This window comes from Macadamia integrifolia, chromosome 3 (assembly GCF_013358625.1).
Source record: "Macadamia integrifolia cultivar HAES 741 chromosome 3, SCU_Mint_v3, whole genome shotgun sequence".
Lineage (NCBI taxonomy): Eukaryota > Viridiplantae > Streptophyta > Magnoliopsida > Proteales > Proteaceae > Macadamia > Macadamia integrifolia.
In genome coordinates this window covers 2,013,189-2,085,277 of record NC_056559.1, presented here as the reverse complement: position 1 = coordinate 2,085,277, position 72,089 = coordinate 2,013,189, and the positions used below count along the sequence as shown (strand labels likewise).

The 72,089-nt window shown below is 39.8% G+C and overlaps 3 protein-coding genes across 3 annotated transcripts; all 3 read left to right on the top strand.

Moving 5' to 3' along the window:
* The first annotated feature begins 29,339 nt into the window (after positions 1-29,339).
* On the top strand, positions 29,340-29,678 carry LOC122073685 (zinc finger protein CONSTANS-LIKE 4-like). The gene has a single exon (XM_042638312.1). It carries the CDS (start codon positions 29,340-29,342, stop codon positions 29,676-29,678), a length of 339 nt encoding a protein of 112 aa, XP_042494246.1.
* Positions 29,679-56,434: 26,756 nt separating this feature from the next.
* Positions 56,435-59,277, top strand: LOC122073519 (serine carboxypeptidase-like 45). Its single transcript, XM_042638111.1, has 4 exons — positions 56,435-58,511; positions 58,640-58,741; positions 58,868-58,963; positions 59,065-59,277. Exons 1-4 carry the CDS (start codon positions 58,253-58,255, stop codon positions 59,169-59,171), a joined length of 564 nt encoding a protein of 187 aa, XP_042494045.1. The 5' UTR covers positions 56,435-58,252; the 3' UTR covers positions 59,172-59,277.
* Positions 59,068-60,746, top strand: LOC122073520 (18.1 kDa class I heat shock protein-like). The gene is made up of 2 exons (XM_042638112.1): positions 59,068-59,157; positions 60,075-60,746. Exon 2 carries the CDS (start codon positions 60,163-60,165, stop codon positions 60,640-60,642), a length of 480 nt encoding a protein of 159 aa, XP_042494046.1. The 5' UTR covers positions 59,068-59,157; positions 60,075-60,162; the 3' UTR covers positions 60,643-60,746.
* Positions 60,747-72,089: the final 11,343 nt, after the last annotated feature.

Here is a 72,089-nt window from a genome sequence, read left to right as displayed (position 1 = left end):
TGAATCTCATTGACTCCATTGAAATTGCATAATACAGTCCCAAAAGTAGAAACAGTCAAATCTCCTCGGAGCAGACAAATTAGTGATCTCATCAGATAAGGGCCAAATGAAGGTAACATAATGACATAAATTGCTTCATTCAGAAATTTTCTCATGCCTGATAGAATCTTATGAAACACAAACCACTCAAATTCCTCTAGACTGATTATGTGTGTGTTTTCTGAGTTGGTTATACAATGTGGCACTCAATATATTAAAGCATGAATGGTAGTTGATTATCATCCTGCCCCCTTCCTATCGACTACATTGCTAACCATCCAATGGCTTGTTAGCTCTAGGCTATTGCGTCCACACTGTACTGATTGGGTCGGCCATTTTTATTGATGGATTGAGTGAGTGGTTGTAAAAATATGACCTCTGCCAGTGGATCAAAATAATTCTGATCTCTTTGATATTGTAATTTTGGTGAACCAAGATAATGAAAGCATTCATGAACTATGTTTCTCTTGAATTTGTCATGCTTCCAAGCCTAAAACACTTAGTAGTTCTTGTCTCCAATCAACTTCGTGGCTTTGCTTGCCTTGAGATCTAAAGTGCGATGTGCTTTTTACATTTACTTGTTATATTCTGTCTTAACATGAACTTGTCCTTGTCTTGGGCTGTTTGTATTGAATGCAATTATGGAACTCAATATACTTAGCTTACAAACTGTGGCATTGTGCATTTCTGATGGTTGTCATGCACTAATGCTTGGAAATATCAGCAGGAAGGTAAGTAAATGGGTTATCTCCAGGAGATATTGGTACAATATTTACTGTAGATGTCTCCACAGCTATTCTAGAATTATACTGTACGGAGACTGCCTAGCCACCTACATATCGGTGCATGGTTGATGCAGATCAGATTTGCTCCAAGTGAAGAATAGATATTGAGGGAGAATTTGAAATGAAAAAAAGGCTAATGCATAACAAGCCTACCTGTAATCAAATATAGCCTTTTGTTATATAGCAGATCATCCACTTACTCTTCAATTTCATGGTAATTGAATAGTCCTGAACCTGCTCTGCATCCACTTACTCTTCAACCTACCTCACTGGTTGTCAGTCTCTCAAAGGCTATATTTCAGTGTGGGGGCTGGAAGGATGAGACTGAGAATTAATCTCCTCCTGTTACATAATGATTACATGGGCTAAAACATGTTGCCTGTTTCATGTAATTTTTCCTTTGGAAAGAAATTAGATATTTTTTCCTCATTTCCCATTTCATATTCAGTCCAAACCTAAGTTTTTTAAGGTTTATTTGCTGCAATACATCTTGCTAAAAGGATAATTGATCAAAACTGTCACAAAAAGTGAATATGTGATGCTTCTTGAACAGATTGCTGTTCTGTATGAATCAATATTGCTACTTTTTTATCTATTGATCCATATTGCTGTTCTGTATGAATCACATTCAAACTGAAAGTAGGGAATTTGATCAATGCCTAGTTCAAAACCAGAACTTCAAAACTTCTCATGATGTAACCAACAGAAGAAAAGGATGAAAGAGAGTTTTATACCATCAAAGAACAAATGTGCAACAAAACAAAATAAATGCAATATAGAGTTGTAATAGTCAAGATTCTGGAGCAGAAAAATATTCAGATACAATAAATTGGGAATGAGGTTATCATCTTTAGAGACAAGCAGCAAAATAAATGCAATATGCACAGTAAGGATGCTTTTTTTTTTTTTTTTTTTCCATTTCATATATTTCATTTTTATGATACAGTGTTAGTGAACAATGAAACGCTGAGCATAGCAACCACCCTTACATTTTTCATATCAATGCCTCTTTTCACCAATCAAAACTCATCAAAAATTGGAGAAAATAACCCAAAATGAACAGTAAAAGCTATTCTACTACTTGAGAACAAATAAGTTTCAGAAGTCCCATTTTTTAACATAACCAGACAGTCCATCTGGTTTTACAAAACTAATTCAAATCTGAACTCAATTACAACCCAAAAAAATAACACCAAACCTACATTCATCAAAAACTCAAGATAAACATTAACAGTGTTTCAAAAGTGTTTTGTTTCGAAAGTGTTTTGTCCAAAGTCTTGGTGGATTCGAACCACCATAACCTGGGCATTAGCCCAGACGCTCTACCATATTGAGCTAAAGACTCCTTACCTCCAAAAAAAATTTGTTAGTACATTAGAGGCTAATCCAATTGCCACTGGCTATTTTTAAGTGGCAGGGATAGGTAACCCAATTTGTTTCCTGTTCCAAGGTTACAGGGGAGGCCACTTCTGTTGACATAAGTTTAGAGATATAGTTTGTTTATCTGAATTTGAAAGGATCCTGATAAGAGAGAGAAAAAATGTACAAAAATGTTTTTGATAGCTATGGCCATTTTTTATCTTGCCACTGCTGGTTAAAGTTTCTCATACTCTGCAACTAGTCTTGTCGGGTTTTAGGAGTCGGAATTGGATTGGTGGAATCACCCAACCCTGATCCCTGTTCACCCTAACCTGGAATATGGTTGATTCTAAAGTTAATTGTGGCTGATTTTATGATTTTTGTAACTGATTCAACCCATTCTAGCTGATCTGGAATGGAATCGGCCCCAAACCCCTACTCTTGAACCCTGACTCTTGCTCCTTGTTGCTTGAAGTTAAGGAGAAGAACAATGTCTTAAAGTGTAGTAAGCATAGATTACCTTCTTCCAGGAACAAGCATTCAAGATTAAGCAGGACAAAAATTCTGGAACAATAGTCGATTATTTTGCTAAACCAGGGAAAAATGACAAGAAGGAGAAGTAGAAGAGGGGAAGAATGGATATAAACCAAGTAAGAGTTGGATTACATTTAAAACAAAAGAACACAATCGTACATAAGAAATCCATGATCAAATAAAAACTAAAATCACCCATAAATCTAATAGAAAGAAGAACTTAGGCACATGTTATCTATAAAGTCATGAAAAAAAGGATTTCCATCTTAAACATACTTGAGCAAACCACGACCTTCATTCGCAAAGAAACCCACTCCTTCGCTCGCAGAGAGAGGGTTGTGAGAGAGCTACAGTGAGAAGGGAGAGAGAGACCCTTATCGTAGAGATTGTGGTGTGAGGGAGATGCAGTGAGAGGGGTGAGAGAGAGGATGCAAAGAATCGTGAGCCTGCAACAGAGATGCAACGAGAGGGTTGAGAGAGAGAGAGAGAGAGAGAGAGAGAGAGAGAGAGAGAGAGAGAGAATCGTGCGAGGGAAAATGGTAGGACCAAAATTTCAAATAAGCTTTTAGGGATTTTGAAGTTCAAGACAAAGGAATTCCATCTTAAACATACTTGAGCAAACCGCGACCTTCGTTCGCAAAGAAACCCACTCCTTCGTTCGCAGAGAGAGGGTTGTGAGAGAGCTATAGTGAGAAGGGTGAGAGAGAGAGACCCTTATCGTGGAGATTGTGGTGTGAGGGAGATGCAGTGAGAGGGGTGAGAGATATCTGCAGAGAATCGGGAGCCTGCAAGAGAGATGCGGCGAGAGGGTTGAGAGAGAGAGAGAGAGAGAATTGTGCGAGGGAAAATGATAGGATTAAAATTTCAAACACAGCTTTTAGGGATTCTGAAATTCAAGATTCAAAACCTGTTTTGCCTTACGGTTTGGGTGAACCGGTTATGAAGTTTGGTTCGAATCATCCACACTTGTAAACCGGATGTAATAACCCTTACCCAACCGAATTAATCTTGACCGTTGGTGATGAACTGGACACGTGTCCTTTTCTGCAACTAGCAAAACACAGCAAAACAGGGATGAAGAAAAATAGACAATTTTTATCCGCTTACTTCTACTACTACTATTACTATTTACTTCCACTAAGAATTCTTAATCCGAAAAAAGAACCACTAAGAAGCAAGAATTTGACACTAATAACTGTTTATTAATTTTCTTAATTATACATAATATTATAAGTGGAGTGCACCCGTGTGCACACACGAGTCACTTTGTTAATTATGCTAATTTTTTTTTTTTTGGTAATGAATTATGCTAAATTGCAGTTTGTGACTTTGTGTAACCCTGTAGGGCCTCTACTTTTGTATCTTTTTTTTAACCGTTAAATATTCTTAAAAGTAGTTATTTGTCCGTCCATCTGTCTAGCTGTTCATATATCTAAGCATCATCTCAGTCTGTTTGATTTTGTTTTTAGAAACTTTTTTTTTTTTATTCAGAAACTGAAAAATGCCTCAAAAACCGTTTTATTTTTCTATTTCATTTCACTTATTTTTTGAAATAAAAATAGAAATTTATGTTTATTTCTGTATCTAGAAACAGGATTGGAGAAACAAGTCAAACGTAGGCATTGTTTGATAACGTTTCTACTGTTTCTGTGTCTGGAAAAAACATAAACAACTTTTCTTTCTAGAAACAAAAATCGATTTTTTGGTATTTGATAAACTTGTTTCTTGAAATTTTTTTTGCAGACATAATGTCACTAAAAAACGCAATAGTATCATCGGATGGTCAAAAATGAAAGAGGGTTTGACTGCCTCTTTTAGGTTTAAATAGTTGAGAGATTTATCGGGCACAACAACATTTTTTTCTCTCTCAAATTCGTTTCTAGCAACGACGAAACAAGTCGAATTTGTTTTGTCAAAGTCATTTCTAGAATTATAAATAGACATAAATTTTAATTTATGTTTCTAGAAACGGGTGAAATGAAACAACCTTATCAAACATTTTTTATGTTGATTTTCCATTTCTGGAACTAAGAAAACGAAAAAAAGACAGAAACGAAACATTGTCAAACAATGCCTTAGTTTTCCGTTTCTAGAAACAAGTGGAAAAGACAAAAATTGTAGAAAACCTCATACCTCACTCGACCTACCCCAACCCTAAGCCATTGTTGAAACTTATCTCTACCCAGAAGCTGCGACTTCAATCTGGTTCTGCGAATATCACAGTTTTGGACTGCCTCCATCCTTCTAAAACTCATCTCCACGAAGCATGCCTACAACTCCAACATTGTGCCTTTACTTGTGACTTGCATACCTATAACGTTGTGCCTTCACTCGTGTCTTGAATCCGAGAGCACCTCTTACTGCAATGTTAAAAACGTTTCTAGAAACAGAAAATTCAAACATCTTTTTACATTTCTAAAAATCCTTTTTTTGCACAAAAAAGAGTTTTTCTGTTCTTACTATTTCTAGACACAAAAACAGAATCACAAAGACCCTCAATCTAAGTTTAATTAAGAGAGAGAAATAAATTGTCACTGTCCATATAACAAAAACTAAGCATTGGTAGGTCATCAACACCCTATACAGCTTGAATCATAATTCTTATTTTTGGTAACAGCTTGAAATGCATTTTTTTTTTTTTTCTTCTTTTTTCTTCTGTAAAGAGACATCTACTGCTTGAATCGTGGTTCGTGTGAGTCATAGTTTCACATGCCCATGTTTTTGGTTGTTTGGTTGGACAATGGAAATAATAAGATTAGTATTTTCAGGTGCGATATGGTGGTGTCTCTCTGTTATGATATCTGTCCAAAGTTTCCACCGTGCCCTTATTTAAGGGTGAGTGGCTTAAGAGCATTCCAATCTCAGAAATTAACAGCATTCCAATTAATATGAACCGTTGATCTAATTTCCAGAAATCCTAACCCTCCATTAATATTATCTATTCTTAAACTACTACCGGCTGTTACACGTCTCTCACTTTCCCCCCGCTATCTGCGGCTCCTCTCTTTGTCTCCCCCATCGCCGGTGCTGGGACCAAGCCCCACACCTTGCTCTATCTGTCCATATCACCTACCCCATCTCAGCGTGTCTCGCCGGGCCATCTCCCTCTTCTTCCACTGCTACCACCGCTACGACCCCCGCCAAAAGGACCATTATCGCCATCACCATCGCCGAAAAATCCAGCCTCCCCGCCGTCGTCACTGTCTCCCGCGGAAGTTCTTCTCCTCGTACGCCTCCGTTGCCTAGTGAACGACCGCGGAGCGGTTCTTTAGGTTTTCGATCTGATTTCTGGCGGAGCAATAACGATCGAGATTCCGGCCGTGATTGAGAGAATTTCGGTGGTGTAAGACGGTTCAGACGACGAACCGCAGAGAATAGAGAAGTGAGGGAAAGAATTACAACAATGGGGCCGAAGAGTGAAATTTGAAAACCCAATACTATCTGTCGTCGTCACTGCAACAACATCGGCGATGGCTGAGACTCCATGATAACAGGTTCTGAATGGCGATTAGGGTTTCAGAAAATTTGGGGGAGAGAATTCACAGATATATTAGGAATTGAGAAGAACCCTATTCGATCCGAAGAAGAAAAAGGGAAATTCTCAATCTCTTCCTCTTCTCCAACCTTTGTTCTTCTCACTGTCCTTATCCCGATCTCAACTCTCAATGCAACGTAAATAAAAGGTCCTTAAGAGTCCAAGTCAACTGAGAATAGTATTGGGAGGAGTCCTCTTAGTTGCAAACATGGGCTGCCGGGTTTGCGAGGTGGAGGGGAGAGGGAAGGACGGGGCTAGTTATGAAGAGGTGCTGAAGATTGAGAGATCACAGCCCGCAGAGTAGATTTGAGGCATTTTGTCGGAGTTGTAGAGTAATAGATCACTGCAACTTTCCCTCTATGACCGTAACTTCTGGTAATAGGTTAAATCATCATAAGATAATGAACGATTACGATTACCTATATAAAAAATCAACGGCTGAAAAAGCTGCAGCTCTTATATATTCTCAGCTCTCGAGCGCTGGGACCTTTTAGCCCTTATTTAAACGTTGGCATGCTCACTGTCCATACCTTTTTTTTCTATTTTAAGAATTTTCAAATTATATTTTTTTTCTTAACTTCCAAACATAGTTTCATCCTTATGGTAACCAAGAGAAGAAAATAAAAGAATATATATATATATAATTTTTATACTTTTTTTCTTGGATGAGGAATTTCTCTTTGCAATTGGTATGTCATCACCTAAGAGGAGATTCATATTTTAAAATTCAAAATTGCTTTTAAGAATTGTGAAGTTTGCTTTTGCTCAAAAAAAAAATATATATCTTATAAAAAACACAAGAAAATATCAGAAAATCTGAAAACCTAATGAGACAAAAAAAGAATGATTACACAATGATTTCTTATATGTCTATCTCTTTCTTAAAATTCAAAATTTTTAAAATTTTTTTCTTTGATTTTCTTTCCTTCTCTTGGTAACCAAATATATATACTCTTTTTATTTTTTCATCATTTAATTTTTTTTCAATATTTTTTTTTTCTTTTATAAATTCTTTTTTCTTTTCATTTCTTCTCTTGGCCACCAAACATAGCGTAAAACACACCTACTATCGTTTGTGAAATTATATAATTTTTTTTTTTGGTTTTCCTGATGGCTTCCATCAAAAGTTCCGTCTGTCGCGTGATCGCATCCCTCTATGCTGTTTGCTTTAAACACCTCCTGCCCTTTGAGTAAGTTGGAAAAAAGAAGGAATAAGAAAGTCGATGTCACTGTCATCGTCGTCACTTTGACGAGAGAAGACAGTGCGTCAATCGTAATCTTTCTTCTTATCAACACATGTGCGCTGCTCTCTCTCTCTCTCACACCTCACAACAACTCACGAAGTGTGAGAAGTTGAGAAAATCTATTTGCACTGAGACGGAATCGAAGACCTGAAACGTGGCTCTCTCTTGTGTTGGTGTATAATGTCTTGTATTCCGTCGCAGTTTAATCCAGGAAGTACTGGTGCAGCACCTAGATAGGCAGGACGGCGGTCCCGCTAGCCGATTAGCGGGTTGTGGGGGTTGCAAGGGGCAGGAGGCCCCCTTGCATAGCAGGGGTGTAAGGGGGCGCAACCCCCTGCTCAAATTTTTTATTTGAGAGCAATTGTATACTTTCTGGATTATGGTTTTTTCTTTCGTTATATATTTGTAGCGAGGGTTTCTTTCTCTGCAATGCAAGCAATACTGAGAGGTGTGAGGACGAGCGCTGTAACCCTATTCTCCATTGATAGTGAAGCAGGATCTCATCTCACCGAGGACGTAGGAAATCTTGTCGAACCTCGTAAAATCCGTGTGCATTATTTGTTTTGTTTTTCCATTATCTTCTGCATCGTTTTAGGATTACGTTTCTACAAATTGGTATCAGAACTTTAGGTTTCCGTTTTCTAGGGTTTACTATCACGATGGTAGGGAAGGGATCGAATGTCAAGTATGACATCGAGAGGTTTAATGGGAAGAACAATTTCACCCTCTGGCATCAAAGGATGAAGGATCTTCTGATATAGCAAGCTTTGGCGAAAACGTTATTGGGGAAGTCGAAGAAACCTGTAAAAATTACTGACGAAGATTGGGAAGAGATGGAGGAAAAGGCGGTAAGTGCTATTCGATTAAATCTTTCTGATGATGCCCTACAATATGTTGTGGGTATCGAATCTGCACCGTAGTGATGGGCGAAACTTGAAAGCATCTACATGACGAAGTCCTTAACGAACAAGTTGTTCGTGAAGAAGCAATTGTATTCTCTACAGATGGAGGAAGGTACGAATCTATTAGAGCTCTTAACATGTTCAATCAGATCGTAAGTAAACTTGCAAACATGGAGGTTAAGATCGAGGAAGAAGAAAAGGCGTTACTATTGCTGTCGTCGCTCCCATAATCATATGATCACCTAGTAACGACTCTCTTGTACGGGAAGGAGACCCTTGAGATAGATGAAGTCGCAACTGCCCTCATGTCCAATGATACAAGGAAGAAGACCAGTAGTACGAAATCTCAAGGAGAAGGTTTTTTCGGAGGTGACAAGGAGCAGGAAAGAGGGAGATCAAATCAAAAGGGATCTAGGAAGAGTCGATCGAAATCAAAAGAGGTAAAGACAAAGGTCTCTTGTTACTATTGCAAGAAGGAAGGTCATTTGAAGAGAGAGTGCTTGAAGAGGAAGGCAGACTTAAAGAAGAAAGGTGTAGATAAGGCATCTGAGGAAGCTAGCGTGGCTGACAGTTCAGATGGAGATGATGGAGATGTACTCTCTATATCATTAGGTAAGAATCAACCTTCTGATTATTGGATTTTAGATTCTGGATATTCATATCACATGTGTCCACATAAGGATTGGTTTGATACATATCAACCATATAATGGTGGGTCTGTCCTAATGGGGAATGATGCCGTATGCAAGACCATTGAGATAGGCACTATCAAAATCAAGATGTTTGATGGGATAGTAAGAACTTTAGCAGATGTGAGACATGTACCAGAATTAAGGAAAAACTTAGTATCTTTAGGAGGCGCTTAACTCAAATGGCTACACGTACATAACAGAAGGTGGAGTTCTCAAAGTTATTAAGAGTGTTATAGTTGTCATGAAGGGACAACTAACAGAAAACCTATACAGACTCATAGGGAGCACAGTTATAGGTGGAGCATCTGTGACTACAAATGCAGTATTTGATACAGATGATACCTATATGTGGCATATGCGGTTAGGGCATATGGGAGAAAGAGGATTGATGGAGCTTCATAAAAGGAAAATATTGAAGGGAGTAAAAACTTGTAAACTGAACTTCTGCAAGTATTGTGTATTCGAAAAACAGTGCAAGGTTAGTTTCAAAACTGCAAAACATAAGAGTAAAGGTGTAATACCCTACTTCTTAAACCCGGTCTGATTACGCGGTTGACCCGATTTAACCATGCAGGAACCGAACCAGAGGGAGTTAGAGCGGGTTCTTTATGGGCTATGATGGCAAGGGTGACCTTAAACACCGGCTGGCCCGACAAGTCCGAGCCAGTGCCAGAAGAGACGGGAGTGCCCAAGCCGTGTACATGCACCTACGATAAGGCCATGTACGGATAAAGCAGGTATTGTAGCCGTATATTAAGGTATATACGTATACTACATCGTATGCCAGGGGTGGGGTTCGCGCCAGGCCCGAACTCTGTCAAAATCCCAAGTTTTGGCCCTCAGGTGGGCGGACAGGTGGGTGCACCCACCCACCTGAGTGACCCATCCATGTGCACTATTTAGTTATTTAGGAAGTATACATATAGCATTTATGATTTTATTTTCTTTTCATTTATGACACCCGTACGTTGGTCAGAAGAGTAAAGAGGAGAGAGAAAAGAAAGGGAAGAAGAAGAAGGGAAGAGAAGGAAGAGGAAGAAGGGAAGGATTTCAGCGGCGCCGAAGCTTGATCTTTCCATTCCGACGCCGAAAGAGTGATCTTCAACTCTAGATCTACATTTATAGGTAAGCAAAGTTGGGTTCTTTGAACATTCACCATACCCAAGCTTAAACCCTTGATTTGAGTAGGGTTTCTTGAGATCTTGTAAATCCCATTTGAAATGATGAATATAAGGTTTAATAGATGATTTATGTGTTGATCTTGAAGGATTTGAAGATGTATTGACAAGGTGGAAGAAGCATTGTGGGTTTGAAGTGATTTGGAGGGTTTGAAGTTGTCCTTGAGCAAAGAAGGTAAGATGGTTTCCCATCGCTTGAATCTAACCTAGATCTAGGTTAGAACCATCCTATAAGACCTTGAAGGTGTGAAGAATGGGTGGAGAAAAGCCCCATTTGAATCCCCAAAGAATGGAGGAAGTTGGGAAGAAACAGCAGGTTTCCCGCCAAGACCGGTGGGTGGAACCGGTGGGCCATCTGACCCGCTTGTGGGCACCCACCTGAGAGGGTAGGGGCCTTCGGGCACAATCGGCTGGCCCAATCGGTGGGCTAATCGGTGGGCCCCTACCCGTCGATCCAAACTGGTGGGTAGGATCGGTGGGCCAGACAACCCACCTGTTTGACCCACCCGTGTGGCCCCGAAGGTGATTCTTACGTCCGATTGGACCCAAATCGGACGTGTGACCTTCTTTTAACGTTCTAAACATGATTTTGTCATTGGATCATATTAATTTTGATTCTAAAATGGTGAAGTACTAACCTCGCTCAATCATGTTAGGTTCACCAAATCCTACGCGTTTCGCACCGGATCTCTCCCGTACCGAACGGAAATCCTTGTACGCTACAGGTAAGTAGGGAGAGGACGTTTGGCCTTGTTTCAAGGCATTTTTTGGCATTCATTTAAATGTATCTAGTTTAGTCATGCCATCATGAATATGCTATGTAGATTAGTCATCCTCACATTGATATGCATATGTGCTATGTTTACTTTCCAAATGCCAATTGAATGAGATGTTTATATGTTGAATGTGAACATCATTGTGCATAATACATTGATAGACTAGATGCCGTAGTCAGCTTTGAAACGAGTGCATTGGTGGCCCGTGGTATGGGACGCGGTGGCACTATGTAATCGTACTATTGTCATATAGGAGCATGCGGTATTAGGATTTTCACCATCCCATGCTACGACCCTTCCCAACAGGGGTTAAGGTGTTGGGTTATCACTTGGGGGGAAGCAGTGGTCCCGGTTGTTGGGTCACTGTGGCGGTTAGACATAACGCCCCGCGAGTCATTAGGACAATCGGCAACCCCGGTGGTATATTCAAGAGGGCCAATTGTACTGCTTTTAAATTGTTGGAGTCAGCACCTTTAATTTCAGTCATTTACTTTTCTGTTGAGAGCCAGTGAACGGCATTGTCTTTACTTTTCTGAGTACTCACGGTGGGCCTTCTCCGACAGCCCTATGGGCGTATCGCGGGATGGAGTTTACGCCTCGTACCCGGAGTATACGCGCATTATGGCTGTAGTAGCACTAAAATTGAAGACTTAGTAATGTTGCTTAGGTGGATGTGATTTAAAATGTATAGCATGGCATATAGTGCATATGATTGTGTTTTGATGTGTGGACTGCTATGTGGTCTATCTTACCACATACTGAGCTAGTGAGCTCATCCCACGAGTATCCCCTTTTTAGATGATTTTGCAGGTCATACATCTGAGGAGTACGGGGTGGGTCCCACAGTCGAGTTCCCTGAAGAGGATTGGTGGGCCCCTGAGGAGTTAGAGCACGGCACTGACTGCTCGTGTGAGAGTTGTGTTACGGGACCGTAGTTCTAAGGCCGAGCTAAGCTCCACTTTTGAGGCCGAGCTGAGCTCCACTTTTGAGGCCGAGCTGAGCTCTACCATATGATGCCGAGCTAGGCTCAACCTTTGATGCCGAGCTGAGCTCTAGTCTTTGATACTGAGCCGAGCTGTGTACTCTAATTATTTGATGGTTTCCGTTACATACTTGATAGATGAATTGTACTTTTATTGTGTAAATATCATGCCTTTGGGCCCACATGTATATAACTATTATATCACAATTCGGGTATCAAGTATTATGAGATTATTCACAGGTAAAACTTAGTCTTCCGCTGATCTGATGAGCTTATATTAGTTGTGTGTATGCTGTGGTGGAATACAATATCAGATGATCCTGGCAGGTTTGGGTTAACCGATGTTAACCCGGTCACTGGCCCAGTTCTGTGAGAACGGGGTGTGACAAAAGGGGTGCTTGATTATGTACACAACGATGTATGGGGTCCTTTAATAACAAAATCTAAAGGTGGGGCAGAATACTTCGTGACCTTTGTTGATGATTACTCAAGGAAAGTCTGGATCTACTTCATGAAGCATACAAGTGAGGTGTTCACTAAATTTAAAGAATGGAAGGCTGAGGTAGAAAGGAAGATAGGAAAGAAAATTAAATACTTGAGAACAGATAATGGAGAAGAGTACACATACAAGCCATTTCTAGAATTGTGCAAAGATGAAGGGATTACACGTCACTTCATGGTTCCAAAGACACCACAGCAAAATGGTGTAGCTGAAAGGATGAACATAACACTTCTAGAAAGAGCTCGGAGTATGAGGCTGAACGCAGGTTGAGCAAGAGATTTTGGGCAGAAGCAGTTGACATGGCATGTTTTCTCATAAATAGGTCTCCATCAAAGGCGATTGATTGTAAAATTCCTGAAGAGGTATGGACAGAAAAACCAGTAGATTATTCTATTCTAAAAATATTTGGTTGTCTAGCCTATGTGCATGTTGAGAGAGAGCAGCGTTCCAAGTTAGACTCAAAGTCTAAGCAGTGTATCTTTCTTAGTTTTAAGAAAGGTGTAAAGGGATTCAAGTTGTGGGATCCAAGTTCACAGAAAATTGTGGTTAGCAGAAACGTTGTGTTTGATGAGTCTCATATAGTGAAGTCAAATTACAATTCACAAGCAGTTGATGAAAATAAAGAAGGTTCTACTGTGCAGGTGGAGTTAGGTGAGTTAAAAACAACAAGAGAGAATGAGTCATCAAGTGACTTACCAGGACAACAGGAAGCAGTAGAAGTTCCCTATTCTGTGGCAAAGGATAAAGGGAAGCATACTATGAGATACGGGTTTGAGGACATGGTTGCCTATGCCCCCACTGTAGGTACAGGTGATCCATCTTCCTACCATGATGCTTTGAGTGATGCACAGCATGATAAATGGATGACAACTATGATGGAGGAAATAGAATCTCTACAGAAGAACAAGACTTGGGAGATTGTGGAAAAACCCAAGAGAAGAAAAAATCATTGGGTGTAAATGGGTCTTTCGTAAAAAAGAGGCAGCATCTGAGAAGGAGCGTGAAAGGTATAAGGTCAGACTTGTAGCCAAGGGCTATGCACAGAAGGAGGGGATAGACTACAATGAAATATTCTCCCCAGTGGTGAAACACACTTCGATCAGGGTACTACTTGCTTTAGTGGCCATGTATGATTTAGAGCTTGAACAACTTGATGTAAAACTGTATTTTTTCATGGTGACTTAGAGGAACAGATTTACATGGAACAGCCTGAAGGTTTCAAGGTGCAGGGAAAGGAAGACCATATTTGTCTGCTTAAGAGGTCGCTTTATGACCTTAAGCAATCTCCTAGACAGTGGTACAAGCGCTTTGATTCCCACATGATGAAGATTAGCTACACAAGAAGTGAGTATGATAGTCGTGTTTATTATAAAGTGTCAAATGATAATTCCATTATTTTGTTGACGCTTTATGTTGATGACATGCTCATTGCTGCAAAGAACAAACATGATATAGTCTCTTTGAAGTCTTTGTTGAGTGCTGAATTTGAGATGAAGGATCTTGGTGTAGCTAAGAAGATCCTTGGCATGGAAATCCTTAGAGATAGAAATGCAGGTAAACTTCGGGTAACTCAGAAGAGGTATATTGAAAAGGTGCTAGAGCGTTTCAATATGGAAAAGGCTAAGCCAATTAGCACTCTGTTAGCTGGCTACTTCAAGTTATCTGAAAGGGAATGCCCTACAACACATGAGGAGTTGGAGCAGATGTCTCAAGTCCCTTATGCTAGCGCAGTTGGGAGTCTCATGTATGCTATGGTTTGTAGCAGGCCAGATCTGTCTCATGCAGTCAGTGTTGTTAGCAGATACATGAGTAATACAGGGAAAGAGCATTAGAATGCAATTAAGTGGATCTTCAGATATTTGAGCAAGACCAAACATATAGGTGTTATGTTCAGTGGCAAGGGAAGTTCTACAGAATTAGCAGGTTATGTTGATTCTGACTATGCTGGTGATTTAGACAAGAGGAGGTCTACTACAGGGTATGTGTTTACATTGGCTGGTGGACCTATATCATGGAGGGCGATGCTTCAGTCTACAATTGCATTGTCCACTACAGAGGCAGAGTACATGGCAGCAGTTGAGGCTGCCAAGGAAGGAGTCTGGTTGGCTGGACTAGTTCGTGAGTTGGGGTTGGAGCAAGGAGGTGTAGTGTTACATTGTGACAGTCAGAGTGCCATACATCTTGCAAAGAATCAAGTGTTTCATGCAAGGACAAAGCATATTGATGTGAGATTTCACAAGATCAGGGAGCTTGTGTCAGAAGGCAGTATTCACTTGAGAAAAATTCATACAGATCTCAATCCTGCAGATATGTTTACAAAGCCAGTTACTACAGAGAAGTTCAAGTCCTGTTTGGACTTGATTAATATTACTTATTGTTGAAGATGAGCGACACACCAAATAGGTGCGGGTTTGTACCTCTAATGAGGTACAATGATGAAGACGTCTACAAGTTATCTTTACAGGAGGTTCGACAGAATTCAAGCCAAGGTGGAGATTGTTGGTGTATGATGTCTTGTATTCCGTCGCAGTTTAATCCAGGGAGTACTGGTGCAGCACCTAGACAGGCAGGACGGCGGTCCCGCTAGTTGGCTAGTGGGCTGTGGGGATTGCAAGGGGGGCAGGAGGCCCCCTTGCATAACAGGGGTGTAAGGGGGCGCAACCCCCTGCTCAAATTTTTTATTTGAGGGCAATTGTGTACTTTCTGGATTATGGTTTTTTTTTTTCGTTATATATTTGTAGCGAGGGTTTCTTTCTCTGCAATGCAAGCAATACTGAGAGGTGTGAGGACGAGCGCTGTAACCCTATTCTCTATTGATAGTGAAGCAGGATCTCATCTCATCGGGGACGTAGGCAACCTTGCCGAACCTCGTAAAATCCGTGTGCATTGTTTGTTTTGTTTTTCCATTATCTTCTGCATCGTTTTAGGGTTGCGTTTCTACATCGTGTTCGTGTTGTGTGCATGTAACACACAACTGCGTCTTATATTGGCGTAGGATTCCGACTGATGTAATTTTATTGGTCAAAATATGGGCTGTTTTGATTTCTGATCTCACCTAAATATACGGTGATTGGTGAGTTTTTCAAAATTTTCACATGTCATGGTGGATGAATCGGTGTTAACCATTTAAAAAAAAAAAAAGAAGGATAATTTACATCGCCACCCCTTAGAGAATGCCACTATTGTAAGAATGAACACCCCTTCTGTTTCACCAAATTAGAATCAGACCCCTACTGTCAGTCAATGTTAAATGAAGAAATAAAATGACCGTTATACCCTCCCTATTCACTGAAACTCATGTTTTAACCTAATAACCATTTTCCCCTTCTCTCCTTCTCTCCTTCTCTCCTCTCCATACCTGCAAGTCCTCGCCGAGTACTGCTCCTTGCATTAAGAAAAGCTCTGACAAAGAGGCATTGATTCCAATACCCACAAACCCCTCATTGAAGTTGAGACTGCAAAAGAAAAGGCGCCCACCACCATCACCAACAATAGCAACAATAAGAAAACCTCGAGGGTTCTAATAATGAAATTGAACCTCCTCGACTTAGAGAATTTGAAGTCCACGGGTTTGGTGGCTACATCACCAGAGCCGAAGCCTCCTTCGGTGGCTACGAATAGGTACCCACTGCCACTCCAAGGTTGTTTGAGAAGTTTCAAGATCAACCACGGTAATTCGCTCACAGCCGCGGCCGCCACCACTAGCACTGATTGCAACAAGTTTATAGACTCAATTAGGTATTTTCCCATGTGGAAGCTGATGACCCACGAGGATCCATGATTTGGAGGTAAATGGAGAAGTAACTAGGGAGGGCTTGAGAGTCTCCTTTCAGCTATACGAGGAGACGACAGTTATCCCCACCGACCTAGAAGTAACGACTCCATAGAGCCCAAGCTTTCACCTTAGGGAAATTGACAACCGTCCATCTACACCCCCTCCGAATGATCTCCACGGTGCTCCACAGAGATTGATTCTTGGCCGCCTCCCTTCGGGGACCCAGCAGGTTCTTTCGCAGCTGATTTAGATACAAAAATTGTCTTCTCCAATGTCGTCGCTGCTGGTGACAATGACGACGGAACCGATGGAACCGCCACAGAGAAGGCAAAGTTGGATGACGATGAAGAAAGACTGGAAAAGAGAGGATGACGAGGGTTTTGCCTGCAGAGAAGAAATGCGAAGGGTTTTTACATGGGTATTTTAGGTAATTCATATTTAGTAAGGGCATTTTGGTACTTAAAATAAAATATAGTAGTTGACATAAGCATATAAGTTATATTCCTTAATAGTGATTGACGGTAAGGGTCTGAGTCTAATTTGGTGAAACAGAGGGGGTGTTCCTATAATAATGGCATTCTTTAGAGGGTGGCTCTGTAAATTACCCAAAAGAAAAAACAGGACTTTAGTCTTTGCCAATTTTTGGGTTTAGGTCAAACATCAAGGTCATTTGGTCCAAATAAAAAAAAGGGTTTTTGCCCAATATATCTAGTGGTGTCAATGGACTGCCTTGCGTCGGTTTCTTAAAACCCCAATTCAACACTAAGGTCTTTTAACTCAGTCGAGGTCTAGTCCAGCCCAATCTAACTTTGGGTTGGCCCTAATACCATGACAACTCATGTATATTATTATTTGGATAAAGATATACATGACTTGTGTGATTATAAAAGATGTTGATGGTAAATAGAAACTTTTAAAAAACATGTATTTTTTATGGTAATAAAATCATATATAATATTTATTATAATTATATATATATGTTATATACATAGTATCGGGTTGGGCTCAGCCCAAGTCTAGGCCGACCCAGCATCAGGCCTGAAAAATTATAGCCCAACCACGTTTTATGGGCTGAATCACGTAGCCCAACCCCTAACCGGGCTCAGGGCAGCCTGGTTGGGCTTTTCTTACACCCCTAGATATTTCCTTGGAGACTCCCTGATTAGTCTCGCCAATTGAGAAGTTATTTGGGTATTTTTAAAACATCAAAGAACCAAGAGAGGTGAGAGATTGCTTTATTTGGGGTATAAAAAAAATAAATACTTCATAAAAAAGAAAAAGAGTTTGGCAAAATACATAGTCATCATAGTACTCATATACATTATGCTCCTCTTAAACGTTATTATACCAAGTGAAATGAATTGATTCATTATGATTTCTTTACCCTTTACCCATGATTTTCATTGATGTTGAATATGTGAAAGGTTAAAATAAGAATCGTGTAAGCCCTCCACATATAGAATAGCAGTAATGAAAAGTGGGAAAAAAAAAATCATAATGAAGTGAATTATTTCACTAGGTTTATTGATACCAAATAAAACGTCATTCAAATGTTGTGAAGTGCATTCACAAAATCAGATTTCCAACAGAATAAATGATCTCACAAAAATAAGATAGTTGTGTCCCATTAAGCATTTATTCCTCATGAAAAATATTGTATTGGACCATTAGTGCTCGAATGCTTCTTTTTTTTTCCCTACCTTTTTCCATTTTGTAGGTACTCTAAATATTTTGGGTTCAATTTTATTACAAGAAAAATTAAGGAAATAGGTAAAAATTTCAAGAAAATAAAATAAAAATAAAACCTTTTGGAATACCATGATCAATATTTGTGGATAGTATTAATCCATCCATCCAATCAGGCCAAACCGAGAAATCAAAGAAACATTAATTTTTATTCTAAGATTAAAAGCAACCAGACCAATCAAAAAGCCGGTCTATATCCAATTTTGGGTGGGCTTTGATCGTTTCCATCGATTAGGTTCTAAAATTGACCCCCAACTGTTAAAAGAGTAATGGCTGCATTTGAATTTGAAATTTGGTACAGATCAATCTAAATTAGGTTCTATGTTGAGCCACATCACCAGATCACCTCCTAAACTAAGGACAAATAGATATGGGTCTGCCGCTCATAAAACGTTTTGTCTTTAATTTAATTGGATAATTAATTGTCACACGCACCAGATCATCACTCCATCCATCTGAACATTGTGTCTACCCATGCCAATAAGAATATTAGTTAAAAAATATCTGGCATCTCTGACCTCAGATCTCTCTTCTGTCCCTCGAGGCTCCCCACATTTTCTTCGATCTGCGACTGGGACTTTTTGTCCTATTAATAATTTCGTTTTATTTTTTAGTGTGAGTGTGTGAGACTAAGACATTCAGGCTTTACTGAGTAATTAGGAGAAAAATAATGGGTGAGTGGTAGCGGTCCTTAAGCGTTTAGAAATTAACAGCACTCCAATTAATATGGACCGTTGATCTGTTAAACAAGCTCCCATCAATCAAGACATTGTAATTTGAGATTGGGTGGGCAATGGAGATACTATAAATAGATACGCAACCTTAAAATGATTCAGAAGATAATAAAAAAATGAACACAGATTTAAGAGGTTCAACAAGATTGCCTACGTCGTCGGTAAAATGAGACCCTGCTTCACTATCAATGGAGAATAGGGTTATAACGCTCATCTCTCACACTTCTCAGTATTACTTGCATTATAGAGAAAGAAACCCTCGCTATAAATATATAGTAAAAAATCCTAATCTAGAAAGTACACAATTGCCCTCAAATAAAAAATTCGTGCTGAGAGCCATCCCACTACGCCCCCTACACCAACAACTATCCTCTCCCTCTCCGTTGGGATCATCGGACCCGAAAAAAAATCGTCTGCAATTCGAATCTTGTACAATTCCGTGAAATACCACATTCAGGGGAAGACACGTGTATTGATACCAATGCAATGGTTTAGATCTGATTTAAATGACTCTTCACTGATTTAAGATTTTATTAGTTGTACCAGATCTAGACTATTATAGCCAAAATAACCCCTCGGTGGGGGCCATGACACGTGTCGCCTCTGAGACACGTGTCCACCGCCAGACGAAGGGTCCAAGAGACCACTCACACTCGAGCACGCGCAATCACCGAGGCACGCCCGCAGAATCATGCGGGATCACGTCGTCTGCATGGGGGGAATATTCCCCCCAGAAGGTTGGACGTATTCAAGTAGGACTCTAAGAAGGCCGAAGGGGAAAAAACCCTAAGGCCAAAGAGCTATATAAGAAGGCACGGAAGAAAGGGGAAGGTAAGCTCTAAGACCCTCACCATTACTCCCTTATTGAACTGTGCGGCCGACCCTGACTTGAGCGTCGGAGGACTAACCCCGGACAAAGTTCCGGGCCTCCGTCGTCTGTGTTTGTGTAGGTTGGACTAGCGGGGTTTTTGGCAGCAACAGATTGGCGTCGTCTGCGGGAACGACGGTAATGGTGGGGAGGACCTACAACCGAAGAAGGACGAGAGCGACGTCCAACGTAGACATGGGGGAAGAACCTTCAGGGGAGCTTCCTCCCTCGGCCGAGACTGGACGAGAAAGGGGTCATGATGACCGGGAAGTGTCCGTCAGATACCAGCGGTCGGCTGGATATTCAGTACGGGAAGGCAGCGACCATCAGCCTCCCGCGGCCCAAGAGTACGTGACAAGGCAGCAGTTCGAAGACCTCCAGAACAAATATAACCGGATGGCCGAGACTATGAGGGAGGTCTCCAAAGCTGTCTCCCATAAGACCGGGGGAGCACCCCCAGGTACCCACGTCCAGTTCGAGAGGGCTCGAGAAGAAGACCGAAGCAGTACGGGATCGACGAGGGCCGGCCGCGATCCTCGAAGCCGAGCAAGGGAGAGTCCCGCGCCCCGAAATAGGACGCGACGCGCCGCCAGAGACCCGCATGGGGATCAGCACCAAGGAGACAGACAGAGGTCCGAGGACTCGGGATTAAAGAGGATGATCTTAGACCTGAAGGACGAGATCAGAAAGGTGGCAGAAAACCAGACGGGGAACCGCGAGCCCGACCTCACCAATGATACGGCCTTAGCTGACGAGGTCATGAGGGACCCGCTTCCGGTCGGTTTCCGCCTGCCCAAGTACGACACCTATGACGGGTCGGGGGACCCCGTCGATCACTTGGAAGGCTTTAAGGTTGCCATGCAATTCCATCGTGTCTCGGAAAATATTATGTGTCGGGCCCTCCTATTGACGTTCAGGGGGGCGGCGAGGCTGTGGTATAACCGACTACCGACGAAGTCGATCCACAGCTTCAGCGACCTGAGTTACTTCTTCGTGAAGGGGTTCTCTAGTAGCCAGCCCCTCCAGAAGACTACGTTGAACCTAACCAACGTCAAACAGCAAGAAGGGGAATCGCTGCGGAATTACATGAAACGATTCCAACAAGAAAAGATCACAATCAGGGGCCTAGACCCGAAGGAGGAGTTCACGGCCCTGCTAGGTGGCGTGAAGGACAAGGAATTGAAGAGGTCCCTGGCGAAGCATATGCCTAGAGATCTGACCGAGCTGAGGGCGCGATGTGATAAGTACATCCAGATGGAAGAAACCCTCCAGGCAGATGAAGAAGTCGAAAGGAAGGCGGCGAGGAAGAGGCCCTTAAGGGTTGATGATAAACCCATCGAAGAAGGAAAAAGACGAAAGTCCGAGCGCAGTCGGGCCCCCAGTCCACCGAGGAAGTTTGAGAGGTATGCACCCCTGAACCGTAGACGAACAGAGGTGTTAATGCAGATAAAAGATTCTCCAGATGCCAGGGCCATGAAGTGGCCAAGAAAGATGGGGCGGCATCCCGAAAGACGCAATGTGGATAGATACTGCCACTTCCACAGAGACCACGGCCATGACACCGAGGACTGTTGGCATCTCAAGGGGGAGATAGAAGGAATGATCAGAAGGGGATACTTAGGCAGATTTGTAGACCGGGAGAAAGAGCTGGCGCCAGAAGGCACTGGCCGGAGAGATAACCGTCGAAGAGATGGTGCAGGTCGGTATGAAAGAGGGGGGCTCGTCCGCAGAGGAAATCAAGAACGGCGGAGGAACCAGACACCAGAGGAAGATGAACGCCGGCCTCGAGAGGAGAACAAGAGCCCAACAAGAGTTATAACAACCATCTGTGGAGGCCCAGCCGCAGGAGAGAGTTCGGTCTCCGCCAGGAAGGCGAAGGCCTACGCGAGGAGCGTACATGTGGCAGAATGGTCGAACAAGAAGGCGAAGACGGGGACGGTCATCTCCTTCTCAGACGATGATCTGGAAGGGGTGCAGACCCCGCATGACGATGCCTTGNGAGTTTCTCAAAGTAATATGAAGCCAAAACCTAAGAACAACTCTAGTATCAACTTATTATGAGCTAAAACAGCAATCACTAATAATCTCGCATTTTAGACAATGAGTGATTGAGGGAAAGAATTCTAATTGAAAATTTTGCATTTTGGCACCTTTTTCAAACTGGAAAACTACTGTTAAGATCTTTGCCTGATTAGTCTTGATTTTCATTCAATTCCTCAAAAAACTTCGATAGCTGTATTTTCAGGTTGGCGGATGGATGCAAGTTTATGGAAATATCCTCTCCTTTGCAACCATTAGAGGAGCATCTCACAAAGCTCCATTCTCACAGCCAGAGAGATCACTTGTGTTCACAGCCAGAGAGATCACTTGTGTTGTTCAATGCATTTCTAAAAGGAAAACCACTACCAGAAGAATTCCGAGCTATTGAATAAGTTCATTTTATGTAATTAACTAGTGGTGCTGTATTTAATAGACAGAGGGAAGCCTATCCTCTAACCTTCAATATAAGGTTTTTGAAAAGAGATGCTGATGATGGTAGTTTCTCCCATCAGTCTTTCAATATAGATATGATCAGGATTACAAGTTTCTGATTTAAACATAAAAACTGACACCTTAAAGAAGTAAACCTTATCTTGAGTCTCTAAACCACTGAAACAAACAAGAAATTTGATCAGAGAGGATACAAAAGTTGACAGATCAAACCATGGACACATGACTACATGTAAAGAGGCACTCTCCTCATTTTGTCTGCATGACTGAATCTTAGAGAATAGAAACAATTGTTGGTTTGAACTCAATCTACACACAGTATGTGTACTTACATTTATGTACCAGAATAACTCCCTGGTGACATACAATGTAACGACCATGTGAACAAGATGTCCGGTCCTATCCGTAGCTAAGAACAATTTTGGGTGAAAACCCATGAAACAACTTACAAGCCAAATAAATAAATGTCCTGCATAAATGAAAATAACAGTCTTACTAATAAACCGGGTTTGATGAACATACATATCTAACAATAATATATTTCAGTTAAGAAGTAAGGCTATAGATGCAATATCTGCTGCAAGTGATGTAGGTGAAAGTAATATATTTGGACATTGAGGAGGCAAATCCTCATGGGGTAACAAGTATGGAGATCTCTATAAACTAACCCCGTTCTCTGAAATACCAAATCGCTTAGGAGCTCCTTTAGTATGCTCAATTGGAATTTCAAGATTAAACAATTAAAAACTGTCCAATATTTGATGCACAATTTGATGATTGGAGAAACTTGCATTGATATGTCAATTTCAATTCAAACAAGGGTTTTATTCACACTTTGCCCCGAGTCCACTTGTCTCCAGCTTGTGAAGTTAGCAGGTACAAAGGTATGTGATAGCACCTAATTTTATCATGGAAACTGTATTTCCCTCCACATCCACACCTCTATTAATATATATATATATATATATATTCAGCATAGGAGTTGAAAACTTGGAACCTCCCATTAAATTTATGATTTTACTTCAAATAGACACACTAACCACTATTAACTGGAGGAGTTGCTATCTTGCCCCCTCATATGCAAGATGATTTGCTAGCGGATGCAAAAAGCAGACATCGATTTTGAGTCTTTTACTTTTAATGTATTTTTCTGTTGGTTGGTTTTCCCTGCTGATGGTAATGTCGAAATTTTTTATTTTATTTTTAGTTTATTTTTTTATTTTTTTATTTTTTTATTTTTTTATTTTTTTGGCCATGGTGGAGAGGGGGAGGGGAGGGAGAAAAAATCATTGTTAGCTGGAAATAGCCCAACTAAGTTTAAACCATATCATAAAATCATGTATGGATGGACTCTCTGATCCAAACTAAACATTTGAAAAAGAGTGATTAAAAAATTTCATTCCTTGGAATTATTTTACAATTTTCAAGTTAAATGCATGCCCTCTCATGAATTGTTGCTTTAAACCTTTTGGATCTGATGGGCAGATGGTATTGTGTCCATAGAGATAGAGATTGCCATGGACAGCGTCACACATTAATATCTTTTCTCTAACAACCAATAACTGTCTAACTACATCCATGTGACAACTATATATTCATTAGGATTCCATTCGTTGCCCCTCATTTAGGTCCTCTTTGTTATCATTTTTCTCTTTGATTTTTTCCCCAAAATTTGTTTTTGGCTGCGTTTGGTATTGTTTTATGAAGCTTATTTTTATTTAAAAAAATATTGAAAAAACACAAAAATAAAAAAGAACTTGAAATCCATTTATAGTTTTTCACTTAAAACCATTTGTAGTTGTTTTTGCACTGAACATTAATGAGCAAGTGTTTATACCTCCCAAAATCCAAGGTAAAAATGTCATTTCGTCTATTTAAAAAAATAAAAACAAGTAGAAACTCATCTATGCTCCATCCCTACCCTCAACCACTAGCATACTTGTTATCCTCCTTGTAAATCCGTCACTTCCGGCAATGGAAGTTATTGTCAGCAATAGTCTAGCAGCAGTTGATCCCCACTTTCATTCTTTTCTTCTCCTTCCATCAATCGATTGCAACATTTTTTTTAAGGACATTTTCTGCAGGTATTTAGATATATAAGTGGAAGAGAAGAGGACTAACTAGCTGCCCACTAGCCATGACTAACCACACGTAGCAGCCACGGGTGTTGGCCCTTGAGGGTTGGCTTCAATAGGTTGCAACAAGGCCCTTGGGGCTATTTTTGGTTTCAGATCTGAGCATATCTGAAATCATTTGAGAAAGAAAAAAATAAAGAGAGAGATGACAAGGGTGAATAAGAAGGGGAGGAGAAGGGAGAGGGAGGATGAGAGGGAAAGAAGTTGCAGCAAATTACAAAAGAGAAAGGGGAGGAGAGTTACGAGGAAGATGGGTGAAGGGGAAAATCTCTTCACTCATTTATTCAAAAAATCATTTTACATATAGGGATACCAAATCAATTTCTCACAAAAAACCATTTTTGTCTAGTAATTACCAAACCAATTTTATGTTTTGATAAAAAATGATTTTCATTAATGCTTTTGGTTAAATAGAAAAAAAGAAAAAAGAAAAATGATACCAAAGAGAGCCTAATGAACGATTTAATTTTTAATTGTAAACATCTTCTCGACATTCTCGGGATAAGACTGAGTAGTTCTCCCCCAACATTGCATATGCGAGAGCCTTGTGCACCGGATATACCCTTTTTACAAAGATAGATCTTGCTACTACTGCTCCCATCTTACGCCAAAAGATAACAGGTCATGCGATGGACATCTCCATCAAATAAAAAGGGAAGATCATTGGCCTAGAAAGCTTCACTCATACCATTTGAATATGAGTTACAAAATCAGCTCGATGGTATTAAAACCAGTAGATTTGGCCCAGGTGTCTCTCATCTATTATTTGCTGATGATTGTTTACTTTTCTCTAAGGTTGGTATTAGGGAGAGTAACATCATTATGAACCTTTTGAATAACTTTTGTCTGGTGTCTGGGCAAGAGCTTAGTGTTGCTAAATCAAATGTCCTATTTAGTCCAATTGTGTCTTCTGAGTTGGAATGTGATATTTCTTCTATCCTGGGGTTTAAGGTTGTGCCTATCCATAGGAAGTATCTCGGTCTCCCCACAGAATTTGGGAGGACAAAAAGAACTTTATTTTCTAGTCTTGTCGAGAGGGTCCAATCTAAACTTGTTGGATGGAATGAGAGTTTGCTTTCCTCTGCAGGGAAAGAAGTCCTTATGAAGTCAGTGGCCACAAGTATTCCCCTTTATCCCATGTCTATGTTCTTGCTCCCTTTATCTATTTGTAATAAATTGAATAGATGTCTCAAATATTTTTGGTGGAAAGATAAAGAAGGTAAAGGGGTCTTTTGGTTGAGATGGGACAAGCTTTGTAGAAGCAAAACCATGAGGGCCTAGGTTTTAGAGATTTTCAAAGTTTTAATTTGGCCCTTTTGGCTTGGCAATGTTGGAGAATTATGTCTAATGAAGAGGCCCTCTGGGTGAAAGTTCTTAAGGGAAAATATTTTCCTTCCTCTTCTTTTTCGGATGTTAAACCCAAGCATGGTTGTTCTTGGACTTGGAGGAGTCTCTTGAAAGGGAGGTCCCTCTTGTGTGACGGTCTCCAAAAGGCCATTGGTGATGGAAAATTCACATCCATCCATGGTCCTTGGATCCCATCTCTCCTTGGAGGAAGGATTCTATGTCCCCCAAACAATGATTCCATTAATAAAGTTGCAGGCATTATTCACTCTCCATCTAAATAGTGGAATGCCCCTCTCATATACTCTTTCTTTCCATTGAGGAGAGCAAAGGCTATCTTGCAAACTCCCTTACCCATCACTCCCAAAGAAGATTCATGGTATTGGTGACCTTTCAAATCAGGTAAATTTTCAGATAAATCGGCATATCATTTAACAATTAATTCAAATAATGATTTGGCATTATCATCAGTTGCTTCTTCTTCGTCTAATACTTCATTGTTTTGAAAGGGTTTATGGAAATTGGATATTCAATCAAAAATAAAAATGTTTCTATGGAGGTGTTGTGCTAATGCTTTGGCTGTAAATAAATTGTTTTTTCTCCGATCTATATCTCATTCAGCCATCTGTCCTATTTGCAATGAGGAGAAAGAAACTGTGGTCCATGCTCTTTTTAGGTGCTCCTTTGCGGCATCATGCTAGTAGGTATCCCCTTTCTGTCTGGATTCCTCCACCTTTCATGGGACCGAGTATATTGATCTGGTAAGCTTCATTTTGGAAAAGTTTAGAGATTGTCCGATCAAAGAGACTACCACATCCAGTGGTCTTCTTTGTTCTGGCAAATTTGGAAGTCAAGGAACAAGGTAGTGTTTAATTTTGAAAATTCATGATTAACTGCTATTATTTCAGCTTTCCATCATACAATGGAAGAAGGTAGATTGGGTTCCCAATGCTTATTTAATCCTCACTTGTCCAATAGGAGCCCTTTTTCACCCTATTGCACTTCTAATTTTAGCCTTCCTTTTTTTGCAGCTGACGTTGTGTTGGTGTTTTCTGATGGAGCCTGGAATTCGAAGTCCAAGAAAGGAGGAAGAGGAGCTATTATTTTTTATAGAGGAAAAAATTTTATTGCGGCAAAATGCAAGTTTGGTTGGGGATCTTCAGCATCAGCAGTTGCAGTTGAAGCTGAAGGAGTCCGGAACGCCCTACTGCTTGCCCAAAGTGTTGATTGCTTAAAGGTTGCAATGTTTTCAGACTGCAAAGGTCTAATTGGGGCCTTGAATGGGATGTCCTTGTCACTAGATTGGGCGACATGCTCCATTGTGGATGATATTCTAGCTCTAGCTTTAGATTTTAATTCTATTGTGTTTAATTTCATTTCTCGATCCTCTAACAAGGAAACACATTTTCTTGCAGGTGGGCTGCCAAGTTCCACCTCTCTAGAACATGGTGGCCTACCCCACCTTTATTTCTTGTAAACTTATCTTTCCTCGGTAAGAATTATTCCATAACTGAGTTTGCTTAATGAATTTAGTATTTTCCAAAAAAAAAATACCATTTGAATATGAATCCTTCAATCCTGGTATTTCTTTTTCTATTGCTTCTGAATCTCAACCGTATCATATTTGTATCATATCTTTCCATCTATGTACAAGATATGATGACTCATCCTATGACTCACTTTCCTTTTGTCATAAGGATTCTATCCTTGCTCATATGGAAGGTTTCCTTATTCCTCACAATTGTAATTGATAAGGCAATATTACAATCATGTATATATGTCAACGATTCTTGTCAACACATAGTGGAAAATAATATTCAAAAAATAATTAAACTCCAACGAGCCTCTTCTCCTCTCCCCTCCCAAAAATCCTAAGGCTTGGGTTCACCTTTCTTTCCCACTCTCTATCCCCCTCTCCTCTCATGGCTGAAGAAAACCCCACCCCACCACTCTCTCCACCATTGTTACACCACTACCGCCACCCTCCATCAGTCTTTCTCCCTCCCCTTCCATTAATCATGCTCACCACTTTATTTCATTAAAGCTCAAATCCAGGAATTTTCTGTTTTGGTGGACTCAGCTCATCCCTTTTCTCAATGGGCAGAATCCCTATGATTATCTTAATGGCTTTATTTCTTGCCCTGTTGAACCAAACGCTGCTGCTTCATGGAAGCAACGAGACTCCATGCTCATGAGCTTACTTATCGCATCCCTTTCTGAGGAAGTCTTTCCTCTTGTGATTGGCAAGAGCACAAGTCGAGAAATATGGGACACTCTGTCTCATGCCTTTGCCTTTCCATCCACAACACGTATATTATCCCTTCATGTTGCTCTTCAAGACTTGACTCAGAAACCAGATGATTCAGTCACCAACGAGCAAAGTCTATTACTGATGAACTAAGTGCTGCACGAAAACCTCTCCAACCAGATGATTTTAATATTTATATTTTTCGTGCCTTGAGGACAGAGTTGAGGGATAACATTTCCACCCTCCTCTCTCGACCTGATCCAATTTCCTATATTGATCTTCACTCATTGCTACTTAGCCATGAGTTTCTACATAGCACATCCTTAAAAAATGGTCATCACAGACTCAGAGCAGAGCAACGACACCCCGTCTGTCCATAACACTCAAAAGCAATCCACTGATTCTTCTCAGACCAAATCCAATAATGGCTCCTCTAGTCACGGCCATGGCCGTGGTGGCCATGGCCGTGGTGGCCAAACTCACCAGAGCCGACTTATGGTGTGAGATTTGCAATAGAACAAATCATAATGTTGCATCATGCTTTTGTCGTCCCCAACCCTACCCGCCACCTACCACCTGTCTCTCTTTCCCATCCCCATCTCCGACCTATCAATACCCATATCCCTCCCTTCAATCAGCCGCTCACTACACCTCCCCCTTCCCATACCCATCTCCACCCAATACATGGTTCCCCCATACAAGGGCCACCCACCACGTCACCCTAGAGCTCCATCAATTGTCCTCCGCGGTAGCATATGTAGGTTCAGATCAGGTTCAAGTTGGTAATGGTAAGGGTTTACCCATTTCCCGCATTGGCTCTTTTACTCTTTCTTCTCCCTCTCGCTCATTTACTTTATCTCAACTTTTACATATTCCTTCTCTAACCAAATCTTTTATCTGTCCAAAAGTTTGCTACTGACAACTCTGTTTTCTTTGAATTCCATCCCAATTGTTTTTGTTTTTTTTTTTGGGTTAAGGATAAGAGTTCCAAACGTATCCTCCTTTCCGGCCCAAGTAAAGATGGTTTCTACCATTGGTGATGTGGTCACGTTGGCCTAATCCACCAACATAATTATTTCATAAAGCACGAAATGTGTGGAGAGAAATATGATGAAGACGATTCCTGATTTTTTGGGTTACCGTTACTCTCTAACAGTAACATTATAAATGTATAATGTATATAAGATAGACTTTAGAATAATAAAAAGAGCAACTGAGGAGCCCAGACCACCTCGTCACTCTACTATTCTCTCTCTGTTTTTTTGTGTTCTGATAGTGGCAGTTACATTCTTTGGAGATCGCTCACAGTAGACTATGCACAACAATGGCATCAGAGCTATAGATTCGATCGACTCAACTTCAATATCAGTTCCCTTCCCAAATCTGCCTTTGATCCTTGGTCTTGTCTTTGCGCTGTGATGCCAAGGTCCACGGAGTTAACAAGCTTGCGTCCCGTCACGAGCGCGTGCGGATGTGCGATGTCTGCGAGCAAGCCCCAGCAAGCTTCGCTTGCAAAGCCGACGCCGCAGCTCTATGTGTTACCTGTGACCGTGACATTCACTCGGCAAACCCACTCGCTCGCCGACACGAACGATCCCCAGTCGTCCCCTTCTACAAACCTGCCACCGCCACCGCCGCCGCCGTCGTCAAGTCTAAGGCAATTAACCTCCTCGTCCCCGTCAAATCTAACGGTGATGATTGCGATGACGATGACCTCAAAGATGCGGACGGTGACGGAGAAGAAACCGAGGCCGCTTCTTGGCTGTTACCAAATCCTAACCAAATAAGCTCATCGAAGCTCAGGATTTGAAATCTGGAGACTATTTCTTCCCCGACATGGATCCTTACCTGGATCTAGACTGAACTCCTCCTTCCATGGCGACTGATAGTGTAGTTCCTGTGCAAATAAAACCTCTTGCACCAAATCTCGTCAACCCCTCTTCAGAGAATTGCTACGACATCGATTTTGGTTGATTCAAGCCTTGTTACAGCTACACAACCCTATCTCTTAGCCAGTGTCTCTTCGTCTTCGCTGCTGTTGGCGGTGGCACTAGCATGTGCGGGATCCCCGCTTGCTCATCCATCAAAACTGTAAAAGCTACTCCATCGTTGTCGTCGTTGGCTTGCATTGAAGGTTAGAGACAACATCGCCTCCCCCTTAAGGCAGAATCCGATCTTCTTTTTTTTGATAAAGGAAACCGATCTCCTCCCCATCATCCTTTTCTCTCTCTTAACTTGTTTTTGATGCCGTATCGTCTCAGGTAAGTATTCTAATTCCGTATATTGATACTCTTGAGAGTGGATTAGTTTAAAAATATCATGAGTGATACCTATTTATTATATTATATATGCACCTTTATATGGGTTCACTTATTACTTATCACTATTATATTGTTTGTTGTTTACATAATATTATGTTTTATATTATAATAGTGTGGTACGTATATATATTCAATTTTTCTTGTCTTATATGGAACAATTGATTATAATAATTTATTATTTTACTAGCCTAGTGGTCATTTTTTATTAATTCTTTCATATTAGTGGTCATCTTTGTTGTTTCATTACAACTATTCTTAGTTGAAGAATTATGTATTTGTGATACGGTTTTGAATAGGTGAATCAATATTGTTATACTTTATTTGTCGCAGAGACTCATGATATATTAGCATATAAAAATATTTGTGCATACTAAAAAGTTGATTTCAACTTCTATCTTGTTGGATTTGTTTTTAGAAACCTGTGAAAAGAAAGTGTTGATTTTTTTTACACTCCTCGTAAAATTTGACAAAACAAATATATGGTTTTGCTTAGTTATTATGGCTGTTCAAGCCAAATGAGCCTGTTGATCGGATATTTGTACCAATCTTGTGGATTTTTTATAGTATGCTTAAAGATTTATTTTTATGCATTTGGATGGAATCATTAAAAATATGAGATTTGAAATTGATAATATGCAATGGAAGGTGCGTGGGATTTTGAATTACTTAATGTATGCTTTATGTATTATTTGATCATGTTGTTGACATATAGAACTGTGATTCCGGAAAAGCCCAGCATTATGTATTGTTTTTTCCATGAATTTATGTTGTTGTATAATAATATTATATCTTATGAACTAAGGGCAGGTAGGAAGCCAAACTTAGAAAATCTAAGAAAGTGAGGATTAGTAGTCCATGTACTAATAATACTTGTGCCATATAAGAATAAGTTAGATTCTAAAATGATCAGGAGCAAGTTTATATGATATCCTGAAGGATCAAAAGGATATAGGTTCCATCACCCTGAAAAAGGGATAACTGAGAGTTGTGAAGCGGAATTTCTAGAGAAACTAGAAGAGGAATAGCAGCATGAGGATATAGAAGAAACCCTGCATGTCATTGACAATGACTACGATGTTGACCCTCAAGAGGAACAAGGAATTTTTTTCAATCAAGGAATCCAAAATCCTAAAGATCAAGTTGATCATCAAGGACAAGACCCGGAACCTGGGGTAAGTGGGAGTGAAAAAACTAGAGTACCCCTTTATTTATATGTCAATCATCTTATCATACAATTGACACAGATGTGAAAGAAGTAGTTGATCCTATAACCTACAGTGAAGCGATGAAGTCACGAGAATCAGATTAATGGTGGAATGCCATACGGGAGGAAATTGTTTCTATCACAAAGAATCAAGTATGAAAACTCATGACCTTAAAAGGTAGAGATTTCATAGTTTGCAAATGAAAAAGTACAAAGTAGATGGGTCTATTGATAAATTCAAGGCCCGGTTAGTAGCAAAAGGATATACACAGAAAGATAGGAATAGACTACTATGATACTTATTTGTCGGTAGCGAAATTTACTTCTATTCGATTGTTTTTTACACTTGTTGAAATCTAGACTTAGAGTTGTTCCAGATGGATGTCAAACTACTTTTTTATATGTGACATCCTGAAGGTTTTTTCGGGGAATGGGACAGGAAAATATTGTATATTGGTATATACTTTGTGCGGATTACAATTGTCTTGATGTTCATGGTATTTAAATGACCCTTTAATAAGGATTCACAGTTGTCAAATTAGACAATTGTTTATATATTTTGAACAGTTTTTTACTATTCTTTGATTGTTTGTTGGTAACATACAACAGGTTGGAAATGACTTGGAGAGAATCAAGTACGAACTTAGTAATCGATTTGAAATAAAGGATATGAGGGAAGCATCCTATATTCTAGGAATTCAAATCATTAGAGATCGAACACAACGGAGATTGTGTTTAAGTCAGGAAAAAATTGTGTTGAAAAGATTCGGGATGTAGAATAGCAATCCCTTAGTAACTCTAATAGTATTGGGAAAGACTTTATCAAAAAGTCAATGTCCCTAAGAAGGACAAGAAAAGTTGAATGTACTTTATGCTCAGGCAGTAGGTAGTTTGATGTACGCGATGTTGAGTACACAACTGGATTTGGCCTATCTAGTCGATTTGGTAAATAGATATCAAAGTAATCCTGGCTCTGCCCATTGGGAAGCAGTAAAAATGATTATGAAGTACATCAAAAGAAATAAACACTTGAAATCGTATTTTTCAAGTGGAAAAGCTTGTGATTATTGGATATTCTGATGATGACTTCGAAGGTGATAGAGATGACTCTAAGTTCAGCTTTGGTTATATATGGAGGTGCAATAGTTTCTTGGGCTAGCAAGAAACAAAGGTGTGGTGCTAGGCACACACTGGAAGCTGAGTAAGTTGCTTGTAATATGGAAAGTAAATGAATTTGGGCTAGATCTTGTAAATGGACTGGTGAAAATAAATGAATTTGGGTTGGATCTTATAAATAGACTAGTGGAAATATTTTGTGATGATCAGGCAACAATAAGCTTGATACACAGTGGTGCAAATAGCTCGTAGGGAAAACATATAGAAAAATAGTACCACTATATTCGAGATATAATAGAAAAGGTAAAATTAAAGTAACCTATACCTATGAGCGATACTGGGTTGATCCCCTCACTAAGTATGTAAATTTAATTGGACTTAGGGTTATCTAAGTCTGGAATTGAAACAAAGTATTCAGAAGGTGGTGGTGGATTCGGTTTATTTCTTTGCAGATTTCTTTTCTTTTGTGTAATCATTTTATTTCTTAAGTTTTTCGACGCGGTATATGCCTTTGGATTCTTGGGAGGAGTGGCAGAAGAGTGTAAGACCACGTTTGTGCCCAAGTCATGTTGGAAATACCATCTTAAAACTTAGACTTAGGTGACTACCCCAAGTTTAAGATTTCTCAAATTATGAGTCGTTTACCCCGCTCCATGTCGATGAGATCGGCAGGTGAGGCAAGCACAAGTTCTAATGTGCTTGATTATGATGAACAAACCTCAAGAATTAACCGACGACTTAGAAGTTGGGATATGCCAAAGATCTCAAGAAATGATCTCTATGATCGAGACTGGTTCGAACTCGAAACAGTCAAGACCGTAGAACAAACTATAAATTTTACCCCACAAACTTAAGAAATCCAACTTTTTGATCCACTTACCCTACAAGATTTATACAAAGACCGCAAATATAATTATGTCCTTATTGGCTTAGTCCAAGTGGCCATCAAACCCCTTCACCGTGAAGGACTCAACACTTCTATGTTGTTAGCCCTTCGTAACCAAAGGTTCCTTGAGTTCAATGATTCCCTTCTGGGAGCCATTGAAACAAGTCTATGTTATGGACCTGTCCATTTCAATGTCTACCCTGACATGTCCATAGCTTTAGAAGACCCAAATATCTTGCATTCACTCAAACTTAACCTTAAAACTCATGGTTACAAACTAATGCATGGAACCATTCCAATTTCCATTATCCATCGCATAAAGTACAAAGCCATGAAATCTGTCCAACCTCGAGCCAAAAGAACATCTTCAAAAGGCCAAACCCTTTACCTTGAAACTGATTGTATTCAGGGTCAAAGCTACCCCTCCGGTTTACCAAAACTCCAGAAGATCATGCTCTGAGGCATCGACTTCTTCTAACTTAAACCAATGGGTTTCTCAAACTAGGACAACTCCACCTTTCCCTAACCTTGTTGGAGTTCAAAATAATCAAAATATTGTCCATGGAACATACGAAGCCACTTCTACTGTTCCTGAAACAACCCCTTCTGAGACCCATGATCAAAGGTCTCCTACTCAATCTGAGGTTGAACCACCTCCTCCTCCTAAAGACCCCAAAAATGGTGGACTTTACATGATTCAAATCGAAACAAATTATCAAATTGACAAACCTTTACTTCGAACAGATTTTGAGTCTTCAAAAAATAAAGAAAAACGTGAATGGTTCTTAAGAACCTTTAATCTTGAACAACAAGCTCAAATTAGAACAAAATGGTATAATTTTATGACAAATCTTAAAACAAATGTTTTCTTCTTTACATATTTTGATATCTATGCCCAGGATAATAATGTTTATTATCCCTGGCATAATCAGGTATGTACCCAAACTACTTCCCATAAAGCCTGGACCCTTTATGAAGGACAAACCACTAATGCTATCCATCCTCCGGTAGAAAGCATCAAACATAACTACAAAAATAATGAGATAATTGCTTCTCCGTTTAAAATTGCTGAACAAGAAGACCCTAACCGAAGACAAATTGAACAATTAAATTTTACAAACTTAAGTCTTCAAACCATAGGCAATCAACTTTCAAGAGTTGAAAACCTTGTCCAACCAAAACCAGTAGCCTCTTCATCTATGACACAGGCTCCGATTCCAACTTCCGTTTCTTTATTCAAACTATATAATATTCCTCAGAAACAACAACTTGCTCTTAACAAATCTTTTGTTTTAGATCAAATCAACCAACGTTTGACTATCCTTAATGCTGCTGAAGCACATTTAGGTGATCCTCAAACACCAGTCCAAAACCAGCCCTCAAATGAACCCTCGGCTGAATCAAACAATAGAGGTATCCTCAATATCATAGGTTGCTCTTCAGATACTTCCTAAAGTTCTGAAGAAGAAGACTTTCCAAAAATTAATCAAATTGGTCAAAGTTCAAACCAACATCCGGTCTTCCCTGACCTACAAATTGAAGCTAGAGGTATGGCTCCTCAGGCTTCTTACCAAAGTGGAATCATCTATGAATGGAACATAGATGGTCTGTCCGAACATAATCTCATGAACAAACTCCAAGAAATGACTATGGTTAGCAACGCACATCGTATCAAGAATACACCTGATAGTGTTGTGGCTACTTTGCTTGTCTCTGGCTTCACAGGCCAACTCAAAGGTTGGTGGGATTATGTCCTGACTGATGTCAAAAAAACAGAAATTTTAATGGCTGTTCAAATAACACCTGAAGGTGTTCCTTTTCTTGATGGTGAAGGAATTCCTATTGAGGATTCTGTTAATACTCTTATTTTCAGCATTGCAAATTACTTTTTAGGAAACCCTTCTCGCCTCAAAGATAGAACAGTTGAACAATTATCAAACCTTAGATGTAAGAAATTACATGATTTCAAATGGTACAAAGACACTTTTTTAACCAAAGTCTTAACCAGACCTGATGCAAACCTTCCCTGTTGGAAAGAAAAATTCCTTACAGGATTACCAACTCTGTTTTCTGAAAAGATCAAACAACGCCTTAGGAAAGAGAATGATGGGATCATTCCCTACGACCAAATGTCCTATGGCCAAATAATTAGTCTAATTCATGAAGAGGGTCTTGTTCTCTGTACTGATATTAGACTAAAGAAACAAATCCATAAAGAAAACAAATTTTACAAACGAGAGTTAGGAGGTTTCTGCGAACAATTCTGGTTTCCACCTCTCAGACCTCCATCTAAACACAAACACAAATCTTCTCGCAAATATTATAAAAATTTTCATAAATCAAAAAAGTATGTGTCCAACAGACCATTTACAACCCCTGAGTTTTATCATAAAACTCCTTCAAAGCCAAAATTTAATAAATACAGAAAGCCTTTCAAGGCACCTAAAAATTTTAAGAATCAAAATCCAGATAAAACCACACAAGGATGTTTCAAATGTGGTAAGCCTGGACACATTGCCAAATTTTGTAGAGTCTCAAATAAAATTAATTCTTTACAAATCTCTGAGCAAGATAAAACCCAAATCCTTGCTCTTTTCCACGAAACCTCTTCATCTTCCTCTGAGGATGAAAACCATAAACTTAATCAAATTCAAGCCTCTGAACATAATTCTTCCAGTTCTTCCAATAATGAGAATTTTCAAGCATGTAATTGTGATTCTTGTATTATTGGTCTTAGCTGTGAAGACTGTGTTCCCAAATCTATCCGGATGCTTCGTGCATCACCGAATTCAAATATTTTTGATTATATCGATAGCTTAGCAGACCCAGAACAAAAGAAGGCCTGCCTTGAGCATCTCAGAAACAATGTTTCTACCCAAAATTCTCCTCAACCATACAACCTTCATCAAATAATGCAAAAGTTCGATAAAATATCAAAACCCATTATTCCTGATCATTTTGGTCGAATCAAATCCCTTGAAACCACTACTGCATCTTTGCAGTATGAAATAAAACAAATCAAACAACAAATATCCCTCTTAAACAGACAACAAAACCAACAAGCTTCGACTTCAAACAATGAGCCATTAATAAATCCTTTTGCAAATCAAGAACTTGTTGAACCTGATCCAATAACCCCTGGTTTTGTGGCTACCATAACATGTCAAAATTGGTATGTTCGCATAACCTTAGTTGTTAATGTCTCGTTCAAATTTTCTGCCATTGCTTTAGTTGATTCTGGTGCAAACGCCAACAGTATTAACGAAGGTGCTATTCCGACCCAGTTCTATGAAAGAACTACCCAATGCCTTAACACGGCTAATGGATCTGGGTTGAATGTCCAATACAAACTTTCAAACACCCATGTCTGTAACCAAGGCCTTTGTCTTCCCCAAACTTTCATCCTTGCCAAAGATCTTGACCAAACTATAATCCTTGGTCAACCATTTTTAGAAAAAATCAAACCATTCAAAATAACCCAAGATGGGATTTCTACAAAATTTCAAGGACAAAAAATCGCCTTCCCATTCTTACAAGCCCAAAATTCTAATGACCAAAGTATTAGAAAAATCAAACAATTAAATTTTCTCAAAAGAGAGCTTCTCCATGAAAGAATCTCTGATCGTCTTAAAAATCCTAAAACCATCCAACAAATTAATCAAATTAAATCAAAGTTTGAATCCAATCTTTGTTCTGATGTTCCTGATGCCTTTTGGCATCGAAAGCAGCATATGGTCTCCCTACCTTATGCTACTGGGTTCTCAGATCTTCAAATTCCCACTAAAGCACGCCTAGCTCAAATGAATCAAACTCTTCTTGAGACTTGCAAAGAGGAGATCAATGATCTCTTAGCTAAAAAACTTATCTGACCCAGTACCTCACCCTGGAGTTGCACAGCCTTCTATGTCAATAAGGCTGCTGAAATAGAAAGAGGTACTCCTCGGTTAGTAGTTAATTACAAACCCTTAAATGATGCCCTCCAATGGGTTAGATATCCAATCCCAAATCAAAAGGATCTTTTACAAAGAATTTATCAAGCAAAAATCTTTTCAAAATTTGATATGAAGTCTGGTTTTTGGCAGATCCAAATCCAAGATAAGGATCGGTATAAAACCGCCTTCACAACTCCCTTTGGCTTATATGAATGGAACGTCATGCCATTCGGCCTCAAAAATGCCCCTAGTGAATTTCAGAAAATCATGAACGACATATTCAATCCTTATGGACAATTCACTATTGTCTATATTGATAATGTCCTGGTTTTCTCAAATTCTGTTGAACAACACTTTAAACACCTAAGAACGTTCTATCAAATTATTAAATCAAATGGTCTTGTTTTATCAAAAAGAAAAATGGAATTCTTTCTTACCAAAGTAAGGTTCCTTGGGCACTTAATTGAAAAGGGTACTCTTACCCCTATTAATCGTGCCATTACCTTTGGTGAAAAATTCCCTGACCAAATCCTTGACAAAACTCAATTACAAAGATTCTTAAGAAGTTTAAATTACGTTCGTGATTTTCTTCCCCAAATCAGTAAGATTGCCGAACCTCTTTATCTTCGGCTTAAAAAGAAACCAACTCCCTGGTCTCAAACCCAAACAACTGCTGTCCAAACTATCAAGAAACTTGTTAAAGAAATTCCTTGTTTATTTATTCCTAATCCTGAGGCATTTAAGATTGTCGAAACCGACTCCTCAGATATCGGATATGGAGGAATTCTTAAACAAAGACTTTCCGATAATAACAAAGAACAACTAGTCCAATTTACTTCTGGTATTTGGAATTCTGCTCAAAAGAATTACAGTACAATTAAAAAGGAAATTTTATCAATCGTGCTTTGCATACAAAAATTTCAAAATACATTATTAAATAAACCATTTTTAGTTCGTGTTGATTGCAGCGCAGCTAAATATGTTTTACAAAATGATATTTCAAATCTTGCATCAAAACAAATTTTTGCCCGTTGGCAAGCTTTATTATCAATTTTTGAATTTCAAATAGAATATATTAAAGGAGAGTCCAATTCTATCCCTGACTTTCTTACCCATGAATTCTTACAGGGCCAGACTCCTCAAATAAACCTTATCAGAATGGCTCCCCCTAAGGAGTCTACTTCCTCAAATTCTGTTGTCAAAACCAAATCCAGCTATGGTGCCTCTGCAGCCTCTGCTGCACCATCAAACCAAATTGTCACTCGTAGCCAGTCTCAAATGGCTACTACCAAAACTCTTTATTCCCATGCTGTGGTAGTAGGCTCTACTACAGGATCCATCCAACCCACAAATAAGGCCAGTTCTAGCCTCCAAACTACACAAGCCAAACCTCTCCAAACTGCCCAAGGTTCCAAACTCAAAAGCCAGTATCATGAAAAACCATGCAAAGAAGACCTCTTCACTATTGAAGAACCCCTGTACAAATACTTAGACTCGCCAATAATGATGGCTCAACAAATATTTTACAAAGGTTGGAATCACCATTCCAACTCCCAGGCAAAGCATCAAGAATTTTACGAGTATATACTCGTAGAAACTGATTCGGTCAGATTTAAACTCAATTATGACCGAAATGATCAAACACTGGTTACACACACAACTGTAACCATTTGCAAAATTCTGTCTCTCCAAGACTGGGGAACTCATCCCCTTAACCCAAGAAGCTTTTCAAATACTTTTTCCCCACCAAATTATACATACATGGATTACCAGGATGCCTGGTTCAAAGCCTTATCCTTCCAAAACAAAATCAACCGACACTCTTGGTTTTTCTGTTTTGAGTACAGGTTCAACAACCAAACTCCCACCTGGTTTCCCAAATGGTGGGATCAATATGGTCCTATGGTAGAAATCCTACCACCACAAATCCAAGACTCTTTCCAAATATTCTGCCAAAATACAACCCCTCAACCTCACCAACCTGATCTCCTCAGATTCTTTCTCCATTGCCGCCTAGCATAGATACTGTTCTGGGAATATCAGATTTATGATTACCAGGTAAATGACTGGATTGCTCCAGTCCTCTGCCGGTCTTTCAATGTCAAATGGTGGGACAACTGTGATGTCTCCAAATGTGAAAGAAATGCATTAATCAAAAGCCTCACAGGTCTCCAACCTGTTCCAACAATCCAAAGCTCCTCCAAATCAAGCATAAAAAGTGAGAAGGAAGCCCTTCGTGCTCGTCTAGCCGAACTCGATTCCGACTCAGACAATGAAGACAATGAAGGCTCCAGTGATGGTGCCTACAGTCTCAAATCTATGCAAAGATCTGTTCCTGCCCATGAACTCTGATATGGGCAAGATCCATATGAGGATGACCCTGACTTTATCCCTGACAGTTCCAAGGCATCCTCCTCTAGCAAATTCAAAGAAGTTACCTCCCGTCGGTCTCGACGGGCAGCCAGTACAAAGTCCTCATCGACCAAACCATAAGATTGGTCCAAAACGTCTGCTAAGACGGTTATAAATTAGCCGACAAGATGTAGTCGTAAAAATACATCTAGTCAAATAACCCCAGACGACCTAGTAAGGAAAGGGGGTACTGTTACTGTCCCAGGTCATAGGACAGTCCGGCCAATATCCGGCTTAAATTAATAGGATACAAATTTCTTGATCAAACCAATACAGAGAACAGTGTCCCTGACACGTGGAATGCCGTGGTAAGATCATTGAAAATTCCAAATCAACTGACAAAAGCAAGCACATCAAAGATTCCAAATCATTGGTTGACAGCAACTCCAACTTTTGGCGCTCACAGTTCCATAATTGTCGGCAGCAATTGTTCACTTCAAATACAAATTCAAGAGCACAGTTCCAAATAGTGTCAAATGAAATGACAAATAGTACCTAATTTGGTACAGTTCCAAATGAAACCCAAATGCAACCCAAATCCACATGTAATCCAAATGAGCCTCCTTACCTTATAAAAGGAGCACCAACCCCTCTCACAAATCACTGAAAGTCTTAGACTTGAACATTTAGACTTGAAATATATTACTTTGAAATATATCTTTTGAAAGTAAAATTACAATATTTGGAGATTGGTTTGGGTAGGCTTGGGTTAGAGGATTTGAGAAGAAGAAGGATGTTTGGGTAGGAGTCTTTGAGTTGTGGGTAGCTAACCTTTGATGGACGATCAGACTTGAGATGATCGGAATTTGTTGCCGTCCGATGATGTGCTCGGAGGGATCTTGGAAGAACTTGTGGATGCTCAACTTACTTTGGAGCTTCTCTCTAAGTTCTAGGATTTCAAGTCTAAATGTTCAAGTCTAAGACTTTTAGTGATTTGTGAGAGGGGTTGGTGCTCCTTTTATAAGGTAAGGAGGCTCATTTGGATTACATGTGGATTTGGGTTGCATTTGGGTCTCATTTGGAACTGTACCAAATTAGGTACTATTTGTCATTTCATTTGACACTATTTGGAACTGTGCACTTGAATTTGTATTTGAAGTGAACAGTTGCTGCCGACAATTATGGAACTGTAGGCACCGAAAGTTGGAGTTGCTGTCAACCAATGATTTGGAATCTTTGATGTGCTTGCTTTTGTCAGTTGATTTGGAATCTTCAATGATCTTACCACGGCATTCCACGTGTCAGGGACACTGTTCTCCATATTGGTTTGATCAAGAAATTTGTATCCTATTAATTTGAGCCGGATATTGGCCGGACTGTCCTATGACCTGGGACAGTAATAGTACCCCCTTTCCTTACTAGGTCGTCCGGGGTTATTTGACTAGATGTATTTTTACGACTACATCTTGTCGGCTAATTTATAATCGTCTTAGCAGACGTTTTGGACCAATCTTATGGTTTGGTCGATGAGGACTTTGTACTGGCTGCCCGTCGAGACCGACGGGAGGTAACTTCTTTGAATTTGCTGGAGGAGGATGCCTTGGAACTGTCAGGGACAAAGTCAGGGTCATCCTCATATGGATCTTGCCCATAGCAGAGTTCATGGGCAGGAACAGATCTTTGCATAGATTTGAGACTGTAGGCACCATCACTGGAGCCTTCATTGTCTTCATTGTCTGAGTCGGAACCGAGTTCGGCTAGACGAGCACGAAGGGCTTCCTTCTCACTTTTGATGCTTGATTTGGAGGAGCTTTGGATTGTTGGAACAGGTTGGAGACCTGTGAGACTTTTGTCCTTGGAATTTTGTAGAAATCCCATCTTGGGTTATTTTGAATGGTTTGATTTTTTCTAAAAATGGTTGACCAAGGATTATAGTTTGGTCAAGGTCTTTTGCAAGGATAAAAGTTTGGGGAAGGCAGAGGCCTTGGTTACAGACATGGGTGTTTGAAAGTTTGTATTGGTCATTCAACCCAGATCCATTAGCCGTGTTTAGGCGTTGGGTAGTTCTTTCATAGAACTGGGTTGGAATAGCCCCTTCGTTGATGCAATTGGCATTTGCACCAGAATCAACTAAGGCAATGGCAGAAAATTTGAATGAAGCATTAATAACTAAGGTTATGCGTATGTACCAATTTTGACAGGTTATGGTAGCCACAAAACCAGGGGTTGTTGGATCAGGTTCAACAAGTTCTTGATTTGCAAAAGGATTTATTAATGGCTCATTGTTTGAAGTCGAAGCTTGTTGGTTTTGTTGTCTGTTTAAGAGGGATATTTATTGTTTAATTTGTTTTATTTCATACTGCAAAGATGCAGTAGTGGTTTCAAGGGATTTGATTCGACCAGAATGATCAGGAATAATGGGTTTTGATATTTTATCGAACTTTTGCATGATTTGATGAAGGTTGTATGGTTGAGGAGAATTTTGGGTGGAAACATTGTTTCTGAGATGCTCAAGGCAGGCCTTCTTTTGTTCTGGGTCTGCTAAGCTATCGATATAATCAAAAATATTTGAATTCGGTGATGCACGAAGCATCCGGATAGATTTGGGAACACAGTCTTCACAGCTAAGACCAATAATACAAGAATCACAATTACATGCTTGAAAATTCTCATTATTGGAAGAACTGGAAGAATTATGTTCAGAGGCTTGAATTTGATTAAGTTTATGGTTTTCATCCTCAGAGGAAGATGAAGAGGTTTCGTGGAAAAGAGCAAGGATTTGGGTTTTATCTTGCTCAGAGATTTGTAAAGAGTTAATTTTATTTGAGACTCTACAAAATTTGGCAATGTGTCCAGGCTTACCACATTTGAAACATCCTTGTGTGGTTTTATCTGGATTTTGATTCTTAAAATTTTTAGGTGCCTTGAAAGGCTTTCTGTATTTATTAAATTTTGGCTTTGAAGGAGTTTTATGATAAAACTCAGGGGTTGTAAATGGTCTGTTGGACACATACTTTTTTGATTTATGAAAATTTTTATAATATTTGCGAGAAGATTTGTGTTTATGTTTAGATGGAGGTCTGAGAGGTGGAAACCCGAATTGTTCGCAGAATCCTCCTAATTCACGTTTGTAAAACTTGTTTTCTTTATGGATTTGTTTCTTTAATCTAATGTCAGTGCAGAGAGCAAGGCCTTCTTCATGAATTAGACTAATAATTTGGCCATAGGACATTTGGTCCTAGGGAATGATCCCATCATTTTATTTCCTAAGGCGTTGTTTGATTTTCTCAGAAAACAAAGTTGGTAGTCCTGTAAGGAATTTTTCTTTCCAACAGGGAAGGTTTGCATCAGGTCTGGTTAACACTTTTGTTAAAAAAGTGTCTTTGTACCATTTGAAATCATGTAATTTCTTACATCTAAGGTTTGATAATTGTTCAGCCGTTCTATCTTTGAGACGAGAAGGGTTTCCTAAAAAGTAATTTGCAATGCTGAAAATAAGAGTATTAACAGCATCCTCAATAGGAATACCTTCACCATCAAGAAGGGGAACACCTTCAGGTGTGATTTGAACAGCCATTAAAATTTCTGTCTTTTGGACATCAGTCAGGACATAATCCCACCAACCTTTGAGTTGGCCTGTAAAGCCAGAAACAAGCAAGGTAACCACAACACTATCAGGTAGGTGTATTCTTGATACGATGTGCGTTGCTAACCATGGTCATTTCTTGGAGTTTGTTCATGAGATTATGTTCAGACAGACCATCTATGTTCCATTCATAGATGATTCCACTTTGGTAAGAAGCCTGAGGAGCCATACCTCTAGCTTCAATTTGTAGGTTAGGGAAGACCGGATGTTGGTTTGAACTTTGACCAATTTGATTAATTTTTGGAAAGTCTTCTTCTTCAAAACTTGAGGAAGTATCTGAAGAGCAACCTATGATATTGAGGATACCTCTATTGTTTGATTCAGCCGAGGGTTCATTTGAGGGCTGGTTTTGGACTGGTGTTTGAGGATCACCTAAATGTGCTTCAGCAGCATTAAGGATAGTCAAACGTTGGTTGATTTGATCTAAAACAAAAGATTTGTTAAGAGCAAGTTGTTGTTTCTGAGGAATATTATATGGTTTGAATAAAGAAACGGAAGTTGGAATCGGAGCCTGTGTCATAGATGAAGAGGCTACTGGTTTTGGTTGGACAAGGTTTTCAACTCTTGAAAGTTGATTGCCTATGGTTTGAAGACTTAAGTTTGTAAAATTTAATTGTTCAATTTGTCTTCGGTTAGGGTCTTCTTGTTCAGCAATTTTAAACGGAGAAGCAATTATCTCATTATTTTTGTAGTTATGTTTGATGCTTTCTACCGGAGGATGGATAGCATTAGTGGTTTGTCCTTCATAAAGGGTCCAGGCTTTATGGGAAGTAGTTTGGGTACATACCTGATTATGCCAGGGATAATAAACATTATTATCCTGGGCATAGATATCAAAATATGTAAAGAAGAAAACATTTGTTTTAAGATTTGTCATAAAATTATACCATTTTGTTCTAATTTGAGCTTGTTGTTCAAGATTAAAGGTTCTTAAGAACCATTCATGTTTTTCTTTATTTTTTGAAGACTCAAAATCTGTTCGAAGTAAAGGTTTGTCAATTTGATAATTTGTTTCGATTTGAATCATGTAAAGTCCACCATTTTTGGGGTCTTTAGGAGGAGGAGGTGGTTCAACCTCAGATTGAGTAGGAGACCTTTGATCATGGGTCTCAGAAGGGGTTGTTTCAGGAACAGTAGAAGTGGCTTCGTATGTTCCATGGACAATATTTTGATTATTTTGAACTCCAACAAGGTTAGGGAAAGGTGGAGTTGTCCTAGTTTGAGAAACCCATTGGTTTAAGTCAGAAGAAGTCGATGCCTCAGAGCATGATCTTCTGGAGTTTTGGTAAACCGGAGGGCTAGCTTGTCTGTTAAATCTAATGGCAACTAATCCATCTGAATCCTGGGAAATAGAACGGATACTTGTGTTTGAAACTTGAGGGGGAATAGCAGTCGTTTGCAGCTGCCATTCTTCAGGGAAAGAAATATCTTCCCATCGGCAAAGTTTGGGGTAGACGATTTGACCCTGAATACAATCAGTTTCAAGGTAAAGGGTTTGGCCTTTTGAAGATGTTCTTTTGGCTCGAGGTTGGACAGATTTCATGGCTTTAGACTTTATGCGATGGATAATGGAAATTGGAATGGTTCCATGCATTAGTTTGTAACCATGAGTTTTAAGGTTAAGTTTGAGTGAATGTAAGATATTTGGGTCTTCTAAAGCTATGGACATGTCAGGGTAGACATTGAAATGGACAGGTCCATAACATAGACTTGTTTCAATGGCTCCCAGAAAGGAATCATTGAACTCAAGGAACCTTTGGTCACGAAGGGCTAACAACATAGAAGTGTTGAGTCCTTCACGGTGAAGGGGTTTGATGGCCACTTGGACTAAGCCAATATGGACATAATTATATTTACGGTCTTTGTATAAATCTTGTAGGGTAAGTGGATCAAAAAGTTGGATTTCTTGAGTTTGTGGGGTAAAATTTATAGTTTGTTCTACGGTCTTGACTGTTTCGAGTCCGAACCAGTCTCGATCATAGAGATCATTTCTTGAGATCTTTGGCATATCCCAACTTCTAAGTCGTCGGTTAATTCTTGAGGTTTGTTCATCATAATCAAGCACATTAGAACTTGTGCTTGCCTCACCTGCCGATCTCATCGACATGGAGCGGGGTAAACGACTCATAATTTGAGAAATCTTAAACTTGGGGTAGTCACCTAAGTCTAAGTTTTAAGATGGTATTTCCAACATGACTTGGGCACAAACGTGGTCTTACACTCTTCTGCCACTCCTCCCAAGAATCCAAAGGCATATACCGCGTCGAAAAACTTAAGAAATAAAATGATTACACAAAAGAAAAGAAATCTGCAAAGAAATAAACCGAATCCACCACCACCGTGGCTCTGATACCAGATTACAGGATCGAGATATGCTAAAATCCAGGGAAATAGAGATCTCCTGGTTCTGTATAGCAATCAGAACGAGATAGGTGCAATACCTTACTCCGATCCAGCAAGGAGACTAACACTGAGATAGGTGCAATACCTTACTCAGAACTAAATTTGTGCTTGAATTAAAATAAACAAGTAAAGAACTAAAACCATAAGCTTAACAAAAGATGAAGGATATGAAATTGCACAAAAATAAAAAGCTGCTTAACAAGATCTATATCTTGGAATCAAGAAGCACGACTGTAGGCTTTGATCCAAGGATAGAACAAGAAGCTGCTATATGCAGATGCAGATGCAGATGCAGATGCAGATGCAGAAAGAAAGCTAATAATGCAATCAAATAAAATTACTTTGAAATATATCTTTTGAAAGTAAAATTACAATATTTGGAGATTGGTTTGGGTAGGCTTGGGTTAGAGGATTTGAGAAGAAGAAGGATGTTTGGGTAGGAGTCTTTGAGCTGTGGGTAGCTAACCTTTGATGGACGATCAGACTTGAGATGATCGGAATTCGTTGCCGTTTGGTGATGTGCTCGGAGGGATCTTGGAAGAACTTGTGGATGCTCAACTTGCTTTGGAGCTTCTCTCTAAGTTCTAGGATTTCAAGTCTAAATGTTCAAGTGATTTGTGAGAGGGGTTGGTGCTCCTTTTATAGAATAAGGAGGCTCATTTGGATTACATGTGGATTTGGGATGCATTTGGGTTTCATTTGGTACTGTACCAAATTAGGTACTATTTGACATTTCATTAGACACTATTTGGAACTTTGCACTTGAATTTTCATTTGAAGTGAACAGATGCTGCCGACAATTATGGAACTGCTGGCGTCGAAAGTTGGAGTTGCTGTCAACTAATGATTTGGAATCTTTGATATATTTGATTTTGTCAGTTGATTTGGAATCTTCAATGATCTTACAACGGCATTCCACGTATCGGGGACACTGTTCTCCGTATTGGTTTGATCAAGAAATTTGTATCCTATTAATTTGAGCCGGATAATGGCCGGACTGTCCTATGACCTGGGACAGTAACAGTACCCCCTTTCCTTACTAGGTCGTCCGGGGTTATTTGACTAGATGTATTTTACGACTACATCTCATCGACTAGTTTATAACCGTCTTAGCAGATGTTTTAGGACCGAACTTATGGTTTGGTGGATGAGGACTTTGTATTGGTTGCCCGGCGAGTCCGACGGGAGGTAACTTCTTTGAATTTGCTGGAGGAGGATGCCTTGGAACTGTCAGGGACAAAGTCAGGGTCATCCTCATATGGATCTTGCCCATAGCAGAGTTCATGGGCAGGAACAGATCTTTGCATAGATTTGAGACTGTAGGCACCATCACTGGAACCTTTATTGTCTTCATTGTCTGAGTCGAAACCGAGCTCAGCAAGGCGAGCACGGAGGGCCTCCTTCTCGCTTTTGATACTTGATTTTGAGGAGCTTTGGATTGTTCGAACAGGTTGAAGACCTGTGAGGCTTTTGATTAATGCAGTTTTTTCACATTTGGAGACATCACAATTGTCCCACCATTTGACATTGAAGGACCGGCAGAGGACTGGGGCAATCTAGTCATTTACCTGGTAGTCATAAATTTGATATTCCCAGAATAGGATCCATGCTAAGCGGCAGTGGAGAAAGAATCTGAGAAGATCAGGTTGGTGTGGTTGAGGTATTGTATTTTGGCAAAATATTTGAAAGGAATCTTGGATTTGAGATGGTAGGATTTCTACCATAGGACCATATTGGCCCCACCATTTGGGAAACCAATTGGGAGTTTGGTTGTTGAATCTGTATTCAAAACAGAAAAACCAAGAGTGTCGGTTGATTCTGTTTTGGAAGGAAAAGGCTTTGAACCAGGCATCCTGGTAATCCATGTATGTATAATTTGGTGGGAAAAAAGTATTTGAAAAGCTTCTTGGGTTAAGGGGATGAGTTCCCCAGTCTTTGAGAGACAGGATTTTGCAGATGGTTACAGTTGTGTGTGTAACCAGAGTTTGGTCATTTCGGTCATAATTGAGTTTGAACCTGACCGAATCGGTTTCTACGAGAATGTACTCGTAAAATTCTTGATGTTTTGCCTAGGAGTTGGAATGGTGATTCCAACCTTTGTAAAATATTTGTTGGGCCAACATTATTGGCGAGTCTAAGTATTTGAATAGTGGCTCTTCAATGGTGAAGAGATCTTCTTTGCATGGCTTCTCATGATATTGGCTTTTAAGTTTGGAACCTTGGGCAGTTTGGAGAGGTTTGGCTTGTGTAGTTTGGAGGCTAGAACTGGCCTTATTTGTGGGTTGGATGGATCCTGTAGTAGCGCCTACTACCACAGCATGGGAATAAGGTGTTTTGGTAGTAGCCATTTGGGACTAGCTACGAGTAACAATTTGATTTAATGGTGCAGCAGAGGCTGCAGTAGCACCATAGCTGGATTTGGTTTTGACAACAGAATTTGAGGAAGTAGACTCCTTAGGGGGAGCCATTCTGATAGGGGTTAATTTGAGGAGTCTGGCCCTGTAAGAATTCATGGGTAAGAAAGTCAGGGATAGAATTGGACTCTCCTTTAATATATTCTATTTGAAATTCAAAAATTGATAATAAAGCTTGCCAACGGGCAAAAATTTGTTTTGATGCAAGATTTGAAACATCATTTTGTAAAACATATTTAGCTGCGCTGCAATCAACACGAACTAAAAATGGTTTATTTAATAATGTATTTTGAAATTTTTGTATGCAAAGCACGATTGATAAAATTTCCTTTTTAATTGTACTGTAATTCTTTTGAGCAGAATTCCAAATACCAGAAGTAAATTGGACTAGTTGTTCTTTGTTATTATCGGAAAGTCTTTGTTTAAGAATTCCTCCATATCCGATATCTGAGGAGTCGGTTTCGACAATCTTAAATGCCTCAGGATTAGGAATAAATAAACAAGGAATTTCTTTAACAAGTTTCTTGATAGTTTGGACAGCAGTTGTTTGGGTTTGAGACCAGGGAGTTGGTTTCTTTTTAAGCCGAAGATAAAGAGGTTCGGCAATCTTACTGATTTGGGGAAGAAAATCACGAACGTAATTTAAACTTCTTAAGAATCTTTGTAATTGATTTTTGTCAAGGATTTGGTCAGGGAATTTTTCACCAAAGGTAATGGCACGATTAATAGGGGTAAGAGTACCCTTTTCAATTAAGTGCCCAAGGAACCTTACTTTGGTAAGAAAGAATTCCATTTTTCTTTTTGATAAAACAAGACCATTTGATTTAATAATTTGATAGAACGTTCTTAGGTGTTTAAAGTGTTGTTCAACAGAATTTGAGAAAACCAGGACATCATCAATATAGACAATAGTGAATTGTCCATAAGGATTGAATATGTCATTCATGATTTTCTGAAATTCACTAGGGGCATTTTTGAGGCCGAATGGCATGACGTTCCATTCATATAAGCCAAAGGGAGTTGTGAAGGCGGTTTTATACCGATCCTTATCTTGGATTTGGATCTGCCAAAAACCAGACTTCATATCAAATTTTGAAAAGATTTTTGCTTGATAAATTCTTTGTAAAAGATCCTTTTGATTTGGGATTGGATATCTAACCTATTGGAGGGCATCATTTAAGGGTTTGTAATTAACTACTAACCGAGGAGTACCTCTTTCTATTTCAGCAGCCTTATTGACATAGAAGGCTGTGCAACTCCAGGGTGAGGTACTGGGTCAGATAAGTTTTTTAGCTAAGAGATCATTGATCTCCTCTTTGCAAGTCTCAAGAAGAGTTTGATTCATTTGAGCTAGGCGTGCTTTAGTGGGAATTTGAAGATCTGAGAATCCAGTAGCATAAGGTAGGGAGACCATATGCTGCTTTCGATGCCAAAAGGCATCAGGAACATCAGAACAAAGATTGGATTCAAACTTTGATTTAATTTGATTAATTTGTTGGATGGTTTTAGGAATTTTAAGATGATCAGAGATTCTTTCATGGAGAAGCTCTGTTTTGAGAAAATTTAATTGTTTGATTTTTCTAATACTTTGGTCATTAGAATTTTGGGCTTGTAAGAATGGGAAGGCGATTTTTTGTCCTTGAAATTTTGTAGAAATCCCATCTTGGGTTATTTTGAATGGTTTGATTTTTTCTAAAAATGGTTGACCAAGGATTATAGTTTGGTCAAGATCTTTGGCAAGGATGAAAGTTTGGAGAAGGCAAAGGCCTTGGTTACAGACATGGGTGTTTGAAAGTTTGTATTGGACATTCAACCCAGATCCATTAGCCGTGTTAAGGCATTGGGTAGTTCTTTCATAGAACTGGGTCGGAATAGCACCTTCGTTAATACAGTTGGCGTTTGCACCAGAATCAACTAAAGCAATGGCAGAAAATTTGAACGAGACATTAACAACTAAGGTTATGCGAACATACCAATTTTGACATGTTATGGTAGCCACAAAACCAGGGATAGTTGGGTTTGGTTCAACAAGTTCTTGGTTTGCAAAAGGATTTATTATTGGTTCGTTGTTTGAAGTTGAAGCCTGTTGGTTTTGATGTCTGTTTAAGAGTGCTATCTGTTGTTTAATTTGTTTTATCTCATACTGCAAAGATGCAGTAGTGGTTTCAAGGGATTTGATTCGACCAGAATGATCAGGAATGTTGGGTTTTGATATTTTATCGAACTTTTGCATGATTTGATGGAGATTATATGGTTGAGGAGAATTTTGAGTAGAAACATTGTTTCTAAGGTGCTCAAGGCAGGCTTTCTTGTGTTCTGGGTCTGCTAAGTTATCAATATAATCAAAAATATTTGAATTGGGTGACGCACAAAGCATCCGGATGGATTTGGGAACACAGTCTTCACAGCTAAGACCAATAATACAAGAATCACAATTACATGCTTGAAAATTCTCATTATTGGATGAACTGGAAGTATGTTCAGAGGCTTGAATTTGATTAAGTTTGTGGTTTTCATCTTCAGAAGAAGATGAAGAAGTTTCTTGGAAAAGAGCAAGAATTTGAGTTTTATCTTGTTCAGAGATTTTTAAAGAATTGATTTTATTTGAAACTCTACAAAATTTTGCGATATGACCAGGTTTACCACATTTAAAACATCCCTGTGTGGTTTTATCTGGATTTTGATTCTTAACATTTTTAGGTGCCTTGAAAGGCTTTCTATATTTATTATATTTTGGCTTTGAAGGAGTTTTATGATAAAACTCGGGAGTAGTAAATGGTCTGTGGGACACATATTTTTTAGATTTGTGGAAATTTTTATAAAATTTGCGGGAAGATTTGTGTTTGTGTTTGGATGGAGGTCTGAGAGGTGGAAATCCGAATTGTTCACAGAATCCTCCTAATTCACGTTTGTAAAACTTGTTTTCTTTATGGATTTGTTTCTTTAATCTAATGTCAGTACAGAGAGCAAGACCCTCTTCATGAATTAGACTCATTTCTTGGAGTTTGTTCATGAGATTATGTTCGGACATACCATCTATGTTCCATTCATAGATGATTCCACTTTGGTAAGAAGCCTGAGGAGCCATACCTCTAGCTTCAATTTGTAGGTCAGGGAAGACCGGATGTTGGTTTGAACTTTGACCAATTTGATTAATTTTTGGAAAGTCTTCTTCTTCAGAACTTGAGGAAGTATCTGAAGAGCAACCTATGATATTGAGGATACCTCTATTGTTTGATTCAGCCGAGGGTTCATTTGAGGGCTGGTTTTGGACTGGTGTTTGAGGATCACCTAAATGTGCTTCAGCAGCATTAAGATAGTCAAACGTTGGTTGATTTGATCTAAAACAAAAGATTTGTTAAGAGCAAGTTGTTGTTTCTGAGGAATATTATATGGTTTGAATAAAGAAACAGAAGTTGAATCAGAGCCTGTGTCATAGATGAAGAGGCTACTGGTTTTGGTTGGACAAGGTTTTCAACTCTTGAAAGTTGATTGCCTATGGTTTGAAGACTTAAGTTTGTAAAATTTAATTGTTCAATTTGTCTTCAGTTAGGGTCTTCTTGTTCAGCAATTTTAAACGGAGAAGCAATTATCTCATTATTTTTGTAGTTATGTTTGATGCTTTCTACCGGAGGATGGATAGCATTAGTGGTTTGTCCTTCATAAAGGGTCCAGGCTTTATGGGAAGTAGTTTGGGTACATACCTGATTATGCCAGGGATAATAAACATTATTATCCTGGGCATAGATATCAAAATATGTAAAGAAGAAAACATTTGTTTTAAGATTTGTCATAAAATTATACCATTTTGTTCTAATTTGAGCTTGTTGTTCAAGATTAAAGGTTCTTAAGAACCATTCACGTTTTTCTTTATTTTTTGAAGACTCAAAATCTGTTCGAAGTAAAGGTTTGTAAATTTGATAATTTGTTTCGATTTGAATCATGTAAAGTCCACCATTTTTGGGGTCTTTAGGAGGAGGAGGTGGTTCAACCTCAGATTGAGTAGGAGACCTTTGATCATGGGTCTCAGAAGGGGTTGTTTCAGGAACAGTAGAAGTGGCTTCGTATGTTCCATGGACAATATTTTGATTATTTTGAACTCCAACAAGGTTAGGGAAAGGTGGAGTTGTCCTAGTTTGAGAAACCCATTGGTTTAAGTCAGAAGAAGTCGATGCCTCAGAGCATGATCTTCTGGAGTTTTGGTAAACCGGAGGGCTAGCTTGTCTGTTAAATCTAATGGCAACTAATCCATCTGAATCCTGGGAAATAGAACGGATACTTGTGTTTGAAACTTGAGGGGGAATAGCAGTCGTTTGCAGCTGCCATTCTTCAGGGAAAGAAATATCTTCCCATCGGCAAAGTTTGGGGTAGACGATTTGACCCTGAATACAATCAGTTTCAAGGTAAAGGGTTTGGCCTTTTGAAGATGTTCTTTTGGCTCGAGGTTGGACAGATTTCATGGCTTTAGACTTTATGCGATGGATAATGGAAATTGGAATGGTTCCATGCATTAGTTTGTAACCATGAGTTTTAAGGTTAAGTTTGAGTGAATGTAAGATATTTGGGTCTTCTAAAGCTATGGACATGTCAGGGTAGACATTGAAATGGACAGGTCCATAACATAGACTTGTTTCAATGGCTCCCAGAAAGGAATCATTGAACTCAAGGAACCTTTGGTCACGAAGGGCTAACAACATAGAAGTGTTGAGTCCTTCACGGTGAAGGGGTTTGATGGCCACTTGGACTAAGCCAATATGGACATAATTATATTTGCGGTCTTTGTATAAATCTTGTAGGGTAAGTGGATCAAAAAGTTGGATTTCTTGAGTTTGTGGGGTAAAATTTATAGTTTGTTCTACGGTCTTGACTGTTTCGAGTCCGAACCAGTCTCGATCATAGAGATCATTTCTTGAGATCTTTGGCATATCCCAACTTCTAAGTCGTCGGTTAATTCTTGAGGTTTGTTCATCATAATCAAACACATTAGAACTTGTGCTTGCCTCACCTGTCGATCTCATCGACATGGAGCGGAGTAAACGACTCATAATTTGAGAAATCTTAAACTTGGGGTAGTCACCTAAGTCTAAGTTTTAAGATGGTATTTCCAACATGACTTGGGCACAAACGTGGTCTTACACTCTTCTGCCACTCCTCCCAAGAATCCAAAGGCATATACCGCGTCGAAAAACTTAAGAAATAAAATGATTACACAAAAGAAAAGAAATAAACCGAATCCACCACCACCGTGGCTCTGATACCAGATTACAGGTATATATGGGACTTAGGGTTCCATATATATATATATATGGGACTTAGGGTTCCTTGTCATGACGATCAAAATTTTATGAATATTATTCTTGGAATTGAATGGAAATTTTTCTTGAAAATGGGAATGGAAAATAATTCCTGGAACTAGGAATGGAAATGGTTCCTGGAAATGTCATGACGAATGTTCCTGGAAATGGGAACTTGAAATATGAAAGTAATTCCTAGAAATTGGGAATGTAAATGGAATTTGACCTATATGTTTGGAATATATAGTGGACTTTGATCTTTAAGTCATGAATAGGAACTAAAGTTCCTCATCATGATAATGTTTTTTACTGTTCCTAGAAATGGGAGCAGAAATTGAAATATCATGATAGATTATTCCTAGAAATGAGAACGAAAATGGAAACATCATGACCGATGTTCTTGGAAATGGGAACATAAATAGAAATCTAATAATAGATGTTCCTTGAATAGAGAATGGAAATGGGAAATATCATCACAGATGTTCCTGAAAATGGGAATGAAAAATTGGAATGGAATTTTTCATAGTGTTAGTTCCCAGAAATGGGAATGGAAAATGTGAATTTGGCCAACATGGTCAAGTGGAAGATGTTGGTGATGTGGCCACGTTGGCCTGATCCACTAACATAATTATTCCGTAAAACACGAAATGTGGAGAGAAATATGGTGGGGGTGATTCCTGATTTTCTGGGTTACTGTTACTCTCCAACGGTAACATTATAAGTCTATATAAGATAGACTTTGGAATAATGAAGAGAGCAATTGAGGAGCCTAGACTACCTAGTCACTCTGTTGTTCTCTCTCTTTTCTTTTGTGTTCTGATAATGGCAGTTACATTATTTGGAGATCGCTCACAGTCAGCTAGGCACAACATCTACAACTTGGCATTCCCTTCATCGTCTTCTCCATTTACCACTATTACTGAGTGCACAACTAGTGATGGATGGCATCAGCGTTTAGGTTATCCCCATGAACGCGTGCTTCATCAAATCATTAGCAAAAACAATTTATCATTTAGCTCGTCTAAGCTTTATTCCCTTTGTCTAGCTTGTCAACTAGGCAAGCCTAGCCGTTTATTGGTAAACAAAGACCACAAAGACAACTACCGTAGTGTTAGAGAGGAGACTGTTGAGTTACATATATTGACACAACTAATTTTTTAATATTATTTTCCACTATAGCTAATGCAAAATCAACTTCTTTCAATCTTGCTTCCATCTCATATATAGCCTCCCTCTTTCCTAAGGCATCAAAATAAATGGATTGAAGTCAGTTACAAAATTGTATTCTACCTCCTCTCCTCCCACCCCCTTTTTTTTTGTGGTAGAATAAAACTTTATTCATGATTAACCTATGAAATTCCTGGCAAGAACCTCTTGATTCCATGGATCAAAATTGGGTCAAACTATCGTTTTTGTCAGCCGATAGTACCCTCTAAGCTAGGGAGTCAGCTAAGTTACTAATCTCCCTTGAAACAAAGGAGAAATTACAAAGAACAAAATGAAAAGATGGAAACGCAAAAATCCTCTTCAAATGCTAGATTTGATCATATAATTTCATTTCAATCTTTAAGAAATTTCAACGGTATTCAGCAACTCAAATGCCTTTTTTTAATTTGACTTACGCCTGCATATGTTCTCATTTTTATCGATCTAGGGTTCTACATTTTTATGTCTAGCATGGAGCACACATATGTCCATTATTGTGTAAAAGCAACAGTGCAATGTCAGATCCAACTATCAGCTCCTTAAAGCATTTTCTTTTCCTAATCAGACCACATTTAAAATTGAAAGGCTTCTTGTGCATGGATTCCTTTCCATCGTGGTTCTGTTATGATTTTGTGAATCTATAGTTTTGTTTTCTAGTTGATATGAAGTCATATTTATGAGAAAAATAAATAAATAAAATAAAATAAAATATGTTTGAATAGTGTCTAAGAGAAACTACCCTCCAAGGATTAATGATAAAATCTCGTAGAGCATATATCTAGTCTTTCACAATGTAATCTTTCTCATTGAGCATATACCTATGAAGCCGATTCCGTCTAGTTAAGATTTTTTGACTTATTGATATTGGGTTTCTTTTCTACTTTCATTTCTCTTTTCTAATTTTGCATTAGTGCATATAGTTAGACCCCATTAAGTTGGGGTAAGACCGCATTTGCATGGTAGTCTTCCATGGTGCTATGAGTTGATTGGCATAAGAGGATCCATGTAAAGGATCCCATTTAGTTGGGATTGAACTGAATTAAGTTGTTCAACCATATTATCACGAGTTTGGATCCGCTGCACGTACGTTCACTTAGATGTACATGTGAGGATCTAACACTTGTCCCATTTTCTATCATTAAAAGGGTGAAGAGGGATACATTTGAAAGCAAAAAAGACAGATGTTGGATCCTCACATATATGTCCAGGTGAACATACGTGCGGTAGATTCAAATCCTATCATCACTTACTAAAGAAGAAATTATATGAAACAGTTATTTCCATTTTTAAGATTCAATTTCATGCACACATAAATCTTTTCAAATGAAATCTTGCTCTTTATGGCAGAAAAATGAAATTTTGCTCTCGAACTAGCAAATACAAAAAGTAAATACATACTAAATAGGCTTCACATGTATACTTTTCGCTTATATAACATTCGCTGAAAAATATGAGGGAGAATGAACCCTTTCTTTTTCTTCTTTTTTTTTTTTTTTTTTTTTTGAGAGAGAGAGAGAGGGAGAGCATGGCATGAACCACGCAGTCCAGTCCTCAATGTGGGTCCCAGATGCCTATCATAGGACTTGATTGTTAAGTATGAAATTTTCTATTATATTTTAGTGGTTGTTATTATGCACATTATAACCCATATTTTACACACAACATCCCTCCTTTCTAGGGGTTTAAGTTTAGCTTGACTACTTGAAGCCGTCTTGAGCCCGAACAAAGCCTGCTCTAAGATTTCTAACCCTGAGGGAAGGATAGGATTGAAAAACATTGACCTAGGGTCAGGGTTGAGCCAGGCCTGGGTTGAGCCCTAGGCACTGATTTTAGTCCTAATTTATATAACATAGTTAGGGTTATAATCATATCTTTTATTCAGAATAATAAAATTTGGATAATTGATTCTTATGGTCAGGTGTCTTGAACATTTATTATTATGTTGCACTTCATAATTTTTATTGCTTAGTGATTATTTGATATATTGATCATTTTTTAGTGACATAAATGGCAAATACAAGGTCAATCAGGATTAGTCCGACCCTGACAAAAATCAAGGCCAAGCTGACCCAATCATTGTTATTAAGGTTGGGTTGTTTACCATGAGCCCTGCAAAGTTAGGCCTAGAGATGAGCCTGGCAAGATTGGATTGGGCTGGCCCAAATGAATTTGGGGACCTAGGGTTAGGCTGGGGTTTTAAGAAACCCAGCCCTGTTTCATCCCTACTTCTTTCATACCATAATAGGTAAAATCCTAATTAGTTAACCCAATTTAAAATTAATAAGAAAGAAGAAAAAACCATTTGAAAATTTAAATCTTAAAAAGACAGAAAGTTCTAAAGAACAATATGCCCAATTGACTTCGTTCTCTAGTAAAATCACTGAAAAAGTTTCTTTGCCTTCAGTTATGAGCCTTGTTTGATTAAGATCGACATGAATCATATAGAAGGCTGATGTCCCTGGTGATTAATAAAAACTTCTATCTAATGTCCTTGGTGATTAATAAATTTTCCACTATAGGTATGATTAATTTGTAGCAATCGGACAGTCGAGCTAGCTAAATTGTATACAAATATAGGAGGTAATTTTGGGTTGCAATTGGTATTGATTCTTGAAATAGATTTTAGGTCTAGACTGCATTCTTAAACAATAAAATAAATAAAATAAAAATTAATTTCAAAATATCTTTTAAACCCAAAATCTATTCTGAAAATGCATAACAAACAGTACTTTGGCAATCCTATGGGGTACAACATGTTAAAGAAGTTCTAAAGTAACCAAAACTAGCTGGTCTTGGTAATGTTGAAACCAACTCTCATCTCTAGAAATAAATACACATAACAATAAAAGAATAACCCAGTGCACGAGGCTCCTGCTATTGCAGGGTCTAGGAGGGCAAGTGCACGCAGCCTTACCCCTGCTTCGCAGAAGAGGTTGTTACCAAGTTAACTTGTTAAAAGACAAGAAACAATTAATGTCATCCTTTGATGGATATCCATGGTGATCCCCCTCTTGGTTCAGGGCATTTTAGATGATATTTGTTTCATTTCAAATGAGTTTTCAAACTGTAATTTTTCCTTTGTTTCTAGGGAGTCCAACTTTGTGGCCGATTTGTAGGACAGTGTGGCCGTTAACCACTCTGTAGATGGAGGATCTATGTATACTAACTCTTCTTCTTCATGCTGCACACATATTAATGAATAGCCCTCTTTCTACGAAAAAAAACTATAATATATTAGAGTTCATACTAAAAGTGTCTAAAACATCCAGAAATTGAGAAAACAATTGTTTCTTTAATCAATATTCTCTTAATAACTTATTGGACACAAGTCCATTATGAGTCCATTACCAAAAAGTCTATTATGATAATGGACTATCACCATGACATCTCTCAGATAAAATAAAATTTAACAAAAAAAAAAAAAAGCAAGAAAAAGCCAAACTCAGCGCATAATGCTATGGTGATGAGGTCGAACCCATCAATGTCTCTTTCACTTCCAAACCCAAATGCTAAAAGTCAGGAGAAAAAAAAATTAAGTTTTTAAAGTCAAGCATTAAGTAGCGACTACAAAACACAGAAATCTCCAAGAGTATATCTCTCTACTGAAACTATGGATTTTCATCCATGGAAGGCTATGGCAGCAGTTGTTGCATTTATCGTTCAAATATGCTTATCAGCTAAGATTTTGGAGGCTTCACTCTTAGATTCTGATCAAATCGACAAGTTACCTAGGCAACCAGAGGTTAGTTTCCAACAGTTTTCAGGATACATCACAGTGGATGAAAAGAAAGAAAGAGCTCTTTTCTATTACTTTGTTGAGGCAGAAACAGACCCAGGTTCAAAGCCCCTTGTTCTCTGGTTAAATGGAGGTATACTAAAGCTTCTTCCTTCATCTTCAAATGGGTAAAACAAAAAGAAATAGTTCTTATTACAGATTTTGATTTTGACATTTATAATTTTAAACATAGTCTTTTGGTGTTTCATTTTGTTTTCATAGGGCCAGGTTGTTCTTCTGTTGGAGTAGGAGCCATCTCTGAACATGGGCCTTTTAGGACAAGTGGAGACAGATTGGTCAAAAATGAATATAGCTGGAACAAAGGTATCCAATGGGAAAAAAACCCAAATTACTTTTTGACTTTTGGTGTCTGAGAAGAGTTTGTTTCACAGTCAGATCAAGGATCCAAAAAAGAGTTAAAAAAAATTTCTGTGTTACTCTTATGTACAGGAGCAAACATGTTGTACTTGGAGACACTAGCAGGAGTTGGGTTCTCTTACTCTATTAACACCTCTTATTATGGGGGGGTAGATGATGAGATGACTGGTATGCTTCATCTTCCTAAAACCCCAAATTTCCCTTTTTTTCCCCCAATATTAGCTATTCAGGGTCCATTTTATATTATAGTTTATCTTTGTCTTCTTAAGCCAGGGACAATCTCATCTTCCTGCAGCAGTGGTTTGTCCAGTTCCCTGAATGCAGAAGTGGGGACCTGTTTGTCACAGGGGAAAGCTATGCTGGTAATCTTAGCTAACCTTCCAACTCTTTATCATATCTGAATGAGCATAGGGATATTAAAGATAGATTTTTTATTGTATTTTTGGTTAACAGGCCATTATAAGAGTGGTATTGTTTTTCAACATGCTTTTTGTCAAGCAAATTTTTTGGTTGACCATTTTGCATCCTTTGGTTCTTCTCACTGATATTTTGTTATATGGAATCACTCACCCCCACCCCTCGTTTGCTTCCTCACCGTTGTATTAGATGTAATCTTTTCCTCCCTCATGAAGTTGATTATAAATAAATATCTCTTATTATTATTATAAAAAAAAAAAAATCCAATTATCTATTTTTTCGAACAATTGTTTTTATCACTAAAAAGAATTTCAAAGGTGGCTTGTTCATCTCCACAAATTTTAGTTATCAACTTTGTTTTTTTGGGTGAAATTTTAGTCATCAACTAAACTGCCCCAATATTACCATTAAGGACCTGAACCTAATGTGATCGAAGTTCACCGGCCCAGTTCAATCACTGTCAGTATTTGGTTTTAGGTTCCTAACCCAACGCATTACCAACCCACCATCTGGACCCAGATCAAGTGGCTGAGAAAATGTTAGAATTCTCACGAAAATCCGAAGAATCAAGGAAAGCACCACTGATCGATAAGTATTTGGCTGGTTTGGGTTCCTACCTTACCCCATTTAAAACCCATAATCTGGGCCCAGATTGTCATTTTCATCAGATGGCTGCTGAGAAAATCCCTAGAAATGAAAATCAAGGAAACAACTAGATTCTCCGTCCTCTCCTTTTTTTGAATAGTCTCAGGGAAACTTAACCCCAAGTGAAGGAAAACCTGGGAAAGTACTGGAATCCTCCCTTCCCTGTTGGGCCTGTTCTATAAATACAGGAATGATGTCCTTTCTCCAGATCGTTCAGGAATCCTACACCAAGCATCGATCAATCTATCTGTACGAGAAGAGTTCTCTGCATTACGTGTCGATCCTAAAAGCCTAAATCAGTGGCAATGTCGCTCAGCCCAAGCTTTTTCGGTGGCCGGCGTACCATCTCCAATCCATTCTCAATGGAAATTTGGGATCCATTCAACGACTTTCCCTTCTCAACCTCCCTATCTATTCCTCGCACCCAATTCTCCAATGAAACAGATGCATTTGTCAATGCCCGTATCGATTGGAAGGAGACTCCACAAGCCCATATCTTCAAAGCTGATCTTCCTGGGCTCAAGAAGGAGGAAGTGAAGGTTGAAGTTGAAAAAGGCAGAGTCCTTCAGATCAGTGGAGAGAGGAGCAAAGAGCAGGAAGAGAAGAGTGACCAGTGGCACAGGGTTGAGCGTAGCAGTGGAAAATTCCTGCGTCGATTCAGGTTGCCTGAGAATGCCAAGATAGATCAGGTGAAGGCTGCCATGGAGAATGGTGTGCTCACTGTTACGGTGCCCAAGGAAGAAGTGAAGAATCCAGAGGTCAAGGCCATCGAAATCTCTGGCTAGAAGTTCTCCTGTTACACACCCTGATGTGATTAATTATTGGATTTATAAACTAATATATGAAGAGATATCTAATAATGATTTTTTGAGAGCTTCTTGTTGTAACTTCGAGTTTGTATACAGAAATACAAAAGTTCTGATAAATTCCATTTTCAGTTGTCTTTTAATGTTTTCCTTCACTGAAATAAGAAAAAGCTATTTTTGTTAACCATATTAATTGGTGAGCAAGTGTCTTTTTAGAGGTGATATTAATTGGTGAGCAAGTGTCTTTTTATAGGCAAGAGCTGCTTTGGCAAATATTTCTTTGTCTACCATGAAGGCAAAGTATTTGGCAGTAACATAGACAGCAATAGGCTTATTATATTGCAATTTTTTTTTGACTTTGTTATGACGTTATGTGCCATCCCCATTCAGTTGGGATAAATTTATGTTTGTTGTTTGTTGTTGTGGTATGACGTTATGTGTTGCGCAAAACTGTGGTAGATGCCTCTAGCGATTCTGTTGATTTGGCAGTGCAAAATATTCGAAAGAATACTGAAGATGATGGTGGAGATAGGGAGGCGCTAGATCGTGGACCTGTATCTCTAGTTCAGGGTGTTATGCAAGAGGCAGCTAATGTTTCTATTTCCATATGCTTTTATGCAAGGGCGGTTGAGAATTCTTCTTGCCTTGAGATTGCTTCTGTCCCAGAGCCAATTCAAGTGGGTAACATCACAGAGATTGTCATTCCTCAGAATGATTTTGAGGTGAAGAGGAAGCTTTTTCATTTGAGCTGATAGGGGTAGCAATTTTCACCTGATATCATCGGTTGATCTTTATCAGGAAGATAGGGAAAAATGAAATTTGATCCAGGAAGTAATAATGCACCCTTTGGTCAAGATTTTTGTTATTTTTTAGTTTTATTGTGAAGGTAATAAGGCTACAGTATGGAAGCATAATCTGTTGAGGATTGAGAAGCAGTTTATTTGGTTTCGATATTGGAGCCAGATTTCAACATTCATGAAAAACCATCCTTACCCAAGCTTATCTGGGTTCGTGTCACACTCCACTTCTGGCAGACCCAACTTACCATCAGGAATACCAGCGGTGTGAGTAAGACACGTACCTGTCTTACCAATCTACCAGGATCTCTGATAGCAGTACCTTAACTTTTTCACAATCTCACAACACAAACCAAAAATAAGTAGTGGAATCAAAGTATAGTAGCGGAATATAAATAAAATAGGGAAACATCTAATGGTATTATAATAGCAATAACCGAGTTATTCTGTTACATTTATCTATGATATATAATATAATCTCAAGAAAATATACAATCCACAACTATACCCAAAAGTATCGAAAGATGATATACAATCTCACGGTACGGCGTAAGCATAGTGATCGCAAGCATAGTCCTGATCGTGCTCCTCCACTTCTGGTATCCACCAGTCTCTCACACCATACTCCGACCCAGAAGATACTGGGTCACCCGCCATTGACACCACAGTACCTACATCATCTTCTAAAAAGGGGTGTATACTTGGGGTGAGTTTTCCAATTCGCTCAGTGAGGGGTGGGGCAAGCACATCCAAACAAGATAATAGCAGTAATAGTTTATGATACATGATTGTGAAAATTAAACACATAGTCCATGATGCTCGTGATACAGTTCATTTGTTTATTATCCACCTATCAATACAAACTAAGTCTGGTAATTGCTACTACGGCACATTAAGCTGTATCCCTCGTCTCGGAAATGACATCAACTACGCAACGATACAAACCCTAGCCATGATTAGAAGCCTACCGATCCCTGTATGCTTCCATGGGTCACCCAGCAAACCCCTGATAACCCCCTCCTGGCAGCCATGACACCGGTAACACATCAGTCAGGCCAGACAGGTTTCCACCTTCGGCAACAATCACATTGTACCGCGGGAGTGGCACTTCGGAAAGGTTCATCAAACATGCCACAATGGATTATCCAACACCTCAACCCTTTTTGGCAAGGGTTGGTAGCATAGGGAATGATACCTAACCACATATATACTATATGCCTTCATAATGATATAGTTAGTATAGATTACATGATACTAGAGAGACCTCGGTCACAAAGTGTAATCCATCTCCAAATACAGTCTCGGGTACATGATACCAGAGAAACCTTGGTCACAAAGTGTAACCCAAGACCGTTTACCTAATCTAGCATGTAAATAGCAGTCGAGTATGGACTACGCAACTCTAGCAAGACCTCGATCACGAAGCATATCCATTTCCAAATGTAGTCCCGGGGTACATGATACCAGTGAGACCTTGGCCATAAAGTGTAACCCGTGACTACAACTAACTCTATTACACATAATCAATGCATGAATGCAACATGCATACGGCAATGATGGCACCGGTACCACCTCGGCCATGTCGGATTTCGTCTCACACACACCCATCGAAACACATGGAGATCATGGTATCGATACCACCTTGGCCACATCGGATCCCATCATACATTTCTATACAATTCATACCATGATCGTAAAATGACAATTTCAATTAAAAATATAATTCTAAGCATGTGAGCAATTAAATAATTAATAAATATAAAAAATAATAAACACAGTCCATCCCTCACCTGTTTTACGATCGATCATATTCGGGTTCAAGTACGGCCACTGATCGATCAATTCGATTCTGGCTTCAGGGCACGTGTGCGTCACTGTCCTAGACACAAGGGAATCGTACATCAGTACGTATCGGAAACATCAGGAGGGACCCACACAGATCACCCTGCAAAATGTACAGACACTGTCCCTAAGTGACAGTATTGTCACCAGAAACAGCCACCGAAAATAGGGCATTTCCACCAGAAGTATCAAACCTATTTCCGATGGAGATGATAGAGAGCATATTAGGTTCCATGCCCACCGAAAATATGCCATCAAAAACAGACCCAGTGGATCCAGTGGACTGTTTCTGATGGAGGTACAGGGTAGTCCAACAATTTGGGGCTTTTCGACTCTGGCCCGATTACCGAGATTTGTTCTATGGAGTTTGTAGGGGTGTCCCTAGCATCATTCTAAGCAAACAAAATTCCATTTCCATTGAGCCATTTGGAAGATATATTGATCAAACAATCGAAATCCTAGTTGGTCTTTTGGCATTACATGTTGTCGGAGCTCACCGAGCTTGGTTTGAGCTCAACAACAACATCGGGAGGGTAGAACACCCATCCCACAACCCTAACATGGTGTGTACACCAAGATTCCTTCCATACCTATCTTTGTCTAGGTCAAAATGAAGAGAGAGAGTGGGATGGGAGGTTATACTTACCTCCAATAGTGATTCCGGCAACAAGGTGGCAGCCAGTGCCAAGGTAGGCCTTCAATCCCCTTCTCCTTCCTCTTCTTCTTCTTCCTCTCCTTTTTCTCTCCTCTCCTACGTTGGGCACAAGGGAAATGAGGATATCCTCATTTCCCAACTTATAACTTAAGTTGGGCCTACGGGTCTGTTTGGTTTGGACCTCTTTTGAACCAATCGGGTTAAAATGAGTTTAGGGGCACGAGGACCAGCACATTTAGGTCCATAAGGTGTTCACATCAAGAGAAAGGTGTGAAAGATGATTTGGGATCATCCGATACCATTTACGATGCGAGTGGTGGGACCCATGGGCATCAAAACCTCAACAACAGCCTGTGGACCCACCAAAAATAGACATCGGATTCATGCCCAGGATGCTTCCGGTGGCTAGTTTTTGGTGGTCAAGACAGCTTGCTATCCCATAGTTGGTCTCGAACGGGTGGTTACCCTCGGACATTCCCAAGGCTTTTCGACTGTTATGATGCGTGCCAAAAATCAAGTGTGGGGAGTTGGGTCACTTACTGTCTGGGATCAGAAGGTATAAATCTCCTTTAGTTAGATAGGCATGCAATGCACAAACATGTGGGGTCATCTCTACCCCTTCGACAATGTGCAACCATGAGCCAAAACCTGATCGTACTTTTGATCTCCGATCCGAGGCCTGTCACAATAGTTCAAATTAGACCAGATTAGGGCACGGGTGTAACATCCCCCCACCTTACAAGAATTTTATCCTCGAAATTGAACGTACCTGGAAAATCAAACAATCCAGGATTCTACTTCATCATTTCATCTTCTCGCTCCTAGGATGCTTTCTATTCGGGATGGTTCATCCATTTCACCTTGACAAAGAAAACGATGCGGGTGCGAAGAACATGATCCTTCCGATCAACAATCTTCTCTTGATACTCCACATAGGCAAAGTCCTCATCCAACTCACAGGATATGTAAGTCAAAACGTGAGTTGGGTCAGAAATGTACTTCCTCAACATAGATAAATGGAAGACATCATGTGTACCTTTTAACTTTTGTGGCAAGGCTATCTGGTAAGCTACCAGTCTAATCCACTCTAGTACATCATACGGTCCCATAAACCTTGGATTAAGTTTTCCCTTCTTGCCGAACCTCATCACCCCTTTAACTGGGAAGATTCGTAAAAAGACCTTATCTCCAACACCTAACTCCAGATGTTTCCTCCTAACATCTATGTAGCTTTTCTGCTTTGACTGAGCTGCCTTGATCCTTTCTCTGATCACATTCACCTTCTCACTGGTAGCCTGTATCAAGTCTGGACCCAAAATATGCAACTCACTAACCTCATCCCAATAGAGTGGAGTCCGACATTTCCTACCATACTGTGCCTCGAATGGGGACATCCTGATGGTGGCCTGATTACTGTTGTTGTAGGAGAACTCATTAAGGAAAATGTGCTCATCCCAACTATAACTCATATCCAAGGCGCATACTTGGAGTAGGTCCTCTAATGTCTGAATAGTCCTCTCCGATTGACCATCAGTCTAAGGGTGAAAGGCAATGTTGAAAGCCAACTATGTGCCCATAGACTTCTGCACACATGTCCAGAACTTGGAAATGAAGCGGGAATCTCGATCAAAGATGATACTAACTAGTACACCATGTAACCTGATGATGTTATAAACATACAACTTGGCTAACTTGTCCATAGAAAATGTAACCTTGATTAGGATAAAGTGAGCTGCTTTGGTCAAGCAATCTACAACTACCCAAATGGCATCTATACCTTTTTGTGTATGGGGTAGGCCTATGACGAAGTCCATGGTAATATTCTCCCATTTCCACTCTAGAATAGGTATGGACTTTAATAACCCATGGGGCCTCTATCTCTCAGCCTTGACTTGTTGGCATATGAGGCATCTAGACACATGCGTGGCCACATCATTCTTCATTCCTTTCCACCAGTAGGAGCCCTTGGGGTCCTTGTACATTTTAGTGCTACCGGGGTGAATGGAGTATGGAGAGCTATGTGCCTCTCTCAAAACTGTCTTGCAAATCACCATCACTGGGCACACACAACCTTCCTTTGAACTTGAGGATCCTGCTTTCAGTCATCGAGAAATCTGGGTCCTTTTGGGTTCCTTCCTGGCACTCTGCTATCAGCTTCTACAGCTTTGCATCAGTAACCTGAACTGCAGTGATCTTATCCACCAGACTAGGTTGTACCACCAATGCCGATAGTGATAAGGTAACACCATTTACTAACAACTCCAAGTCTAGCTTCCTAGCCTCCTCTGGAAGACACTTATTGATGGTCAATGATGCCAGAGTCAGTGACTGGGATTTTTGACTAAGTGCATCAACTACCACATTAGCTTTTCCTGGGTGATAGTGGATAGTAAAATTATAATCCCTCATTAGCTCTAACCAACACCTCAGCCTCATGTTGAGCTCTTTCTGGGTGAAAAAGTACTTGAGGCTCTTACGGTCACTGAAGATCTCACTCTTCTCACCATACAGATAGTGTCTCCAGATCTTTAGTGCAAAAATCACAGCTGCCAACTCTAAATCATGGGTGTGGTAGTTCTTTTCATAATCCTTCAACTGACGGGATGCATAGGCAATGAATTTCCCATGCTGCATCAATATGCAACCCAATCCCAGCTTAGAGGTATCACTATACACAACCATACCACCTGTACTGATCGAAATAGTCAGAACTGGAGTTGATACCAACCTTTGCCTTAGCTCTTTGAAGCTTTTCTCACAAGCATCAGACCACTCAAATTTTACAACCTTCCGTGTGAGCTGGGTCATCGGGGTAGCAATGCAAGAGAAGTTCTCGATAAACCTCCTGTAGTATCCGACCAATCCCAGAAAACTACATATGTCTATTACACTCTTGGGAGTCTTCTATTCTAGTACTGCCTTCACCTTGCCTGGTCAACCTCTATACCCTTGGCTGAAACAATGTGGCCTAGGAATGCCACCTATAACAATCAAAACTCGCACTTGCTGAATTTGGCATAAAGTTGCTTCTCTCTCAGCTGTTGCAGTACCAACCTCAGGTGAACATCATGTTCCTCTGCACTCTTGGAGTAGACCAAAATGTCATCAATGAATACTATCACAAACTTGTCTAAGACATCCTGGAATACCCGGTTCATCAAATTCATAAACGCAGCCGGTGCATTGGTCAACCCAAATGATATTACCAAGAACTCATAATGTTCATACCTTGATCTGAAGACTGTCTTACTGACATCACTATCCTTAATCCTGAGCTAGTGGTAGCCCGATCTAAGGTCGATCTTGGAGAACACCTCGGCCCCCTGCAACTGATCAAATAAATCAGCTATCCTTAGCAAAGTATACGATTCTTGATGGTTAGCTTATTAAGCTCCAGGAAATCAATGCACAATCTCATACTTCCATCTTTCTTCTTGATGAACAACACCGTTGCTTCCCATGGAGACATACTAGGTTTAATAAATCCCTTCTTCAGAAGGTCTTGAAGTTGCACCTGCGATTCTTTCAACTATGTGGGGGCTATGCGGTAAGGGTCCTTTGACACTGGTGCTGAACCGAGGAATAGGTCTATAGCAAACTCTGTCTCTTGGTCCAGTGGCAAGCCTGTCAAGTCATTAGAGAATACATCAGAAAATTCTCTCACCATATCTTAGGCCCGATCCCAAAGACTGAGATACAACACTAGATCGAGAGGACTGGGAAGTCTGACTAGCATCGGGCCTCCTAATCTACACTAGAGTTGGGTTGGCGTAGGGCACTCGGAAAGGTTTGTTGCCTCCCCTAGAATCAGTAGACCCCATTCGCCTCTTTCCCGTCCCTTTCTTAGCAGTGTAGTTATCCTTAAGCCGGTCCTCAATAGATTTTGCCACTTGGACCACCTCAGCATAGGTTTGCTGTTTCAACCCCACAATGGTTGACCCAATACCTGACCTCAACCCCTTCTCAAACTTCTTTGCCTTGGCTCTATCACCTCTCAGATGCTCAGGAGAAAAATGGAATAGCTCCTCGAAGTGCTGCTGATACTCGAGCACCGACCGGGGACATTGAATCAACTGAGAGAACTCACTCTCTCTCTTATCTCGGATGCTTTTTGAAAAATAGTTCTCAAAGAAGGCCCCTTTGAAATCTGCCCAAGTTGGGTTTGGGTTACTAGCCCTCAGAATAGGCTTGGTGGCACTCCACCAATCATCTGCTTTATTCTGTAACTGGTAGTCCGCGTATAAAATTTTTCACTCATCGGTGCAGCCCATCAGTCTAAAAACCTTCTCCATTCCACCAATCCATCTTGATGGATACAACGGGTCTTTCCCCACCTTGGAGAAACATGGGGGCCTAAGCCATTGAAACTTCTCCATTATTTTTTTCAAATCTTTCTAGCCCTCTACATGGGCTTGAGCTTGCTCCAGCATCAGATCTTGCATATGCCCATGTACTTGTGCCCCACTAGATGTTTGAAGGGTAGCCAATCTAGTGGGTATTGGAATGGGTGCCGGTGGAGTAGGAGGTGCGGGCGGTGTATTACGGGCTTCCATTGCCGCTTGGATTCTATTATCGATCCCGACCATAAAATGATTTTGTCTTTCTTCCACTACTCGCATCATGTTATTCATAATGGATGCCACATCCTAGGCCGTAAGTATAGGTAGGGCCTGTGGTGTATTACGGGGTCTACCCCACTTCCGTGTAGGCGAAGTGGGAGGTGACGAGCGTGATTGGGATCGGGATTGGGTGTTCCGACGTGACATGATTCCTGTGAAGGAATCCGATTAGTACACATACATAAACAAGGGTACATGTAATTGGAACACACACATACACAGTGGGTCCCACATGTACACAATTGGTAAAATTAGGGTTAGGGCTTGCATAAGTGGGGTCCACACATATCAAAATCTGATCGCGTATGTATCCCAAAGAGATACACCATTAAGGGAATTGAAATAAAACCTTAGATTTGAAAAAAATAAAATGACCTATTTTTCAAAAGAGTCCACCGGAAACAGGGGATCAAATCACCGGAAACATGGTTTAATCCACCTAAAATATCAGTGGTATTTTTGGTGAGCAAAACAGAGGCCAAATTTCAACTTTTCTTTTCACCGAAAATAGGCATCGGAAGCATGCCTAGTGTTTCCAGTGGCTTATTTCAGGTGTCACCAAATCGTCTTTAAATAGGCTCGAGTCTTGGCTTATTCACACAAAACCCTATTTACTCTTGTGAGAAAGGTGTGAAAATGGCCAAGGAGTCTTTTGCTACCCATTCCCTACCTTCCATGCTTTATTTCACGATCGATTGGGGCCGTATTCGCATCCAAGGTATGTTTTCTCTCTCTGTAACCTAGTTTTTATGATTTTCTTCTCTGTGAGTTTTGCATCCAGCCATTTAACTAGGTTTTCCATTCCAAATCCTTAGGAATCATCTTGTAACAATGTCTAGACATCGTGTACGTACCCGACGTGCTCTTATACAAGAGGAGCAAGATGCCGCTAAGCAGTTCAACCCAATCCTATTCCGCTCTATGGTTGAGCGAGACCATTGGGAGTTCTTTGAGCACCGTAACGTCAACCCATGAGTCTATGTGAGGACCAACGACTTCTCAGCGTTCCGTCTGTTGCTGTATGATGTCTTGTATTCCATCGCAGTTTAATCCAGGGAGTACTGGTGCAGCACCTAGACAGCCAGGACGGCGGTCCCGCTAGCCGGTTAGCGGACTGTGGGGGTTGCAAGGGGGACAGGAGGCCCCCCTGCATGTAGGGGGTGTAGAGGGGCGCAGCCCCCAGCTCAAATTTTTATTTGAGGGCAATTGTAGTTTAATCCGGATTAGGGTGGCAATTGTAGTTTAATTCGGATTAGGGTTTTTTCGCTATATATTTGTAGCGAGAGTTTCTTTCTCTGTAATGCAAGCAATACTAAGAGGTGTGAGGACGACCGCTGTAACCCTATTCTCCATTGATAGTGAAGCAAGATCTCATCTCACCGGGGACGTAGGCATCCTTGCCGAACCTCGTAAAATCCGTGTGCATTGTTTATTTTTTTCCATTATCTTCTGCATCGTTTTAGGGTTGCGTTTCTACAAATTGGTATCAGAGGTCTAGGTTTCCGTTTTCTAGGGTTTACTATCACGATGGCAGGGAAGGGATCGAATGTCAAGTATGACATCGAGAGGTTTAATGGGAAGAACAATTTCACCCTCTGGCGTCAAAGGATGAAGGATCTTCTGATACAGCAAGGTTTGGCGAAAACGTTGTTGGGGAAGTCGAAGAAACCTGAAAAAATTACTGACGAAGATTGGGAAGAGATGGAGGAAAAGGCGGTAAGTGCTATTCGATTAAATCTTTCTGATGATGCCCTACAATATGTTGTGGGTATCGATTCTGCACCGCAGTTATGGGCGAAACTTGAAAGCATCTACATGACGAAGTCCTTAACGAACAAGTTGTTCGTGAAGAAGCAATTGTACTCTCTACAGATGGAGGAAGGTACGGATCTATTAGAGCATCTTAACATGTTCAATCAGATCGTAAGTAAACTTGCAAACCTGGAGGTTAAGATCGAGGATGAAGACAAGGCGTTACTATTGCTGTCGTCGCTCCCAGAATCATATGATCATCTAGTAACGACTCTCTTGTACGGGAAGGAAACCCTTGAGATAGATGAAGTCGCAGCTGCCCTCATGTCCAATGATACAAGGAAGAAGACCAGTAGTACGAAATCTCAAGGAGAAGGTTTTTTTGGAGATGACAAGGAGCAGGAAAGAGGGAGATCAAATCAGAAGGGATCTGGGAAGAGTCGATCGAAATCAAAAGGGGCAAAGACAAAGGTCTCTTGTTACTATTGCAAGAAGGAAGGTCATATGAAGAGAGAGTGCTTGAAGAGGAAGGCGGACTTAAAGAAGAAAGGTGTAGATAAGGCATCTGAGGAAGCTAGCGTGGCTGACAGTTCAGATAGAGATGATGGAGATGTACTCTCTATATCATCATGTAAGAATCAACCTTCTGATTCTTGGATTTTAGATTCTGGATGTTCATATCACATGTGTCCGCATAAGGATTGGTTTGATACATATCAACCATATAATGGTGGGTCTGTCCTAATGGAGAATGATGCCGTATGCAAGACCATTGGGATAGGCATTATCAAAATCAAGATGTTTGATGGGATAGTAAGAACCTTGGCAGATGTGAGACATGTACTAGAATTAAGGAAAAACTTAATATCTTTGGGGGCACTTGACTCAAATGGCTGTAAGTATATAGCAGAAAGTGGACTTCTTAAAGTTATTAAGGGTGTAATGGTTGTCATGAAGGGACGGCTAGCAGGAAACCTATACAGACTCTAGGGGTGTCAACGGTCCGGGTTGGTGCGGTTTCGGTCCGGTTCCACCGGTTTCGGTGTGACTTTGGAACTAACCGAAACCGCCCCATTAAGGAATTATCGGTTTCGGTCCGGTGTCGGCTTCGGTGCGGTTTGGGTTCGGGTTGTACCGGTTTGGATTTATCAGGTTCATTTCGGTTTGGATCGGTTTTTTAAACCGGTATGGACCATTAGCTTGGGCACTTGGGCTTGGGCGCTTGGGCTTGGGCAGTTGGGCTTGGGCACTTGGGTTTTGACAGGTTGAACTTGAATAGTTGATAAATGTTGGGCTTGGGCACTTGGGCTACTGTTGGTCCAGTTGGACACTTGGGGCCTTGGGCTTCTCCCACTTGAGAGTTGGCCCAGTTAGATTAATGAGTTTTAACTTTTAAGTCCGGTTTTATATCGGGCCGGTTTGGATCGGTTCCGGTTTCGGTGCACATTTTCGGTGTTTCCGGTGGCCCAATGGTCTAACCCGAACCGAACCGAGACCGGATTCAATTTTAAATACAAACCGAAACTGGCCCGATAAGCCACCGGTTCGGTTTGGATCGGGCTTAATCGGTTCGGTCCGGTCCGGTTTAGATATTGACACCCCTAACAGACTCATAGGGAGCACAATTATAGGTGGAACATCTGTGACTACAGATGCAGTATTTGATACAGATGATACCTATCTGTGGCATATGCGGTTAGGGCATATGGGAGAAAGAGGATTGATAGAGCTTCATAAAAGGAAAAAGTTGAAGGGAGTAAA

Coding starts and splice junctions, on each gene's coding strand:
- LOC122073685 (XM_042638312.1), top strand. CDS start 29,340: ATGTGCGATGTCTGCGAGCAAGCCCCAGCAAGCTTCGCTTGCAAAGCC.
- LOC122073519 (XM_042638111.1), top strand. CDS start 58,253: ATGGATTTTCATCCATGGAAGGCTATGGCAGCAGTTGTTGCATTTATC. Junction 58,512..58,639: donor TGTTCTCTGGTTAAATGGAG/GTATACTAAAGC, acceptor TTGTTTTCATAG/GGCCAGGTTGTTCTTCTGTT. Junction 58,964..59,064: donor GGTAGATGATGAGATGACTG/GTATGCTTCATC, acceptor TGTCTTCTTAAG/CCAGGGACAATCTCATCTTC.
- LOC122073520 (XM_042638112.1), top strand. CDS start 60,163: ATGTCGCTCAGCCCAAGCTTTTTCGGTGGCCGGCGTACCATCTCCAAT.